The 72,089-nt window shown below is 40.6% G+C and overlaps 1 long non-coding RNA gene across 1 annotated transcript; it reads left to right on the top strand.

The window, feature by feature from the left end:
- Positions 1-18,944: 18,944 nt before the first annotated feature.
- On the top strand, positions 18,945-43,408 carry LOC129627229 (uncharacterized). Its single transcript, XR_008702493.1, has 3 exons — positions 18,945-19,017; positions 40,780-40,871; positions 43,015-43,408. It is a non-coding gene; the product is annotated as an uncharacterized LOC129627229 (long non-coding RNA).
- Positions 43,409-72,089: the final 28,681 nt, after the last annotated feature.

Below are 72,089 nucleotides of genomic sequence, written 5' to 3'. Positions count from 1 at the left end.
AGGAGAAACTATTTCTCTATGACAGCTGAAGTCCCTACTGAGAAAAAAACAAAAAACCCTGTGGGAAGAAAGTTTCATTCTTTAAAGCATTTGCTCCTACAGTTCTCATCTGCAGCAGCATTGAGCAGAAGCAAAGTACTAGCATTTTAAAAGTCCAGTTAAATACAGTAAAATTAAATACTAAATAATGAGAACTTTTTTCTTGGTATAATCTTAAAATCACTAAAAAATAAAATACACCTCTTCTCAACTTTTTTTCACATTTTTTTCAAAAATGCAATTTAAAAATTCATAAATCTATAAAATTAAATCCAACATTTTAAAAGAGTATTTTGGTTTATAAATATAATATTAATGCATTAGTCACTCAGTCATGTCTGACTCTTTGTGACCCCATGGACTGTAGCCTGCCAGGCTCCTCTGTCCTTGAAATTCTCCAGGCAAGAGTACTAGAGAGAACTGCCATTCCCTTCTCCAGGGTATCTTCCCAACCCAGGGATCGAACTCAGGTCTCCTGCATTGCAAGCAAACTCTTTACCATCTGAGCCACCAGGAAAGCCATAATATTAATGCATAATCCTTATAAATATAATCCTTTACATAAGTAGAAATAATTTTTCATTTTGTTCTTTTTCAAACTGAACCTGATAGAAAACTCAATAATAGCCCAAAAATATTAAAGGGGAGATATTTTCACTTATCAAAGGTAGTAGAAAGTATTTTCTGTGAATTGGTCATATTATGTATGGCCTTAAGCCAAAAGAGATCAGCCCTGGGTGTTCTTTGGAAGGAAGGATGCTAAAGCTGAAACTCCAGTACTTTGGCCACCTCATGCAAAGAGTTGACTCATTGGAAAAGACTCTGATGCTGGGAGGGATTGGGGGCAGGAGGAAAAGGGGACGACAGAGGATGAGATGGCTGGATGGCATCACTGACTCGATGGATGTGAGTCTGAGTGAACTCCGGGAGTTGGTGATGGACAGGGAGGCCTGGCGTGCTGCAATTCATGGGGTCGCAAAGAGTCAGACACGACTGAGCGACTGAAATGAACTGAACTGAACTGAAGCCAAAAGAGATGAAAGATCTAGCTAATTTCCAAACATTCCTTCCAGTGCCCTGGCTTTATGGTTCACAGCACTGAATTTGTTAACTACTAATTCTGTACAGACTAAGTGACCTATGATCTTGCTGGGGCTGTACAGCCGCTCACTCAAATTGTGGTTACACTATTCCCTTAGTTGAAAAGTCTATTGACTTCTTCAAACCCTGGTGTCCTCATCTATAAAATGGGGATGTTAAAAGCAGTGCCGACATTACAATCTGGTTGTAATGATGATGCAATGATGTAATAAAATCACATGCATGCTCTGGCAATAGAAAGTGCTCTGTAAATATTACCTACTAGTAAGTTATTCCCTTGTTGTTGTTCAGTCGCTCAGTTGTGTCCTACCGTTTGTGACCCCATGGACTGCAGCATGCCAGGCCACCCTCACTATGTTCTGGAGCTTGCTCAAACTCATGTCATTGAGTCAATGATACCTTCCAATCATCTCATCCTCTGTCACCCCCTTTTCCTTCTGTCTTCAATCTTACCTAGCATCAGGGTCTTTTCCAGTGAGTCGGCTCTTCCCATCAGGTGCCCAAAGTATTAGAGCTTCAGCTTCAGCATCAGTCCTTCCAATGAATATCAGAGGGTCTCCTAAGCCTGGAAATTTTCCCAGAGCCAAACTCCAAGATGATGCAGACAGGAAAATCTGATCCTGTATAATTTGCATACATTATATAATTATATATGTATATATAATTTTATAATTTATTTGCATAATTTATAATGATCTGTATGATTTTCAGGTAACTTGACACATTTTTGAGAGTAAAAGAGAGGATGCTATTAAATAGTTACTCCAAGAAAGGCGGTAAAAAAAAACACATTGGTCTAAATAGAAATTGTCATTTGTTTATGAGGATGAAGTTTTTATGCCTGAGCTACATTCTCAGTGCTGTCACAAGCTTTTCCTGCCTCCCAGCCTGGCTGTGCTCCTTTCAGGTAAGCACCTCCAGAGGCTGCTCTGAGAAGCCGACAGAAGCACCAGCTGCCACCAGGTATGGGACCAGAAGGGAATGATCTGTTTGGATCACTCTGTGAGAGCCTCGCTGGGGTAGGCTGGCTCCTTGATGCCCCCTTAGCTTATCTGCTAAGCCCTCCAAATAACACTCAGTAAAGCGCATTCATTAAAAACATTCGCAGATGCTCAGATAAAGACACTTTTCTGTCTAATCTTATGGCTAATCCAATGTATATAGCTCACTTGAAGATGGAAGTAAAATAGGGTTCATTTAATACTTTATATATCATAGTAATTGGTCACCTTCTATTAATATGAGTGGATTGGCTCTTTGGAACACGCTCGGGAGTAACCATGACCACTGGTCAGTAGATGAGACATCACTGGAACCCTCAAGGACACCACCCCATAGGCACATAAGGCCATCACAGGCTGCTGTGAGAAGCAGCTCTCTATAATAATGACAAGTTCAGTAACTTGGATGTTTTAAACCATATCTGAAAGGTTCTTATTAAAAGCTGATTTCCTGAATTTTATGTGAATTTATGGCATATTTTCTTACTTATTCTGTTTCAAAAACTGCCGTGAAGACTTCTGCAAAGCCCCTAGTTTTGCTGCTGAATTTTACTACTTTGTTTCCATGTCATCAAACATCTATTGAGTGTTGGTCCCATGAGGCAGTTTCAGGGGATAAAATGATGGGTTTCCCATGGTCCTTGTCATTGAGACATTCGCAGTTTACCAGGAAGGAATGTGAAAGTCGCTCAGTCATGTACGACTCTTTGCGACCCCATGGGCTGTAATCCACAGGCTCCTCTGTCCATGGAATGTTCCAGGCCAGAATACTGGAGTAGGTAGACATTCCCTTCTCCAAGGGATCTTCCCAACCCAGGAATTGAACCCAGGTCTTCCACATTGCAGGCGGAGTCTTTACCAACTAAGTCACCAGGGAAGCCCCAGTTTACTGGGAAGATGGTCATATCAATAAATGTGTCATGACATCACAAGTCATGTGACTTTGGACTGAATATTATTCAACCATATGCATGTACTTGGGCTTCCCAGGTGGCACAATAGTAAAGAATTCACCTGCAATGTAGGGGACACAGGAGTCTCAGATTCAACCCCTGGGTTGGGAAGATATTTTGGAGGAAGGCATGGAAACCCACTCAGTATTCTTGCCAGGAAATCCCCATGGACAGAGGAGGGCTACAGTTCATGGGGTCACAAAAAGTCGGACACGAATGAGTGACTGAGCACCAATGCAAGAGATGTAAGAGATACAGTTTTGATCGCTGGGTCGGGAAGATCCCCTGGAGAAGGAAATGGCAACCCACTCCAGTATTCTTGCCTGGAGAAATCCCATGGACAGAGACTTGCGGGCTACAGTCCAGGGGATTGCAAAGAGCCAAACACAACTTAGAGACTCAACAACAACAATCATGAAGTTAAACTCCTGGGGAGAAAGCCACGTGTATTTGAAACTCTATGGATGAAAGATGGAAAACTGCTGAGATACACATTTATCCCTAATGCCTGTAAGTAATACTTTTAAAATCAGAAATATATAAAAATGGCTATAATTTTTGCTTAGAGTTTTTAAACAAAATAGCTTTAAAAATCCCACTACATTTCTAAAACACAGATGTGACCATTTCTGCAAATGATTTAGTCTTTCATGACCCCTTAAAGTCATTGCACCTGGCTATTCACAGACCCAAAGGCCCGTAGCCCCTGTCAGTAAGGACAGAGAGAGAGTCCTCCCCAGGGTCGATTATGATGCCCAGCTGAACTGCTGTGAAAACAAATTGAATTATCAAGAATTTTTCTGCCAATTCTAAAAGGTTTGAGGGCAGAAAGAAAAAGAAATATATTGAAGAGTTGGCATTGAAGTTTTGACCAGTAAAATGCAATTATCTTTGAACATCTTCAAATCAGACATTATTGTCTTCAACTGTGGAGTCACTGAGGCTGCCCCAAGAGGTTGGTCTGAATGAAGAGTAAGTTTGTCCACTGACATTTAGAAAACTATGATCCATAGACTTTCAGTGATTTGTTCAAGGTCAAAAATTTAGTTAAATAACCAGACAACAGACTAGGAACTATCAGTCCTTCTATAATTAAGATCAGTTTTGCAAAACTATACAAAAGTCAGAGCTTACTTAAAATGTTTAAATAACCAGAATAAATGACTAATGGCCTTCCTTTTGCCTTGGTGAAATAGAAATGTTCATCCTGATGTGTTAATTTTTTTGGCATGGTGATCTCAAAATTGTGCATTTATTCTCATTGCCACAGATGATACTTAGACTCCAAAAGGGGTCTTCTTCAAAAAATAGTCATTTTCCTTAAAATATTCAAGTCTTAGTTAAGGTCACACAAACAGTCAGGCACATCCCAGTTATTGTATCTATTTATCCATTTAATAAACATTTACTTAAGATTTAAAAGTCAGACACTGTTCCTGGCTGAGGAACGGCAAAACCAAGTTAGTGATTTATCAGTTATGTGAAGATGGGAAGATAGAAAATCATGGCTAAGGGTATCATGAAATTAAACTTTGATCCTTGTCTTTAGGATGATAAAGATATTTGGCAGGGCACGAAATATGCCTTCCCTTTATTTTAGGCATCGTTTCTCTTATTCATTTAACACATATTTACTGAACATCTGAGCTGTGACATGTGTTGGCTAAATCAAGGGTATAGAAAAGTTGGAGAGCCGGAGAAATGGATGTGAGGTTTAGCACTTACACTTCGTTTAAAGGGCAAACCCTACTCTCTCTGCCTCATGGGTGTCTCATAAGTTAAGTGCAGAATTAACTTTAAGATTATCATTTGGGGGACTTTCCTGGTGGTCCAGTGGTTAAGAATCTGCCTTGCAATGCAGGGGACATGGGTTTGTTCCCTGGTCAGGGAACTAAGATCCCACATGCCATGGAACAGCTAAGCCCATGCACCACAGCTTCTGAGCCCACCCACCTGCTCCAGAGCCTGGGCGCCACAACTACTGAGCCCCAGCATCACAACTAGAGACTCTGTATGCCCCAGCAAAAGATCTTGCATGATGCAACTAAGACTGGACACAGCAAATAAATAAATAAAAATATTAAAAAAAAAAGATAACCATTTGGGGGTTGCCTTTCTAAGAAGAGAAAGCAACTTACTTGGGGGTGGAATAACAGTGTCAGTCACTGGGGTAAGATCAAGGAATACATTGTATGTGGATATTTCCATTGTTGTTTTGTTTTATGAAGGAAGTGTTGAGAACTATTTTGGAATCACCTATTAATCTTTCATCACAAGTGGTCACCATGGTAGAGATGTGAGAATAAACTCAGCAACGAATTACTGTTTATATCAAAGAGTCCTAGGTTTCATTCTGGGAATTCAAAAGCCTGAACAATGTGTTACCTCTACACTTGCAGGTTGAAACAAACATGATTACGAAAGGTCAGCTCTTTAATTTTTCAAGAAAAGTGGAAATAAATCACGTTTACTCAAGAGTTTAAAACAAAGGAAAATAAAGATTTCCCAAGCTGTTTATAGCTCTTCAAGTGTAAAGCGTTGTCGGTTACCTTCCTGTTTGACAGGTACTCCTCTCATTTCAGCTACATCTTCAGGTCTGTCTTGCCCATCACGATGGAAACACACAATGACAGCATAATCCTCTTTGCTGTATAGTTTCAGTGAATCTCCCCACTTTAGACTCACTCACGAAGCTGAGATACACCACCATTAAAAGTGCCAGTCTGTGTGCTTTGAGCAAGAGGGCTCATAAAAGTTGCTCTTGGAATCCTCCCTTAAGAGTTTAAACATCCTCTTGGCATCACAGTTTTGTACGTCTCTAGAGCCTCAAGGAGAAGGTGAACTGAGGAAATCCCCGATGAAACGTTTATATAAGCAGCAGGACTGGTTAAGAAAGCAAGCGCTCCAATCTGAACGACCACCCTGCCTGTGGAACTTTCTACACACAAGTTCCTCTTATGGGGCCAGCGCATAAAACCTGATCATAAAGTGCATAGCTAGCGAAAGAAATATGCCTTTTACTGGGCCCAGTAGACCCAGTAAACCATATGAGGACGGTTCATATTCTTCCACACCTGTTATGTCTCACCGCCATTTCCTCCCCAAAGCTCTCATCTCTGCAGGTCCCAGTTCTTCGAGACTAGGCTCAGATTCCACGAGGAAGAGTCAACCCCACCCCCTCCCCCCCCCCCACATTCCCCCTCCACACACACACACACACATCTCTCCCTTCACTGTGGGCTCCTGGAGGAATGTGTAGGTACCTGCCCTTTAGCACCATAGACTAATATTTTTATTGTGATCTTCTCACAAGATGAGCCTTCATGCTCCTTAAGAGTAGAAATTGTGGCCTAGAAAATTGTAAATTTTCCACAGAAAATCATAGCAGAGGTGGTTAAGCGGACTGAAAACAAATCATTTCTAAATGAGCAATCACAATAAAATCTCGTGCAGAGAACACATAATTTGAAAGGAGTCAATAGCAGTTCAAATCATTGGTCTGCCCTTTAGCCATGAGGTAGACTTAGATGAAAAGTCTCATTCTTCTAAGTCTCAATTTCTACATCTGCAAAATGGGAAGTCACAAGTCTACGTATACAGTGTTTCAGGTTTAAAAATAAAATTAAAAAAAAAAAAGAAATAATCAGGATAGTGTAGGGAAATGCCTTCATATCTGGCAGGCTTTCATTACAAGCCATTTTCCCCTTGGTTGGATTCCTTGTATATCACATTTTTTGCTGCAAAATGATCCATTAGGTTAGACATGCACCCAAATGAAATGATATTCTATGATATAATTATCTGAATAAGATGAATTGAATTCAATCCAAAACATATTTTATTTTACTCGGAGATTTCATATGAAAGCAACACACACATACATATCCCTGTATTAAGAAGCTGCCATAAATGAATACTGTTTGCCTAACAGCTTGAGGTAATGCAACCTGCTCTAAAGACAGCATCTCTTGTGCTGAAAGCAATGACATCTCGACAGGCAAGAAGAATTCCAAAGGGATGTGCTGGACCCTCAAGGTAGGTCTATGTGAGAGATGCCAGGCTACAGAATCCTCTTGTGTTTCATCCAATAAGGTGATACTTGCTTTCTTATTGTGATACTTGCTTTCTTATTGAGTATGATACTAAAAGCTCTTAGAATTGTTCCAGGAAATGAATTAAAGGGTATAAAGGACTTAAGTACCTTCTATTTTCTCAGTTAAGTTCAGTGTCAGTTACTCAGTCATGTGTAACTCTTTGCAGTCCCATGGACTGTATCCCACCAGGCTCCTCTGTCCATGGGATTCTCCAGGCAAGAATACTTGAGTGGGTTGCCATGCCCTCCTCCAGGAGATCTTCCTGACCCAGAGATTGAACCTGCATCTCTTGCGTCTCCTGCATTGGCAGGTGGGTTCTTTACTACTGAGCCACCTGGGAAGCTCATCTTCTCTTTTTTACTTAATTTCATATATTGTTGAGTTTATACCAATTTGAGTTATCTTAAGCACAGTTCTGAACAAATATTTAACAGGCTGAGGCTCTCACATGCCAAAAATGTTGGTACAAACTGCCCATTTTCCTAGGATTCTTGTCCTATTTTATGGATTTGTGTGTGAATAAATTCCTATGAATGTCCTCACTCAACGTGAACAAAGTAGTTCTTCCCTTGAAGTAAACGCCATTGATATAGTCAACGAGTTGAGTTTTAGCAAGAACATATTGTGTTGAAAATGACTAAAAGCAAGCTCTGAAAGAAGAGACCAACAATCAAGGCAACTATATCCTCCTAGTCTCTATCAGAGGTGAGAGGGGAGTTCCATGCTGAATTTCTTTATTTAAAAAAAAAAAAGTGTAAGTTCAAGGATACTTTATGTCTTGAGCAGAGTGACCTTTTAAAGAATCCAGTGCCAGCTCCAAGGTAAATAAGCATTTTATGACCCTTTTCCATTTTCCTTTCCAATCCTTCTGTCATTGTTAGAAGGAATACTCCACTGCTTCACTCAGTCTGGAGAAAATAGGAATTTTAATGTCATTTGTCAAAGATCTTTTAATTACAAGTGAAAAACACAACTCCTATTTTAATGCCTGTATCATTTGCTCCCATGTGACTTTGTGAACACAAACTGGCCTCGCAGGATACATCTGTAGCTGGTTTTCTTATTCAGTTTAATTTTAAAATTGTTCATCTGCTTTTAGACAAAGAAGTAGGGACACCTTCCATGTTGAGCTCTCCGGAGTCTGAGAGTTTGTCTTGAACTGAGCCGGTTGCCCTAATGCTCAGGCAGCTTAAGCCAAAGCTTACTGATGGGAACAGACACTGAACGGTTCAGTGCCCACCTGGAATTCATCCTTTATAAAGTAGCACTGACATAAATCATTCACTAACGGGGGAGTTACAGTCCTGCTCAGCCTCAAGTTCATACTCCCCGTGGCAAATTAGAGACCTCGAAGGGCACACTCTTTCCCCCGCCCCAAGTTTCTAACTTAATACTTTCCAAAACCTGCCACGTGCTGTAGTCCATGGGGTCACAAAGAGTCAGACACTACTTAGTGACTGGACGACAATAAAAAAGCAACCATCTACCACTCAGAGGAAACCTAGATCCTGTGAAATATTAACTCAAATACATTAGCAAAGAATTTTCTTCTAAATCTTCAGTAGAAATTTCTAAATACACATTGGTTAAAAAAAATAGGTGGTGGGAGCTTAGAGGACTTTTGCTGAATGTTATACATTTCCTCTAAAACCTGTGCCAGTCACAGTGGGTACCTAACCTGGGTACCCAAACATCAATTTGATTTACTATATCAGTGCTGCTCTGCCCCCCAGGGCTCAGGTCCAGACTGCAGAGTCTCTGAGTTACTCTTCCGCAGTTCAAAGAGAAAGTTGCTTAAAAGAACCATTTCTGATGTCTATAGAGACTTCACTGTAGGGCAACTGGGGAGATGGCAGACTGGAATTTTTCTTTGAAGAAAGTGAGTAAATGTAGTTTGGCAGGAAATGTCTGGAAAATGTGAGGCAGGGAAGGAGTGAGGAGGGGGCGTCAAAAGTTGTGTTTGTGAGAAGCAGAAAATGACGGCTTCACCAGGCTATTTCCAAACCAAATGGACCAAGAGCAGAGAGGTGGCTTTTGAAAGCTTTAAATAAATCTGCCAGTTTTCCTAACAACCGCCTCTTCCAAACCATGGACTATCTTTAGCTGTAGATCACCTGCAGTCTTATTTGCACATCTGCATTATAATTTAGGTTTATGGCTTCTATTCACAGATTTACTGCAACCTTCTATATTTGTTGCAAAAATGAACTGAACATAGGGGATGGAACTGTGAGCACAAAGATAACAATAAGGAGCATATGACAGTGTCTATATTTACAGCCAAACTTTATTTTGGATGGGACAGGAATGGGAGGGCAGGGCAATTCAGAAGTACCAATAAATCTCTTTGCTGGGATGACACTTTAAAATTGTACAAATCTATTCTTATGTGCTTCTGGAAATGTATTATATAATTTTAAGACTTTCATAGCATTTATGACCACAGAAAACCTTCCTATGGTCTGAAGTGTCAGAAAAGTAGAAACCACCCACCTCTCCAGGGTTGGTATTTTTTTTTCTTCCTTAATTTATTATTTATTTATTATTGAAATATATTTGATCTACAGTGTTGTGAGGGTTATTGCTGTACAGCAAAGTGATTCAGTTATACATCCATACACACTGTTTTTAAAATATGCTTTTCTATTATGGTTTCCATTATAGGATATTGACTATAGGTTCCTATGCTACATAGTAGGATCTTGTTGTTTATCCATTCTATATAAAAAAGCTTACCTCTGCTAACCCCAATCTCCCACCCAGTCCTTACCCCAACCCCCTTCCCCCTTGGCAACCCCCAAACTGTTCTCTAAGTCCCTTATTCCATTCTATTCTATTTCTGTTTCATAGTTAAGTTCATTTGTATCATATTTTAGATTCCACATATAAGGGAATGTATATATTCCCTTATATAGGTTCTATATTCTATATTTCTTATGGGTGGAATCCATATTCCACATATAAGGGAATACCATGTTCCACATATGGTATTTGTCTTTCTCTTTTTGACTTACTTTACTTAGTATGATAGTATCTAGTTGCATCCATGTTGCTGTAAATGACATTTTGTTCTTTTCTGTGGCTGAGTAATACTCCATTGTATATATACACACCACATCTTCTCCATCTATTCATCTGTCAATGGCCATTTAGGTTGTTTCCATATCTTGGCTATTGTAAACAGTGCTGCTATGAACATAGGGGTGCATGTGTTTTTTGAATTATAGTGTTGTCTGGATGTATGCCCAGGAGTGGGCTTGCTGGATCATATGGTAACTCTATTTTTAGTTTTCTGAGGACCCTCTGTACTGTTTTCCACACTGGCTGAACCAGATTACATTCTTCCAAATTCCCCTTGAGCTGCCTTTACCCTGAAAAATCCCAGTCTCCCTCCTGTCTACATAGCTGCATCTGGCAGCTCAGGGGACCACTCAGATCTTCATTAGCTCATCTTAGGCTCTAGGTCTCAGCCTCAAGGCTCTCTGCACACCTGTGTGATCCTGCAAACCTTCTCTTGGCTGAATGATCATGCTCCATGCACATACCACACCCCCATGATTATGCTGTTTTGTTTCCTTCCTCCAGCACCAGTTTTGGCAGCAGTCCCTTGAACTCCAGGTCCAGTTGGTCACCTTGGGTCACTTCCCACTCCTCCTGTACATCCGGTCCCCTCTCCTGCCCTGAGCCTGGGTTCAGATTTCTCCTGGGCTAAAACACCCATCTGCACACGCCCCTACTCTATGTCCCCTTGCCTCATCCCCAGCCCACATCACCACTGTTTGCTTCTTTGTTTAGGACTGTGGGTTCCTTTTCACTCTAAGACTTAGCACAGTATGTTGGTTTTTTTTTTTTTAAGATTTTTTTTGACGTGGATCATTTGTAAAATCTTTATTGAATGTTACACTGTTGCTTCTGATATATATATATATATATTTTTTTTTTTTTGGCCTCCAGGCATGTGAGATCTTAGCTCCCTGACCAGGATTGCACCCACACCCCCTCCATTGGAAGATGAAGTCTTAACCACTGGGCAGCTCAACCTTCTTTATGGTCCAACTCTCACATGTGTACATGACTACTGGAAACTACTCTTTACTTAGACTCATCTAGATGCCTGAGTGGACCAATACATGGTCATGGAAGGGAGAGTGGACAAAATTCATAATCATAAAGCACAATTTTTAAAGTTATATCTTCACCAAAACTTTAATTCTTATCTTCTAGCCAGATTGCTGCTGCTGCTGTGCTAAGTTGCTTCAGCCGTGTCTGACTCTGTGCGACCCCATAGATGGCAGTCCACCAGGCTCCCCTGTCCCTGGGATTCTGCAGGCGAGAACACTGGAGTGGGTTGCCATTTCCTTCTCCAATGCATGGAAGTGAAAAGTGAAAGTGAAGTCGCTCAGTTGTGTCCTACTCTTCGAGACCAGATTATAATCCCCTTATACAATGTGTAGCTTATTTCTAGTGGTTTGGAAAAGATCAAGTAAATGTACCCCTGATCTTAAGGCAACATAACTCAATTTCTCACAGTAGCCTTATAAGAAGGAGTTTCAAAACTATTTTATCTGGAGGTAGAACTAAATATTGAATGTGACATCTGTAAAATGCTTTATAGTTTTTTTCAGTGTTTCCCATATTTTTTCTCTTTTCCTTAGACAACCCTGTGAGACAGAGCCAGTTGAAATAATTAAGATTGTTTTACAGACAATTCAGTAAGTCTGTGAAGCTGAGTCACTAGTTCCAAGCCAGTGAGGAACGGTGTTGGGGAGGAACCCAGATGTTCTGTCTCTTAAGCCTTAAACTCTTGCCCCTGGCAGATACAATGTGAGCTACTTTATGTAATGAATCTCCAAGCATCCTAAGCCACTTGGCAGACTTTTAACTTTTCCACCTAAGGTTTTTTTTGAGTAACTTTACAAGGCAGAAAAAAACCTGTTTGCTTTACCCTAAATGGGCTCAGTGGCTGGGGCCTTAAATTGAATCAGCCAAAGACAGATTAGCAAGAGAAAAGGTTTATTTTGTATGCATATGGGGAGAGGAATGGGGCTCAGAGAATTGAAATGAAAACCCAAGAGGCAGTCAGACCTGAAGACATACATTTGAACAAAGAACAATAAATTTTTGGAAAAGTGACAATGTAAAGTGCATTAGTCACGCAGTCGTGTCTGACTTTTTGCAACCCCTTGGACTGACAATGCAAAGGAACAGGGTTTTGAGATTTGCTGCTGTTGAGTCACTAAATCGTGTCTGATTCTTTGTAACCCCATGTACTGTAGCTTGCGAAGCTCCTCTGTCCATGGGATTATCCCAGCAAAAATACTGGAATGGTTGCCATTTCCTTTTCCAGGGGATCTTCCCAACCCAGGGATCGAACTCACATCTCCTTCATTGGCAGGCAGGTTCTTCACCACTGAGCCATCTGGGAAGCCTGAGAGGCAGTAAAATGTGGGATGGTAGGTTATATATGAGAAAGCTAAAGGGAGATTTGGGGAAGGAAATGGCAACTCACTCCAGTGTTCTTGCCTGGGAAATCCCATGGACAGAGGAACCTGGCGGGTCACAGTCCATGGGGTTGCAGAGTTGGACACAACTAGTGATTAAACAACAAAGGGAGAATAGGGTGTTTTAGTAAAGTTTATGTGGATTCCGAACAGTGCCATTCTGGGCCCAGGAGTCTAGAATCATCTCTGGTGATTGAGTCATTCTGCAATTCCTGGTAAAAGGGGTTGGGTGGGGAGACATTCACAAAGGGGAAACATACTCACTGCTCTTAGGCAAATAGGGGAGCATAGGGAGGTCTTTATGCCAGAAGGGCATATCTGGGGTGGCACGTTCTGATCTCTTTCATGCCTAAGAGCCAGATGATATCACTTTCCAAAGCCAGGCATCTGAGGTCAGTTGTCCCCACCTGCTGTATTTAAAAGGGACTAGTAACCCTGGAAAGGAGGGTAAAGAGCAAACAAGTAAAGGATGAGGTAGAGGAAGAATAAAGGATCAGTTCCATCAGAGTTGGTGTTGCCAAAACTGACTGTAGTTCAACCACATCATCGTCATCCACCATCAGACTTCCAGGTGACCAAGTGACAAATATTTACAAGAATGCACAAATTGTGTCCAAACATGAACGTACTTCCCTGGTGGCTCAGACAGTAATGAATTTGCTTGCAATGTGGGAGACCCAGGTTCCATCCCTGAGTCAAGAAGATCCCCTGGAGAAGGGCATGGCAACCCACCCCAGTATTCTTGCCTGGGAAATCCCATGGACAGAGGAGTCTGGCAGGCTATAGTCCATAGGGTCCCAAAGAGTCAGATAAGACTGAGCGACTAACACACATTAATGGGGTGCAAACAATTGGTTTAATTTTCAAAGAGTGACAGAATGGACTGGAGACAATTCTGCCAGCATGACTACACCTATTGCCAACGGAAAGGTTATAAAAATTAACAAGAAATGACACACGTGTTTAGTACAATATAAACAAACTGAGTCAGAATCGAACCATTTATCTGGAGGGTTGAAATCAAGTCATCCACTCCCACTGCCCTCCCCCCAGTCAAGCAACTCCCACTATCACTCTCCCCTTCTCTCCACTCCCCCCACCACCAAACAAGAGCAATCAAATTACTTTTGACACAAAGATCTTGACATGTAAAGTGTAAGACACTTGAAAGTCTGAGTTATTTGGCAAATCTAACATTTAATCCTATACTTGGATTCTGCTAGTGTCTCTAATGTAAAAACATTGTGTAAAAAGCGAACCCAACCACTCCTGCAGCAGCAAAACTTCAGTGAATTTGTTTGCTTTTCTACCATATTGTTCTAACATGGCTGATCATGACTGTCGGCTCTTTTTGGTGCGTATTACTGATGAATATGCAAGGAAGAATGAAACGTTTACATATTTACCAGTTTATGGCTCCTATTACCATTCCTATGCTGCCAGTTAATGCCTGTGACACAGGAATAAAAGAACAGCCAGCTTTTTTACTGCCTCAGAATCCCACTTACCTTTGCAAGCTGCTGCTGTAACCCTTTCAAGTATTCTCTTCTTTCTGCAGACCTAGGCCAGGGGCTATTGCCAGCTCCTGGGGCTGGAACACAAGGGCAAGACCCACTTCAATGCTGAACTCCTGTTTGGCTCCCCACTTTCTTCACTGCATCAGAGAGTTTATCTGGATCCAGAGGCACTCAGTAGGTCCTTCCTCTCTCCATCCTCAGGCTTAATGACTCAGGGGTCATTTATTTACTCTGGGGCCAGGGCCAGGGGAGGGAAGTAGAACATCAAAAAGGTCCTGTGAATTTAACAATATTGTAGCTGGAGGCATTTTAGTAGCTACCCTTAGGCAATGGTAAGAAGGATGCTACTCAGCTGGTAGAACTTACTGAAAATCTAAAAAGATTGGAAATACACAGAACAGTTGTGCTATAAGCTAGCCCAATACTGGTGGTTTTCCAAAATCTATAATTAATATTCAATAAAGCAAAACTCAATAAAAGAGTCCCAATCATTCAAGTCCCAATCTGAGTTGCATGGTTTCACTAGCTCAGAAACAAAAGATCTGGCCATAGTTCTTTCTCAGTCCACTCAGAAAAGAGGGTGACCTTGTATAAGTCATCTCTCATCTTGAGCCTTGGCCTTGGCCTCCGTGAAATGGATTTTCTCCTTTCCACTCCCTAGATAATTCTGAAAGAGATGGGAATACCAGACCACCTGACCTGCTGATTGAGAAATCTGTATGCAGGTCAGGAAGCAACAGTTTGAACTGGACATGGAACAACAGACTGGTTCCAAATAGGAAAAGGAGTACGTCAAGGCTGTATATTGTCACCCTGCTTATTTAACTTCTATGCAGAGTAGATCATGAGAAACACTGGGCTGGATGAAGCACAAGCTAGAATCAAGATTGCTGGGAGAAATATAAATAACCTCAGATATGCAGATGACACCATCCTTATGGCAGAAAGTGAAGAAGAACTCAAGAACCTCTTGATGGAAGTGAAAAAGGAGAGTGAAAAAGTTGTCTTAAAATTCAACATTCAGAACACTAAGAGCATGGCATCTGGTCCCATCACTTCATGGCAAATAGATGGGGAAACAGTAGAGACAGTGGCAGACTTTATTTTTGGGGGCTCCAAAATCACTGCATATAGTGACTGCAGCCATGAAATTAAAAGACACTTACTCCTTGGAAGGAAAGTTATGACCAACCTAGACAGCATATTAAAAAGCAGAGACATTACTATGCCAACAAAGGTCCATCTAGTTAAGACTATGGTTTTTCCAGTAGTCATGTATGGATGTGAGAGTTGGACTATAAAGGAAGCTGGGTGCTGAAGAATTGATGCTTTTAAACTGTGGTGTTGGAGAAGACTCTTGAGTGTCCCTTGGACTGCAAGGAGATCCAACCAGTCCATCCTAAAGGAGATCAGTCCTGAGTGTTCATTGGAAGGACTGATGTTGAAGCTGAAACTCCAATACTCTGGCCACCTGGTGTGAAGAGCTGACTCTTGAAAAGACCCTGATGCTGGGAAAGATTGAAGGCAGGAGGAGAAGGGGATGACAGAGGATGAGATGGTTGGATGGCATCACCGACTCAATGGACATGAGTTTGAGTAAACTCCGGGAGTTGGTGATGGACAGGGAGGCCTGGCATACTGCGGTCCATAGGGTTGCAAAGAGTCAGACCTGACTGAGCTGCTGAACTGAACTGAAGAAAATAAATCATGCTAGATTAACTCTGTACCTTGCCAACCAAAACCAGTATAAACTGTTGTCTAAAAGAACATCCACTAGGGAATTCTCTGATGATCTAGTGGTTAAGACTCTGCCTTCCGATGCAGGGGACCTGGAGTTCAATTCCTAGTTAGGGAACTAAGATCCTATATACCACAGGCTAAAATAAAAAATTAAACTATGTCCACTATACTATCAATGGCACATGGCTTGCTGGTGCTTGCACAAACACACAGAGAATAATGTTCCCATTTTATTCATGAGACAGGGACAAGGGAAAGGAAAAGTTAAAGAATGTGGGGAGGGACCGTGGCTAAAGCCGAAAGTGTGTCCTGGCATCAGGCTGTCTGGGTTCCACCTCAGTAACTGTGTAGCTGGGTCATCTGTGTACTCAGGTGTGCTTCCGGTCCCTCACCTTTACAGCAGGGCTAATGATGGAAATGAAAAGAGCTTGAACAAGGCTTGAAGAAGAGGGTGCAAGGATGTTGTCCAGCATGTATTGTCATCACTGTGTTCAAACAGCTGAGCCACTGCAGAGAGGGCATCAGACCCCTGTTATGTGTTTCCTCAGATGCACCGCTGGTCGTAGGGTTGCTTGTCAACCAAGGAAAAGTCAAGGGGTTGCAAATAACTAGGGCATTTAGTCCCCGTACACCTGAGCACCCCAAGGCGGTTCTTTGTTTCCTCTGAATGATGGAACTGTGAGTGGAGAGAGGAAATGATCAGATTTCCATGGAAAGTTATAAGCACCCTGCTTGTCCCGGGTCTCTGTGTTTAATCCTCCTGGCAGCATCTCTGTCCTACCTACATGCTTGATGCTGGGTCAGATCTCCTGACCCAAAGCTGCCTTCAAAAGACACCACAGTGCCCTCGAAATTCCATCACAATAATGCATCCCTTTTAGATTTTCATGTTTTTAAAGTTTTTTTGAGCACCCCCTCCTTTCCCAAGGTAAATATGCTTTTGAATAGTTATAACAAGACTTTTTCATGAGCAGCTCAAAGGTCAATGTCATATTGCATGATTTTGATATGGGCAAATTCTACTTAATAATTTATTATCACACGTATTGTAGCTTATTTTTTCCCTTAGAGTTTACCATGTACAAATTTCTGGTTCAGTGTTGGAACGTGCAGGGTTCATGTTCTCCTGAATCGAGACTCACTCTGAAGCTCACTTCATTCACAAAAAATTGATCTCTAATTGATTCTGTCTCAAAGATACTTTCTCTGCCCCTGAATTCTTGTGTGCTTGAAATATCCAATATTAATGATATTGTTTTATTTAAAATGTGCAGGTTGTCTGTGTGTGTGTATTATCAATCTTCTTAGCTAGACCATTTATTTCTCAAGGACAGAAACAATTGCTTTTTAGTTCCATGCCTGCTATGCTATTCATGGTATAAAGCCTGAATAAATATTGTGTATGAGTGACAGTACACACTCAGCAGTGAAATGAATATATTCTTTTAATAATTGCCCTTTTTAAAAATAGTATACTATGCAGACAGACTACAAAAAAGGGTAAAGAGTTTCAAGCATTGTAGATCACACAAATACACATTTGAGTAGTTTCAGTGCTTAGATTAAATCAAGGTTATTTATTAAAAAAAAGTCTTCTCTGACTCTTGAAAAATGTTTTTGGAAAAAATGTCCTTGTCAATTAGAGATCAGTCTGAGGTTTTGTAAGTGAAATGTCCAGGATTTACTTTAATATATACAAGCAACTGAAGAAGTCTTCAGTTCAACTAAAAATGGGGGAGTTCAGAACTCAGGTAACCCAACCCTCAAAGGGTAGGAGAGGCTAAAACTACCTCTTGAAAGCAGGTAGTTTCCCTTAAAACTTGAAAATAGATCTACCATATGCTCTTCCAGTCCTACTTCTGTGTATTGTATCTAGAGGGAAATAAAATCAGTATCTAAGAGATAACTGAAGTCATTATATTATTATATTCATTGCAGATTTATTCATAGTAGCCAATATATAACAGCCAACACATCTATCAGGGCTTCCCTGGTGACTCAGACAATAAAGAATCTGCTTGCAATTCAGGAGACCTGGGTTCAATCCCTGGGTCAGGAAGATCCCTGGGAGGAAGGCATAGTAACCCACTTCAGTATTCTTGCCTGGAGAATCCCATGGACAGGGGAGCCTGGCAGGTTTATGATCTGTGGGGTCACGCAGAGTTGGACATGACTGAAGTGACTTAGCATGCATGCAGTCTATTTTTAGATATGTTTGAAAGTGTCCAAAATGAAAAAAAAAAAAAAAGAAAGAAAATCTGAGACAATAGTGAAGCACAATTGTTAACCCCTTAGAACCCAAACAGTGGAGGGAAGGGGAGAAACAGATGTTTATTAGCATTTTCAGAACAAGAGTCCTAGTAGACTGGCTCAGCAACACAACTGCAAAGCTAGCTTAGGAGCCACATCAAGGGTGTTTAGCTATTTTTGTGGATTCTTTGAAGAACTGCTTTATCACCAATGGTTCTGAGGGCCCAGAAAATGATATATAAGAAAACAGTCATCAGTGACTTTTGAAGTGAAAGTCAGAAGAGTCAGACTCTGAATGGGAAAAAGCTATGTATTTTTGATAATATTTTTATTTTCATTTATGTAGAAGAGTAATACATATTTTTAAAAAGACTGTCATTAATCTCTTTCCGTAAGCAGACAGCACAAATTACAAGTGATTAAAAATAACAATGATAATAAAATGCTGATGATGCAAAAACTGGTCAAGAGCAATTGTGTGCCTATTAATTTAGGAGCTGGGGACAAACGAAGTAAAGTGTCCATCCTCAGAGACCCTATGTTCCAATGAGTTACAGAGATATTTCAAAAAGCGATTATATGGCATACATGAAGAGTGTTAGGTTTATGATGATGAATAATGCAGATAAGAGGAATTAGGAACACAAGAAGCCAGAGCAACGGCCTTCCTTTTTACAAGGGCGGTCAGAGCAAAGGCTTATGGGAAATGGGGGCTGGGCCAGGACATCCGGGTGCTAGCAGCTCAGGAGAGAACCAGGTGCACTCCTGGCGAGAGGCTGCAAGCGGCCTTGAGGGTAGCACCTGTGATGTTTGGGGGACAGGTAAGTGGATGCAGCTAGAACTGAGGGAGTATGGAAGACCCCATGGGAGGGAATAGTTCTCTTTACATTGTTGGATAAGCAGAACCTTAAAGTAACCAAAAATATATATTTTAAGAATATATTTATAATTAATTATAGCAAGTGTAGAATGCCCAACATAAGGATGTTTCAACACTGAAAAAGCGTTAACTTTAAAACTATATGTTATAGTCTTATCTAGCTAATGTTCAATCAATTTATCTATGTATATATAGTTCATAGCAAAAAAATTTTAGGATTTTGGTAGTGATAAAAAATTTAATTAAATAAGATTTTAAAGAACTTATTTTTATGAAAATACTACTTATGTAAATATTTTTAATTAACTGTACTGAATTTTTTAAGTGCTAGCTTTCCATTTTTATTTTTAAGCTTATTTTGAAGCACTATTTTTATTTTCCATTATTTCAACACTTTGCATGTATTTTGTATATAACATACATACATAATTCAAAATCATTCTTGTCTCATCCTTAGTATTACATGCTTGAATTTCTTGCTCTTATAAAAGTCAAATACTTAGACACATTTAAGATACACTTTTTGAATTTATTTTAGGAAACTATCATTTCAGCCTCTTATAGATATGAATACTATATACTTTTTTTGAGGTAATGTTTTGGATCCTGGTTTAATTAAGTTCATAGTGATTTAATTATTGTAGTAGATAATTGCATGGATGAAAAGGGGAAGTTTCTTTAATTTTTGTTTTCTTTTTGAAGCCTCTTTTTCTTCATCTGCTGATTAGGATAACAATACCTGTCTGACAAGTTTCATGGAATATGGTGAGACCTATTATACATATACTGTGCATTTGAGAATTCTTTGATGGCTCTAGAACCCAAGACAAATGTTGGATACCATTAGCAATAGTTACATAATTTATTTGGTACCATCTTTGAATGTTATTTAAAATTTCCCATAATCTCCTCCAAATTACTGGCATGTTTTTGCTCCTATATTTGTCTTCTCTGAATCTTCCCTTAAAGACTGAGGGTGTCCTCAGATGCTCCCTGTCCCCTAACGTGAGCTCTCACCTGGGGTAGAGGTTCAGAACAATGGTTTAATTGTCTTTCACTTCTTCACACATACATAGAAAGCTACAAGCTTTGCAATGTCATCTCTGGACCTTTGACAAGCTGTCCCTGTGAGGTCTGTGCAGGGAGGCCATATTCTGTGATGGCTGATGCCTCTGAGGTTCGCGCCAAATTTGTACAGTCTGTCCATAAAACACAGATGGGATACTTAGCAATTATTGGTTAGGTCCCTGAATTCTAGGTGCTTCAGCAGAGATGAATTAACTAAGATGAAGTGATGCATATATATGAAAGAAGAAAACATCACTTAAGACCTGCACAGGTGATCAACTTCACAAGATCAGGAAAACTCATCACTTTGAAAAAAATCAAAGTGATGTTGATCTTGTTCATCTTTCATTTAATGTGCTCGTTCAGTTTCTTTTAATTTTATTGTTTCTTTTCACTCCTTGCAAATAAAAGCCGACAGATGTGTAAACTAGAAGAGATGACTCAGTGGTGTTGCCTGCAGCCATACAGTGGGGTGGGCTGAGATGGGTGAAGAACACAGCATCTGCAGGGTCAAGTTCCCTCTTTTCAGAAATTTATCAAAGCTAAATGCTCCTCAGACTCTGGGGATGCACTAATTCCCTAATCAAGGTCATTTGGTGTGAGGAACATCCAAGGTAGAGCTGGACATGTGCTCCCAGACCTTCAAAGGCCAAGGAGGATGGATACTCACCATACTTTTCTCCAGACACAAAATTAAACTGATTTCACATGTGAATGAATAAAAAGATGGATGACTATATGCATTTTTCAGTTCTGTTCAGTTTATCATAAGTGACATGTCAGGTAGTTTATGAATGATGACCATCAGGCTTTGAGGATGTAATTATGCCCTGGAATTATGCATAAGTAGCAAAGGGTGATGTTTAGATGATATTTATATCTAAGTGGCTTGCATTAAAACCCTACCAAGGCCATATCATAAACATAAATTATAGGGGAGATTGCCTATTTGTGGAAATGAACTGTAGGCAGCTTATTAATTTTTCTGACATTATTCAGCATCCCATTACTTGTACAGTTATGATTATAATAATTATGTAAGCAACACTGATGCTAAATCCTGTAATATTTCAGCTAAATTTCACGAACTAGTCAACTCTCCTGGGAATTTTGTTGTTGCTGTTCAGTCACTAAGTTGTGTCTGACTCTTTGCAACCCCATGGTCTGTAGCACACCAGCCTTCCCTGTCTCTCACTATCTCCCAGAGTTTGCTCAAACTCATGTCCGTTGAGTCAGTGATGTCATCCAAACATCTTATCCTCTGTTAATCCCCTCTCCTCCTGCCTTCAATCTCTTGAAGTGAAGGGTGAAAGTGAAAGTCGCTCAGTCATGTCTGACTCTTTGTAACCCCATGGACATCCATGGAATTCTCTAGACCAGAATACAGGAGTGGGTAGCCTTTCCCTTCTCCAGGGGATCTTCCCAACCCAGGAATCAAACCCAGGTCTCCTGCATTGCAGGTGGATTCTTTACCAGCTGAGCTACAAAGGAAGCCCAAGAAAACTGGAGTGAATAGCCTATCCCTTTTCCAGGGGATCTTCCCGACCCGGGAATTGAACTCAGGTCTCCTACATTGCAGGCAGATTTTTTACCATCTGAGCTGTCAGGGAAGCCTCAATCTCGTGGGAATAGTCAATGTTATAGAAATCATAGTGGTAGAAAATGCCAGGGGCAGGATATACATTTAAGGGAAGTTTATAGGGTAAAGGAGAACATAACTCAGGATTATAGACAAGTGCATAAATATAAAACAAACAGAAATATTGAAATCAATCAACAAAGACATTTATTTACAGTATGTACTCAAAGTTCTACCCTTTCACTGCAAAGGACACACTTTTCTAATAGGGATGGAGGTCAGAGGACAGGACAGAAGGTACACTAAAAAATATCCCAGACTCTCCTCTCTCTTTCCCAACTGCCCTTCCATGTCTTCTCCATTTCTCTTAAAATTAGAAGACCTAATTTTAAGGATCTCACAAAGCTTCATGCTCCTCTGAATGGCTGGCTGTGATTCTTTGGGGAAAGTCGCTTGGGTTTAGAAACACTCTTAGTCTTTGCAGAGAAGCCATTCATGGCTTCAGCCTCAGCCTTTGTGGGAAGCATCCTGCTATAGGCTTTGGGTCCTAAGTTTGAGGAAACTTTGGGTTGACCCTTTAAGATTCTTTGCGTTTCCCAGAGAAATCCATTTGGTCCTCACCTGATGCCCTCTGGCTACCCAGTTTCAGCCAATCACTAGCCTCCCTGCAAATGTCCAGTTGGCTGCAGCCTGGAGCCGCCAGGTTGACTCCTGCTCTGTCCCTGACCACCTCCCGTACTCAGCTTCCAGGTCTAACCCCCAGCTGATTCGCTTAGCTGCTCACCTGTGTGGCTTCAGGCCAGGTGTTCCATGCCAGGACCAGTTTGATGTACACCTGCTGCTAGACCCAGCTTGGCTAACTCAGACACTCCCTCACTACCTGGGCCCTTTCCTGAGAACGGGTTTATTCCAGATGGGGAGACCGGAATTGAAGTATATACACTATTGATACTATGTATGAAGTAGAAAACCCATGAGAACCTAGTGTATAGCACAGGGAACACTGTTCAGTGCTCTGTGGTGACCCAAATGGGAAGGAAATCCAAGGGAGAGAGGTTGTGTATACGTGTGCCTGAGTCACTTTGCCATACAGTGGAAGCTAACAACATTGTAAAACAACTATACTCCAACAAAAAATCCATCTGCTTCTCATCCTAGTAGGCAACTGAGGAATTCTTTCTAACAAAAATAGAAAATGAAAATCATGTAGAATAATTATACACAGCAGTGAAAAATGACTGTAACTTCAAGTCCCTTCTATTTCCATATATGGAACAAACTGTATTACAAATAATTACCTAGAAATATATCCCTTACTCTTGGGATTGAAAACTATTAGGCAAACATCTATGTATGATCTATGTTCTGTGAGGAAAAGAAAAAAAGAAAAACAGAGAAAGCCATGCTTCATTTTTTCAGGTGCTGGGACTTGCTGTAAGTATTCAGTTTTTAGCATGAACACACATTATTACATACAGGCCAAGTTTATTTTCACAATTTTTTCCTTTAGAAAGAGGGGAAAGAAAGGAGAAACAAAGCACTCAAAATGTTCATTCAGTGACCAACTATAATAATACCTTCACATGTTTGAATCAATACATTTGTTCAGTTTAGCAAGTTCAGATATTTCCAAAGAAGAGAATGAAGCAAGGATGCCATTTTAATGATCTAACATAAAAACACAGAACAGTCTTTGTTTTTTCCTTAAAAAAATTATATGATACTAGAAATAAGTAAACTACAGTTATTCTAGCCATTCTACAAAACACTATGAAAGAGACTCAGAATGGGTGGTTATGAACATAAGGTGCTTCTTGTTTGAAACAGAAACCAAGCTGTAATTTCAAACACATGTGTGAACACGTATTTCATATACATATCACACATGTACTTATGTTCACACATACGTGTTAACTGTCCTAATCTGCTTAGTTTTAAACGTGCTTAGCAATCTAACCCCAGGATCCTCCCAGGACCACATGCTTGTGTCACAAGCTTGGGGATATCATAACCGGCAGATACAGTGACAAGGAGGAGCCAACAGCAGGTGACATAACTCTCCAGTGAATGCTCTCCTCTTACAGGCCTGAATCTTACTGCAGGTCCCATGTCCAGTAGCTGTCTCTCCATAGTCATGTGAACATAAAAAGGTAATAAAACTGTTTTAAAACCACACAGGATTACCTCTCATCTCTATCATGGATCTCAAACCTGGTTGCCCTTTTGAATCGAGTAGGGAGCTTCTGGGCTTCCCAGGTGGTACTAGTGGTAAAGAATCTGCCTGCCAATGCAGAAGACCAAGAGTTCCAGGTTCAATCTCTGGGTCAGGAAGATCCCCTGGAGGAAGGCACGGCAACCCACTCCAATATTCTTGCCTGGAGAATCCTGTGAACAGAGGAGCCAGGTGGGCTACAGTCCATGGGGATGCAAAGAGTCAGACATGACTAAAGCAATTTGGCATGCACGCAGGGAGGTTCTAAAAAAAATTAAATACCCATCCAGGGATCTATTTTTTTTTTGTCTTTTTTCCTAACAAAACATAAATCATAATTTCTTTAACATCAGCCTGGGCATCAATATTCTAAGGTTCCAGGTGATCCTGTTACACATGATTGAAAGCTACTCTACATGGTCAAGTGCATTAGGTTTGCAGAACAATCACCAAACTGTGCCTTTCTCATCTCCTTCTATTCAGTTAAAAATATCAGTTAATTTTATAAGCAATAGCAAAACAAATAAGCCAACAGCCTACCCAGCCAACCTCAGCTATACATACATGTGTAATGTGCTCAGTCACTCAGTTGTGTCAGACTCTTTGCAACGTCAGGAACTGTAGCCCTCCAGGCTCCTCTGTCTGTGGATTTCCCAGACAAGAATACTGGAGTGGAGTTAGGAAATAGAACTACCATACGACCCAGCAATTCCACTGCTGGGCATACACACCAAGGAAACCAGAATTGAATGAGACACGTGTACCCCAATGTTCATTGCAGCACTGTTTATAATAGCCAGGACATGGAAGCAACCCAGATGTCCATCAGCAGATGAATGGATAAGAAACCTGTGGCACATATACACAATGGAGTATTACTCAGCCATTAAAAAGAATACATTTGAATCAGTTCTATTGAGGTGGATGAAACTGGAGCCTATTACACAGAGTGAAGTAAGCCAGAAAGAAAAACACCAGTACAGTATACTAATGCATATATATGGAAATTAGAAAGATGGTAACGATAACCCTGTATGCAAGACAGTAAAAGAGACACAGATGTCTAGAACAGTCTTTTGGACTCTCTGGGAGAGGGAGGGAGGTATGATTTGGGAGAATGGCATTGAAACATGTATAATATCATATAAGAAATGAATCACCAGTCCAGGTTCAATGCAGGATACAGGAATCTTGGGGCTGGTGCACTGGGATGACCCAGAGGGATGGTATGGGGAGGGAGGTGGGAGGGGGATTCAGGATTGGGAACATGTGTACACCCGTGGCGGATTCATGTTGATGTATGGCAAAACCAATACAATATTGTAAAATAATTAGCCTCTAATTAAAATAAATAAATTTAAATTAAAAAAAAAAGAATACTGGAGTGGGGTGTCAATTCCTTCTCCAGGGGATCTTCCCAACCCAAGAACAGAACCCATATCTCTTGTATCAGCAGGAAGAATCTTTGACAACTCACTAATGTGCTCTTTTTAAATTCTGCAGTACTAGAGCATCAGGTTTTTAATCAGAAGATAATTCTATGATGATATGCAGTATCATCATTTTGGACTCTGGTTAGTTTATTGTATTTTTATGTTTGGGTGACACACCTAGTCAGGATTCTAACATGATTAGTTACAACAATTCACCATCTCCCTAACTCTGAACAAAGAAAGAAATGATCCCATCAAAGGCATGTGGGCTTTTCTCCCCCTCTGTGTAACATGAGGGAGGGAGACCCAAGGGTGGCAGCGGTTTAGAGAAGAAAGGATGAGTTCCAGGAAACTTTTTGGGGTTTTTTAGCCATATTCTCTCTTGTCTTAATTATTTTTACAGGAATCTGCAGACTATTTTACTGGCTAATGGCACTAAATTTTTTTTTCTTGTAAATCTACTGATTTATTGGCAAATCCTAGAAGATAACCACTGAAGATAAGCTGATCCAACTGTGTAAAGCCCTTGTACCCAGCATGGGAGAATTTCCACCATTGTCACCTTAAAGCATTTCTATTTCAGCACCACAAAGAAACAGATGCTAAACAACATGTTTTTTTGTTTGTTTTGTTTTTCTAAGTCCCTTAAGAAAATCTGTGTGGCTTATATTAGCCCATTTTCATCTCATGATGTGTGCTCAAAGAGACAAATTTCTCACAGAAGCACAAAGAAATCTCTTCCAGATAAAATTTGATGTCACTTGAGACTTTCTAAATATGAAAACCTAAACATGTTGTTGTTTAGTTGCTAAGTCATGTCCGACTCTTTGTGACCCATGGACTGCAGCATGCCAGGCTTTGTTGTCCTTCACTATCTCCTGGAGTTTGTCCACTGAGTTGGTGATGCCATCCAAGCATCTCAGCCTCTGTCACCCCTTTCTCCTCCTGCCCTCAATCTTTCCCAGCATGGACGGTTTTAATTTCAAAATGAGATACCTCACTCACAAAGCAAAAAGAAAATAATTCTCAGAATAAGAAAAAATAATAAATTTTCTTCCAATAAATAAATAAATTTTCTTCCAAAGATTCTTTTTTTGTTAGCTCCAGGGGCTCATCGACCGGCCTCTTATGTTGACACAATGAAACTTCATGTGTGCTGCCCAGTTAGTGCTCTTTGAGATCTGATTTGTGTGAAATTCTAAAGCAGTTAGGGGGCTTCCCAGGTGGCTCAGTGATAAAAAAAAAAGTCCTGCCAATGCAGGAGATGTAGGCCATGCAGGTTCAATCCTTGGGTTAGGAAGATCCCCTGGAAAAGGAAATGGCAGCTCACAACCACCTTATAAGGTAGGCACTGCTTTTAACATCCCCAATTTATAGATGAGGACACCAGGGTTTGAAGAAGTCAATAGACTTTTCAACTAAGGGAATAGCGTAACCACAATTTGTGTGAGCAGTCGTACAGCCCCCAGCAAGATCATAGGTCTCTTAGTCTGTACACAATTAGTAGTTAACAAATTCAGTGCCATGAACCATAAAGCCAGGGCACTGGGAGGAATGTTTGGAAATTAGCTAGACCTTTCGCCTCTCTTGGAGACCACACATAACATGTCCAATTCACAGAAAATACTTTCTACTACCTTTGATAAGTGAAAATATCTTCCCTTTAATATTTTTGGGCTATTATTGAGTTTTCTATCATGTTCAGTTTGAAAAAGAACAAAATGAAAAATTATGTCTACTTATGTAAAGAATTATATTTATAAGGATTATGCATTAATATTATGGCTTTCCTGGTGGCTCAGATGGTAAAGAGCTTGCTTGCAATGCAGGAGACCTGAGTTCAATCCCTGGGTCGAGAAGATCCCCTGGAGAAGGGAATGGCAACCTACTCCAATATTCTTGCCTGGGAAATCCTATGGACAGAGGAGCCTGGTGGGCTGCAGTCTGTAAGGCTGTAAAGAGTCATACACAGCTGAGTACACATGCACACTAAAGCAGCTAAAATTTCAAGCTGGTACAGAGAGAAGCTCTTCTAGAACCTAGAATGCATCCCCCTTAACGTAGCTCTGCGGTTATGCACTGAATGATGACATCCTGTTTCAGATGCCAAGATAACATTTTGAACTTTAAAAAGTACATCTATATCTATATCTATGCTTTAAGGCAGCTGGGGTGGAAGGTCTCTAAGGCTGGGCACAGCAGCTTTATACAGTTGAGTCAACTTATTTATCTTTAGTGGTTGTCTTCTATGATTTGTCTATAAATCTATATACTTTAAAACAAAACTTTAAAATGTAAATATATATACATATATAAATATATATCAGAGAAGGCAATGGCACCCCACTCTTGTCTGGAAAATCCCATGGACAGAGGAGCCTGGTAGGCTGCAGTCCATGGGGTTGCTGAGGGTCGGACATGACTGAGTGACTTCACTTTCACTTTTCACTTTCATGCATTGGAGAAGGAAATGGCAACCCATTCCAGTGTTCTTGCCTGGAGAATCCCAGGGACAGCGGACCCTGGTGGGCTGCCGTCTATGGGGTTGCACAGAGTCGGACATGACTGAAGTGACTTAGCAGCATAAATACATCTATTTACTGGCTTTCATTTAGGCAGGCATGGGTGGTCCAAAAATATTATCTTTACAGAAATGCAATCTTCTATCTTCCCCTTTGATTATTCCCTCTTGATTATTATTGTTAGAGAATGATGGGATAAAGAAAATAGTAAGTCCTATTTGCAACTTGACTATTGTCTTCTTGCTAATTCTATCTTCTAAGAGTTAAAATAAACTAAATTGAAGGAAACATTGAGAAAAGAATTGCAGACAATTCTTTCTTTCAACAACAGCAACCACCACTATGGAGCTAATAACCAAATAAAATTGCTTTGTGATGTCAGCAAGTAAACCAATGAGAGGAGAAATTAAGACACACTCCAAAAAGATATCCACACCTGCTGGGAAGTTTTCTGTATCTATAATCATGTTCCTACAACTTAACAGATGATTACATGTTTTGACCTTTCAAAGATGATAGAAACTTCCTGTGTTGACCCGGATAGAGTAACCCCATTGCTCCAAGCTGCTCCCTTACACAATTAAAAAGCCCTGGTCATAATGCAACAAGCATAGGATGTTTCTGAAAGGTAGAAAGACAAAAGTGGGACTGCCTAGGGACACTTGGACTTGAGGAACAACAAAAAGATGCTCCTGGTTTCCTTACTGCTCCCCATACACCCTTCCAGGTCAGCCATAACTTGTACCTTCACCATTCATCCTTCACCCTTTACCCAAATGATCCCCACAAACCTATTCTACAAGTCTCTTAAACAAAAGTTTCTTCTTTATAGCACCTAACTGTGCTGACGCAGTAAAACATTTCTTCTACTCTTGGTATTTCATCTTTAGTTCTGACTTCCTTTTGGAAACTTAAGCACTATGGCTGGAGAAAGTGGTTAGGATTTGGCATGTAGGAGTGGAAATCAACTTGTGTGTGCTTTCATTGTTAGAGGAGCTCTCTGTTGCCTTGGAAACCACAGTCTAAGTGGAAGGAGCAGTATATGCTGTGGGTGAATGATAGAGCAGTCAGGTATGCTCTGTGTAAACATCATGCATCTGTGTGAAGAAACGTTGGCCAAGCTTTGCTGGCAGTAGGACCAGAACTGGGTTTTGGAATGTCACATGTCTGTTAAAGGATATTTGTAAAATGTTTCTTGGGCAGAGAAAATATTACAAGAAATGTAATTCTGTGAGTTTTCCTTCGACTCCATGCCTCCATGCCTCACAGAAAGTAGAGCCAAAAGAAGTAAAGTGGCCCAAAACCTAAGCCACATACAAGCATACCTCAGAGACATTGTGGATTAGGTTCCAGACCACCTTAATAAAGAGAATATTGCTATAAAGGAAGTCGCATAAAATATTTGGCTTCCCAGTGCACATAAAAGTTGTGTTTATACCATACTGTAGTCTACTGAGTGTGCAATAGCATTATTTCTCAAAAAAACAAGGCATATCTTAATGAAAAAAAAAAAAAAAACTTTCTTACTAGAAAAAAAGCATAGGGATGGAAAAGAGGAAGAAGCTAAAGAGGACTGTGATTTCAGGTAAACGCCCAGACTCAGCTTGATCCTACAGAGGAACTCTGGGTGTAAAGGATGCTACAGAGTCTGTACTGACTGAGGCAAAGGCTTCTGTATTCTGGTACCAGATGGATGTTAGCTAAGGCTGCCCAAAGTGTGTAAACTTTCAGGCACTTCCCTGCCTCCCGTGTCCTGAAAAGAGCTATGGATGCTGTGTTAGCAGAAAAAGTACACAGACATGAAGAGTAGGCAGGAAGGGCAAAGAGGCCCCAGGAATCTAGGCAAAGCACTGACAGAGTCTCCTCCACAACTGAAATCCCCAGATACTCCTGTTTGCTTAAAACTCCATGCTGCTGCTCCACTAAAATACCTTGTCCTGTTATCTACCCCCTGTTGTCCACTCGATCAGCCCCTGACCACGTCCCAAGATGCTTTTTGATTCTCCTTTTGATTTCTTCTTTGGTCCGTTGGCTATTCAGTAGTATGTGGTTAGTTTTCACATATTTGTGAATTTTTCAGTTTTCATTCTGCTTTTGATTTCTAGTTTCATTCCACTGTTGCTAGAAAAGATAATTGGTATGATTTCAGTCTAATTTGTTAAGACTTGTTTTGTGACCTAACATGTCCTAGAGAATATTCAGCATAAACTTGAAAAAAAATGCATAATCTGCTGCTGTCGAATGGAAGTTTCTATCTGTTCAGTCCATTGGTCTTTAATGGTGTTCCAGTCTGCTGTTCCTGTATTGATTTCTGTCTGAAAGTTCTATCCATTGTGGATAGTGGGGTATTGAGTCTACTATCACTGTATTGCTGTCTATTTCCCCCTTCAGTTCTATCAATGTTTGCTTTATATATTGGGGTGTTTTGATATTAGATACATGTATATTTATAATTGTTATATTTTCCTGATTAATATTTTAACCATAATATACTATTCTTTCTTGTCTCTTGTGTCAGCTTTAGACTTAAAGTACTCCCCTCTCTAGGGAGAAGCTGGGAGCTTGTTTTTTTTCTTACCTACTTGCTTTGCACTGAGCTGTTACCCCGTTTCGATTCCTTGGTCAGAAAGACAAGCTGGAGAAGGGATAGACTAGCCACTCCAGTATTCTTGGTCTTCTCTTGTGGCTCAGCTGGTAAAGAATCTGCCTGCAATACGGGGGACCTGGGTTCGATCCCTGGGTTGGGAAGATCCCCTGGAGAAGGGAAAGGCTACCCACTCCAGCATTCTGGCCTGGAGAATATATAGTCCATGGGGTTGCAAAGAGTTGGACATGACTGAGAGACTTTCACTTTTCACTTGTAGGGGCAGGCCGCTTCCCATATGTGATTTAATTAAGAACTTCCAAATAGTCATGTTTGGCTACCTAAAAATATTCTTTAAAAATTCAATACAGTATGATAATATTTTCACCTCTTCAACTGAAAATAGGATATTTTCTAGTCTGTAGAAACCCTTGACAAAATGCAATTAATGCTTGATTTCTTTTCAAATGTGTTGTTCTATGCAGGTTGACACTATCTGTACATGCTCCAAAGTTAAAAATTCACTTTCGTGCAGTTAAGTGTTAGGCTAATGTCTTTCAATGGCTCTAAATGAGGGCAGGTAAAAATATGCATGTGTGTGTTTGTGTGGAGTGTGTATGCGGAATTTCTCTGTTGTCCTGATCGCAAGGGAATTTTATTGGCATTTAGTGAGTAAGATTCATATATGGAAAATTGTAAAAAGTTTTTCCAAATGCTGCCAGCCTACCGCTTGATAACTACATGCCAAGCATGTGAATGCTAAGTTGCTTCAGTCTTGTTCAACTCTTTGTGACCTTTGGACTGTAGCCCATCCAGCTTCTCTGGCCATGGGATTCTCCAGGCAAAAGTACTGGAGTGGGTTGCCATGCCCTCCTCAAGGGGATCTTCCCAACTCAGGGGATGAATTTATGTTTCTTATGTCTCCTGAGTTGGCAGGTGGGTTCCTTACTGCTAGTGTCACCTGGAAAGCCCCATCTTGTGCCATAATCCCTTATAAACAGAGCTCTTCGAAGTGGCAGACCAGCCAGCCTGTGATGATAGCAGAGTAGAGACCAAATGCAAATAAGGAGCACAGGTATTGAACTCAAGGATTTAAAGAGAAGCCCATTTTGTCACTAACTGTGATGTGTTACTTGGACCAAGTCTCTCATCTTCCCTAAATCTCTGTTCCATTAACTATAATGGGGTCATTAATACAAAGTTAAGAGAATCAGGCTGAAAAGTAAATGACATTGTATGTAAGAAATGTACAATGTCTTGGTAGGCATTTGAAAAGGTACATGCTTCTTTCCCCCTTTTTTTTCTGGGAGAATCAGCCTTGAATCATTTTTTCATCAGCTTCTGATCTTGCCCACTTGTCTAAGAATAGGAGAATGGCCCCATTGTTCTCAAAGTACTTCAAGTACTTAGAAGCTTGAATACAAAGTGTGTTTAATCTACTTGTCTCTGTCCTTTATGCTGGAAAGCTAATAGTCATTTACTATTGAGAAAAGTAGAAAGCTTTTAGTTCAGATGCACAGATGGTATAGCAAACAGGGAAATCATAGCTATGATGTGGGTAGAATAAAAAAGAGCCTTAAATCAGGACAAAGGCTACACACTGAAATGCCTAGAGTAGAGCACTTTCTCAAAATGAAGCTCATGATGATGTTTCCTGAGTGATCAAGTAAGGAAAAATATTGGATGACAGCCCTTATTCGCAGAATTTAGAAAGAAATGATAAAATGAACTTATTTACAAGACAGAAACAGACTCACGGACTTAAAGAATGAATTTATGGTTGCCGGGAGGGAAGGATGAGGGGAAGGGATATTTAGGGAGTTTGAGATGGTCATGTACACACTACTGTACTTAAAATAGATAACCAACAAGGACCTACTGCATAGCACAGGGAACTCTGCTCCATGTTATATGGCAACCTGAATAGGTTGGCAGAGAATGGATACATGTATTTGTATGGCTGAGTTCCTTTTCTGTTCACCTGAAACTGTTACAATGTTGTTAATCGGCTATACCCCAATTAAAAAAAAAAAGTTTAAAAAAAGAAGAAGAACTTCAAACTATAATCTTTACAGTATATCTAACAGTGTAGGAGAAAATGGCAACCCTCTCCAGCATTCTTGCCTGGAGTATCCCACAGACAGAGGAGCCTGGCAGGCTACAGCCCACGGGGTCGCAGAGTCAGACATGACAGAGAGACGTCTAGTACACAGAAAGAGATGTCTAACAAAGGCAAAGAAACTGTGTGGAAATTCTTTTTTAATGAATCTCTTGTTTTTTAATGAATTCTTATTATTTGAAGTGCGAAGCATTCTCCGGGAGTTGGTGATGGACAGGGAGGCCTGGCGTGCTGCGATTCATGGGGTCGCAAAGAGTCGGACACGACTGAGCAACTGAACTGAACTGAAGCATCCATTAATCTGGAGAGTCACCTGTGTAAATGAACAATCTCTCAATAGGAACAGATCAAATCAGCATTTTATTTATTATCTGGCAAAAGCAAAAAAAAAAAAAAAGGCAGCAATATCAGGGAACTTGTGCATCGCTCCTGTAGTCAATGATTCTATATGATGCATTTACATAGTGAAATACAGCATTGAATGACAAAGTCTAAAATATTGCAGTTAAATCCAATAAATCCAATGAAACCAAATACAAAGAAAAATAAAGATGACTGCTAATCCTAAAGATAAGGAAATTACAAATGTGAATAAAAGAATCTGAACCATGACCTCCTCTCTTTCAGAAAAGCAAAGATGAAATGAAAAACACCCCACAAGATTTGAGTTGGTAGTTCAAAAGAACTGGCTGACCATCAAAGTTTAAGCTAGAAAATGAGAAAGGACTATTTTCCCCAGATATCGAGAATACTTGAGGAATATTTCCAAACAATTTTCCAGGATAAAAGGAAGAAATTATCCCAACAAACTAAAATCCAGGCCACATGGCCTCACTGCTAAATTCCAACAAATGTTTAAAGAAGAATTAATGCCAAACCTTCTCAACCAATTCCAAAAAGAGGGGATGCATCCTAACTCATCCTGTGAAGTCAATGACCCTGACGCTAAAGCCAGAGGAAGACACCACAAAAATATGACACTATGGATTGATTTTCCTTACAGATATTGATGTGAAAGTCCTCAACAAATTACTGGCAAACTAAATCCAACAGCATATCAAAAAGATTATATGCCATGACCTACGGGGTTGATCCCAGGAATACAAAAATAAGAATATCAATCTATGTAATATTAATACAACACATTAATAGAATAAAGAAGCAGACCACACGATCATATCAACTGACACAGAAAAAGCATTTGACAATATCTAAGACCCTTTCACAATACAAACCCCCAGAAAACTGGAAATAGAGGAAACTTTTCAACATGATAAAAAGCATTAATTAAACACCCACAGCTAACATCGTACTCAGTGGTGTAAGTATAAAAACATTTCCTCCAAGATCGAGAACAAGACAAAGATCCCCAATTTCACCACTGCTATTCAAAATTCTGCTGAAAGCTCTATCCAGACCAATTAGGAAAGAAATATCGATAAAAGGCATCATAATTGGAAAGGAAGAAGTACAGCTATCTCTACTCACAGAAGACATAATCCTATACAAGCCAATAAATTCAGCAAAATTGCACACTATAAGATCAATTATGTTTCTGTACACCAACAGTGGGCAATCTGAAAAGTATATTGAGAAAACATTTCAATTTACAATAGCATCCAAAAGAATAAAGTACCTAGAATGAATTTAACCAAGAAACTTAAAGACTGATACACAGAAAACTGCAAAGCATTATACAGAAAAAGTAGACTTAAATATGATGGAAAGACAGCCTGTGTTCATGGACCAGAAAATTTAATATTAAGAGAGCAGTAATACCCAAAGTAATTTAAAGATTCATTGCATTTCTTATCAAAATTCTAATGACCTTTTTTACAGATATGGAAAATCTGATCTTCAGATTCATAGGGAATTGCAAGGGGCTTCTCTGGTAGCTCAGATGGTAAAGAATGCAGGCTACTTGGGGTTTTATCACTAGGTCGGGAAGATCCCCTGGAAGAGGGCATGACAATCCATTCCAAAATTCTTGCTAGGAGAATCCCACAGACAGAGGGGCCTGGTGGGCTACAATCCATGGAATTGTAAAGAGTAGGACATAACTGAAGTGACTGATCATGCATGCACTGAATAGGCAAAATAATATTGAAAAAGAACAACAAATTTGAAGGACTCAAACTTCACAGTTTCAAACTTACTACAAAGTACAATCATTGAGGAAGTAGTAAAAGATATATATAGGTCAGTGGAATGGAATTTTGAGTCCAGAAATAAATCCACACCTCTATATTCAATTGATTTTTTATAAGAGTACCAAGACTACTCTATGGGGAAAGAACAGACTTTTCAACGAATGGTGTTAAGACAACTATATATTCACATGCAAAAGACTGAACACCTACCGTGCACTGCATATAAAGCTTAACTGCAAATGACTCGATGACTTAAATATAAAGGCTAAGATCATACATGGTGCAGTGGTAAAGAATCTGCCTGCCAATGCAGGAGATGCAAGAGATGCAAGTTCAATCTCTCAGTCAGGAAAATCCCCTGGAGTAGGAAATGGCAACCTACTCAGGTATTCTTGCCTAGGAAATCCTGTGGACAGAGGAGCCTGGCAGGCTACAATCCATGGAGTCACAAAGATTTGAACATGACTGAGCTATACTTGCCTGGAAAATCCCACAGACAGAGGAGCCTGGTAGGCTGCAGTCCATGAGGTCGCTAAGAGTCGGACATGACTGAGCAACTTCACTTTCACTTTTCACTTTCATGCATTAGAGAAGGAAATGGCAACCCACTCCAGTGTTCTTGCCTGGAGAATCCCAGGGATAGGGGAGCCTGGTGGGCTGCCTTCCATGGGGTTGCACAGAGTCAGACACGACTGAGGCGACTTAGCAGCGGCAGCAGAGCATGCAGCACACAAGGCCATAAAACATTGAAGAAAACATAGAAATCAATCATTATGAACATAGCTTTGGCAAGGGTTTCTTGGACATGCTACCAAAAACACAAACAAGAAAAGAATAATCACATAAACTGGACTTCATCAAATTTTGGTACATCAAAAAATATAATCAAGAAAATGAAAAGCTAGCCTATAGAATGGGGGGAAATTATGTATCTAAAAAGCCTAATACCCAGAATATAAAAGGAACTCTTACAACTCAAGAACAAAAGACCAAACTCAATTTAAAAATGAGCAAAGAATTTGGATAGGCATTTCTCCAGGGAAGACATATAAATGAACCACAGGCACATGAAAAGATATTCAATATCATTAGTCATTAGTCAGTTAGTTAGTTCAGTCGCTCAGTCGTGTCCGACTCTTTGCGACTCATTAGGGAAATGCAAATCAAAACCACAATGAGATACCACCTCCTATCCACTAACATGGCTAATGTCTTAATCAGAAAATATAAGAGTAGCGAAGATGTGAAGAACTTGAAATTCTTGTACTTCAATGGTGGAAATATAAACTGGTTCAGCTGCTGTGGAAAATAATTTGGCATTTTCTCGAATGATTAAACATAGAATTACCATATGACACAGTTATTCTACTCTTAAGTATATATCAACAAGAAATGAAAACAAGGACTCAAAAAAATACATATACGTGCATGTTCATAGAGGCACTATTGCCATAGCCAAATGCCCATCAATGGATGAGCAAATAAACTGTATTATATACAGATGGTGGAATATTACTCAGCCATCTTTGCATGAAATGTTCCCTTGGTATCTCTAATTTTCTTGAAGGGACCTCTAGTCTTTCCCATTCTGTCCTTTTCCTCTGGGTTTTTTTTTTTTTTTTTTTTTTTTTTTTGATCACTGAGGAGGGCTTTCTTATCTCTCCTTGCTATTCTTTGGAACTCTGATTCCAATGGATATATCTTTCCTTTTCTCCTTTGCCTTTCACTTCTTTTCTCAGCTTTTGTAAGGCCTCTTCGACAACCATTTTGCCTTTTTGCACTCCTTTTTCCTGGGGATGGTCTTGATCCCTGCCTCCCGTACAATGTCATGAACCTCCGTCATAGTTCTTCAGGCACTCTATTGAATCTAATCTCTTGAATCTGTTTGTCAGTTCCACTGTATAATCATAAGGGATTTGATTTAGGTCATACCTGAATGGTCTAGTGGTTTTCCCTACTTTCTTCAATTTAAGTCTGAATTTTGCAATAAAGATTTCATGATCAGAGCCACAGTTAGCTCCTGGTCTTGTTTCTGCTGACTCTGTGGAGCTTCTCCATCTTTGGCTGCAAAGAATATAATCAATCTGATTTTGGTTTTGACCATCTGGTGATGTCCATGTGTAGTCGTCTCTTGTGTTGTTGGAAGAGGGTGTTTGTTATGACCAGTGCATATTCTCGGCAAAATTCTGTTAGCCTGTGCCTTGCTTCATTTTGAACTCAAGGCAAAACTTGTCTGTTATTCCAGGTGTCTCTTGACTTCTTATTTTTGCTTTCCCGTCCTCTATGATGAAAAGGACATCTTTGTATGGTGTTAGTTCTAGAAGGTTTTGTAGTTCATCATAGAACCAATCAACTTCAGCTTCTTAGGCATTAATGATTGGGGAATAGACTTGGACTACTGTGATGTTGAATAGTCTGTTTTGGAAATGAGCAGAGATCATTCTGTCATTTTTGAGATTGCACCCAAGCACAGCATTTCAGACTCTTAACTGCATTGCAGTAAAGTTAACTGCATTGCAGTTAGTTCTGCACCAAAATGGTGTGGAACGAACAGAAGCAAAAGATGTGAAGAAGAGATGGCAACAACACACAGAACTATACAAAAAAGATCTTAATGACCCAGACAACCATTATGGTGTGATAACTCACCTAGAGCCAGACATCCTGGAATGCAAAGTCAAGTGGGCCTTAGGAAGCATCACTATGAACAAAGTTAGTGGAGGTGATGGAATTCTAGTTGAGCTATTTCAAATCCTAAAAGATGATGCCGTGAAAGTGCTGCCCTCAATATGCCAACAAATTTTGAAAACTCAGCAGTGGCCATAGGACTGGAAAAGGTCAGTTTTCATTCCAATCCCAAAGAAAGGCAATGCCAAAGAATGTTCAAACTCCTGCAAAATTGCACTCAGTCTCACACACTAGCAAAGTAATGCTTATAATTCTCCAAGCTAGGCTTCAACAGTACGTGAACTGTGAACTTCCAGATGTTCAAGCTGGATTTAGAAAACGCAGAGGAACCAGAGATCAAATTGCCAACATCCGTTGGATCATAGAAAAAGCAAGAGAATCCCAGAAAAACATCTACTTCTGCTTCTGCTTGACTATACTAAAGCCTTTGACTGTGTGGATCACAACAAACTGTGGAAAATTCTTCAAGAGATGGGAATATCAGACCACCTTACCTGCCTCCTGAGAAATCTGTGTGCAGGTCAAGAAGCAACAGTTAGAACCCAACATAGAGCAACGGACTGGTTCCAAATTGGGAAAGGAGTACGTCAAGGCTGTATATTGTCTCCCTGCTTATTTAACTTATATGCAGAATATATCATGAAAACATCAGGCTGAATGAAGCACAAGCTGGAATCAAGATTTCCAGGAGAAATATCAATAACCTCAGATACTCAGATAACACCACCCTTATGGCAGAAAGCGAAGAAGAACTAAAGAGCCTCTTGATGAAAGTGAAAGAGGACAGTGAGAAAGTTGGCTTAAAACTCAACATTGAGAAAATGAAGATCATGGCATCTGGTCCCATCACTTCATGGCAAATAGATGGGGAAACAATGGAAACTGTGAGAGACTTTTGGGGACTCCAAAATCACTGCAGATGGTGACTGCAGCCATGGAATTAAAAGATGCTTGCTCCTTGGAAGAAAAGTTATGACCAACCTAGACAGCATTAAAAAGCAGAGACATTACTTTGTCAACATAGGTCCATCTAGTCAAAGCTATGGTTTTTCCAGTAGTCATGTATGGATATGAGAGTTGGACTATAAAGAAAGCTGAGTGCCAAAGAATTGATGCTTTTGAACTGTGGTGTTGGAGAAAATTCTTGAGAGTCCCTCAAACTGCAAGGATATCCAACCAGTCCGTCCTAAAAGAAATCAGTCCTAAATATATATTGGAAGGACTGATGCTGAAGCTGAAGCCCCCATACTTTGGCCACCTGATGCAAAGAACTGACTCACTGGAAAAGACCTTGATTCTGGGAAAGATTGAAGACAGGAGGAGAAGGGGACAACAGGGGATGAGATGACTGGATGGCATCACTGACTCGATGGGCATGAGTTTAAGCAAGGTCCAGGAATTGGTGATGGACAAGGAAGCCTGGCATGCTGCAGTCCATGGGGGTCACAAAGCAACAGACACGACTGAGCAACTGAATGGAACTCTTCAGCCATAAAAAGGAGTTTATTACCAATACATACTATAACATGAATGAATCTCAAAAACATTATGCTTGGTAAAAGAAGCCAATCACAAAAGCTCACAAATGGCAAGACTCAGCTTATATTAAACACCCCAAATCAGCAAATTCATTGAGACAGAAAGCACATCAGTGATTTTGAAGTGCTGGGGATACAGGTATTGGGGAGTGACTGTTTAATGGATATGGATTTTCCTTTTGGGGCAATTAAAATATTTTGGATCTAGATAGACATGCTGGTTGCACAACACTGTGCAAATACTAAATACCAGTGAATTGCTCACTTTAAAAGTGGCTAGTTGGGACTTCCCTGGTGGTCCAATGGTTAAGACTCCAGGCTTCCAATGGACAGGGTGTGGGTTCAATCCCTGGTCAGGAAACTTAAGATTTCACCTGCTGTGCCCTGTGGCCAAAAATGTTTCATGTGAATTTCACCTTATTAAAAAAGTATGCTTGTGTTTAATTATTGTAACAAAGTACCATAACCCCATGAGGGTTAAGGAAATGCAAAAGGAAAGATTCCCTACCTTTAGTCGTTTTAATTCAATAATTCCAGACTGAAAAATCTCAGCTCTGGAATGAATTTCAGCATCTGTTTACCAGCCCACCCACCCAACGCTCCAATGCCCGCTGCCAAATCTTCTACGTGGCTCACTCAGCCCCCTGCTTTGACTCGGGCAGAGGATCACTCCCCTGAGGGAGACTGTTTCTTTTCCTGAATAGTTCTATTGGAAAGTTCCCCCATGTAATCAGCTGAAATAGGCCTCCTCGTGTGACAAATAGAAGAAATAATGAACTTCATCTCAAGATAGAAGGAGGGTCAGCCTTGCAACCTCCTGGGATGGCTCTCATGACACATTTTACAAGAAGTCTAACTGTGTCTGTTATTCAAAAGCAAGTTCACATTCAAATAAAATCATTCTGATTTCCCTTTTTTGTCAGAGTTCAAACAGACTGCAGACATTCAGATCAACCCACCCAGGGATGCCATACATGATAATTAATATCTTTTTAAGCTTACATTCTCAACAATTGCTCTGAGATTTCTGTCTTGGAAACCCACTTAGAGGCATCACCTTGGATCAAAGATGAGACAAGGAAAATAGAGGCTTGAGCCTTGAGTACAACATTGTGATGTGAGCTATAAAGTTAAAAGAGCCAGCATTCCAGATAAAACAGTAGTGATGAAATTAACCATAAGACCTATGCTAACACAGATCTTTGCACTCATGCAAATGCACAAGCATGCTCTCTGTTAAATGCTGTTCACGTGCTATTAGTATTTCACTTAATCCTCTCAACAATCTCATGACATAGGTACAATAGTGATCCCATTAGACAGAGGGGGAAATTGAGGTAGAGTTAGATTAGAATATATGAGTAAATAGTGAATATAGTGAATAAATAGTGACTAGAGAATAGCGTAAATAGGGAATGGTATGTGACGTATGCTTACAAGTGAAGACTTCACCACTGTGATGCTCTGCCTGGTGATTGAAAAAGCCTAGTCTAGGTGTTGCCATGGCTGTTTGCTTTCAGTAAAGCCATTCAATTTGTCTCTTTGCACCTTTCTTCCCCTTCTTCCTTCTCCACCCTCCCCTCTCTTCTCTTCTTCATTCCATACTCTCCTTCCTCCCCTTCTCCTACTTTTTCTCTAAAATAATAGAATTGCACTAAATTATAGGTTTGGTCCAACTTTCCTTGTATGTTCTGTGAATCTACACTTGGTACAAGTAATAGGTATTACCTGAAATTATTCTTGGAGATTTTCTTTCACAGAGTGAAAATCATTTATTTAAACTGAACTCAAAATGGTTTGCTGGTTTCAGGGGAAGAGAAATGTAAAACTTCAGGAACTTGAACCATACTGGACTTTTGCTGATAAGTGATTCGGTTACTTTCCTATGTGAGGACAAAACAAGTGAGTAAATTGCCGGGAAACAATATGCTCTTGTTATTTTGGAAGGTTCATGTTTAATTTAATCTTAAATAAGTTCTGTGATTGACATTGTCAGTTTTCAGTTCCGTTGCTTAGTCCCTTCTCAGTGGCTGTTACTGAATATTTTTGCCTTTTTGGCACAATTGTCCATCAAACAAAATAAGCACCACCTGATCAGAGCTCCTAGGGAGGGGTTGAGTCTTCCATTTCTCTTTCACATCTAATAGCCACCATTCTCCTTGAATACCTATAGAGATGAGCCTTAAAATAAACATTATTCCAGTTTTCTCCATGAACTATAATTACATTTCAAAATGAAAAATCACATTTTCCACTTGGAAATTATAATTGCCTTTGCTAAGATGTGAATAAATGATCAAAATACAGCTGTTTCTAAAAGCTTGTAAATGTCTTTTCATGCATTTCTGTAGCTGCACTTTTCCCCCACGTAACACAATTTTCAGGCACTTATCTTCAGGGTCCACAATCACCTTACATTGACGCAGACATAAATTCATCTGATTTATTTGCAAGTAGAAAACACACATGCCTTTCATAAAGTTCATCTGCAATAATGTGGCGAGTAGTGGTGCATCAAAAAATCTGCATGCATAGTTAAAACTATAAAAAATAAAACCCTGGTGATATTCTAAAGCAAAAGCATGAAATGAATTGTCTGGAACTGCGAATGAAGTTGAACACTGGAAGAAAAATTGTGTGTATCTAGCAAATGCAGAGGACTAAAGGAGAGAATTCCAGACTTTTAAAACATCACCTTCAAATTGTCATTGGAGCATTTCCCAATGCTTAATTATGTACAGTGTTGTGCAAAGAATCAAACCAGAAATTACATACAGCTGCTAGAACACGATAGATGTGAATAGCGGGGTAAAGGTTTAATCACAGAGGCACTTGGAAGACATTTCCGTCTCTTCAAAATAGTACTCTTAGAAAACACTGGAGCAGCTATTGCTTATGCAATGTAGTAAAAAGTTATTTCAGTGTTTATTAAATGAATGAGACGAAAATATAAAAAACTCAATTTCTTCATTCTCAAATGTAATAAAAATCCTTTTAGGCTGGTTTGAAATTCAAATTAGACATAGTTGCTTTTCAGACATTTTGTAAATTATAACACATCACGATAAATGTAGGAATTCCTAAGATACTGGATTACACACAATTTTATAATTCATGTCATATTAGGCATGAAGCAATTGATCAAACCTTCAAGGCACTATTATTAGTAATTTCACTCAAAGTCAAGCTGGTGTAACACACAGAAGATCCATTTACAGCCCGCACCCCAAGCATTCTTGGTAAATGGACTTTGAGGGGACTTCCCTTCCTGCCACCCCGTTTAGTCATGATGCTGATTCTGAGTTGGCAAAGACAGCTGTGTTACTCCTCTTAGAAAATTCTAAGGTTCTACTTCTTACGTTTGCTCTTATATCAACCTGTGAGAGATAGGATGTACATTGCTACCTGTAACACATACAAGTAAGCCGAAGCTAAGGACAGCTGGGAAGCATGCCCAAAACACATCACTTGTCAGTATGAAGTGGGAAGAATCTGAGATTCCCTGTGAATCCTTGCACTCACTTGGACAACCTACAGTCCTCCTGGTTCTCTAACATCTGCAAGTCCTGCTTTGGAACTTCATTCCTTTAATGTAAAACTTTGGCTCCATACAATCATATTGGACAGGATATTATTATCACCTTCATCTAGGTAAATTTCAGTTATTTTCTAGTGATCATTTTTTAAAGAAAAGAAAAAGAAGGGACAAGAGTCATGAGAATGGTCTGGAGGAGACTCTTGAGACTCTCCCAGGTTCAGCTGGTCTATTCTTGAAGTGAAATATTGCAGACACTGCCAATCCTGGAGCCGTAGACAGCTGTGTCTAAATAGAGACACAGTTATGTGGATGCACATATTCAGGACCCACAAATGGGAAACAAATTGAAACCATGATACAAGAAGCAGTATGAACTGTATGTAAGATATGTGTTGATATAAATGGAGCAGAGAATCCTCTGTTTTAAAACATCAAGGTTATCTATTGTTCTTTGAAAGGTAAAGAAATTACAATGATCAAAGTGTTTACATGTATTTTTTTAAAAAGCAAAAACATTGTCAATTCTAAAGGAAATCAGTCCTGAGTATTCATTGGAAAGACTGATGCTGAAGCTGAAGCTCCAGTACTTTGGACCCCTGATGAGAAGAACTGACTCACTGGCAAAGACCCTGACGCTAGGAAAGATTGAAGGCGGGAGGAAAGGGGGACAATAGAGGATGAGATGGTTGGATGGCATCACCAACTCAATGGACATGACTTTGAGCAAGCTTTGTGAGTTGGTGATGGACAGGGAAGCCTGGCATGCTGCAGTCCATGAGGTCTCAGAGTCGGACACGAATGAGTGACTTAAATGAATTGAATTGAAAAAAACACTGAAGGAGGTAAATTGAAACTGAGAGTCATAGATTCCAACTGTATAGTAGATAAATCTAAGCCTCTACAAAGAAGCCCATGAAGAACTAGGACTTTCAGGGACATACACCAAGTAATGGCCTTGGCAATTCATTCAAAAATTATAAGTAAATGTCCTTTCTCTGCATAAAATCAAAATAAAGTATGTAAGATATATGTGTGGGGATGTTTAATTCTCTACCTCGGCCTGCTTTTCTATGTGTCCTTTCTACTGGGAAAGGAGAAAAGAGAACCATGCTTTTCTTTTGTAGAAGGCTTACAGAAAAAAAAAAAATTATCAGAAAAGAGCTGATTTGCAGGCAAAACGTTTATAGGAAGGTTTTTAGAAGATGAATATGTTGAGACTGTTGAAGATGTACTAGTATTTACTGATCCAAGAATAAGAGCTACTTGTTCAGAGCATGTGTGCTAGGTAGCTTCAGTTATCTCCCACTCTTTGCGACCTTATGGACCTCTCCTCTGTCCATGGGACTCTCCAGGCAGGAATACTGGAGTGAGTTGCCATTTCCTCCTCCAGGGGATCTTCTCGACCCAGGGATCAAACCGGCATTTCTCATGTCTTCTGCATTGGCAGGTGGGTTCAGAACCAGGGAACTAATCAGAATCCAGACCCAAGTGTATTTGACTCCTACCTAAGCTGAGTCATGCTGCTTATTGGGAAAGAGAAAGTTTACCCAAATTAATGAATTGGTTGCTCAATGTGGGGAAACACATTTTCAAAATTCTTTCATTCTTCCCTTTTATCTTGACAATTTTAAGGACATTAGGGTTGTTACAGTGGCATTCTATCTGAAAATGGGACAGAGAGAAGAGTATAGTTATATAGTCCTGGAAAATACAGAAAATGCAGCTGCTGCACTTAGCCTCAGCAACTACTGTGTGAACATAACGATTCAGGTGAGTCTTTTGGAACTGGCAGAGATATCACGTTAATTGAGACAGCGATTCTATTTTAGAGCTTATGAAGCACTTTTTATAAACTGTTGTTGCACTGGAATGCTTCCCATAAGAAACTATTCAGAATGAAAATGACAACAGGAAGAGCCAGTTCTCATCAGAGTTGATTATTCTGGCAGAAAGAGTATGCAAAATATCTTGGAGGGATGTGCACCATGCTTAATGTGTATCATTTAGTATTCATTTTCTTAAAAATCGCATATAATTGATGAAGCATTTTCTGCATTGGAACACTTTGTTCCTAAACTCTTCTAAACAAAAAGATGCCATTCAGGGTCTAATATTCTTATAAATTCCTATCTCTTCACTGTGAAGAATGAGTGAGTACAAGGTCAAGGGGATTAGGAGCAGGATGTTGGATATATTTTTTTAACCCTCTAACATTTGGACCATAAAAGCAACATAAAACATGAGGAAATCCCTGTCAATTTCTGCCTGGAAAATTCCTGTAATATGAAATGATTAGAGTTTCCCAGAGCAATGGGTCCCTGGTGCTCTTCTTTTGCCCCTCATCTAGTTAGGAAAAAAGGTAGTGATACTTCTCTCTGCCAGCAGATAAAAATCCCCATTACCCTCTGATCTGTGTTTCCCCACAGATCCACATTGTCTTTACTCCCCTAAGTTAATATCCAAGAAAGAGCAGTACTCCCCAGCTTTCTAGGTTCAATTGCCACAACTATTTTATCTCCTGGGACCTGCATGCCAGGACTGATGCTGAAGCTGAAGCTGTAGCTGTAATATTTTGGCCAGCTGATGTGAAGAGCCGATTCATTGGAAAAGACTCTGATGCTGAGAAACACTGAAGGCAACAGGAGAAGGGGGCAGCAGAGGATAAGGTGGTTAGATAGCACCACTGACTCAATGGACATGAATCTGAGCAAACTCCAGGAGACACTGGAAGACAGAGGAGCCTGGTGTGCTGCAGTCCATGGGGTCACAAAGAGTTAGACACGACTTAGCAACTTGAACAAAAAACCTTCATGGCTTTTTCTTGACATTCCCTTATTACCTTGCATATAACCATGCAATGTGTGGAGCAAAACATGCCACATGGCAGTGTGACCCCATCCACTGTCAATGGGTTCAGAGATGGACACCTGACTGGAGCTAGACCACTCAGACAAGCTCCAATGCTGTCAGTTCCTTGCTTACCTCCTTGGAAGATCAAAGAAAGGAAGGGAGGTAATCTGCAGCACGAAAGAGGAGAATGAAGCACCATCTGTTTGTTTTCAGGGACGCTGCTGCTCCCTGGATAGCAGAAATGAAGATGCAGAGGAAGCCCTCATGTCTTCCTGTCCAGTCACTCCTCATACCCACCCAAATTCCTGTCCAAAGAGTCCATGAGACTCTCCCGTATCTTTGTGTCTTTGTATGACACTGCCTTCCTGATTTTGCTGAAGCTACTATATCTTGGAATGCTTCCCTCCCAGCAAAAAAAATACCAGTTATTCAAGAAGTTATTGCATCTGTAACTTCTCTAAGATATGCCAGGAACACACACTCTTTGAAGTAGAAGCATTAAAAGAAGGCTTTCCTTTCTGTACCAATAAGCACTTTCAAAGTATCTGTCTCAACTGCAACTCTATGAGGAATAATAATAATGAGAGTCAGTGTTCCCTATGAGGTAAGAAGTTCTAAGTCACGTAGATCGCAGTCATCACCACATTTAGTCTTCACATGGTGCTGAGATGCTTACAGGAAATCAGCGCTCAGAGCAGTCGAGTGAGATGCACAGAGATGCGTCACCCAGATCGTCGTGTGAGAACTTGTCCCAGTTGTTGGAAATGCTGTTGGCAGGCTGTCTTCAATTATCTGGTATATCTCAATGTTCGATTCCTCTGCTGCCCATTTCTGCTTCCTCTCTTACACCGCTGTTCATCTCAGAGTTCCCCACAATAAGCACCTGAAGGCTAATATTTGTCTCAGAGACTGCATCCTGAGAAATCCAACCTCCAGTGATTGTATAGTTCAAGTTTGTCCAGCATACAAGGGTGGAGCTGGGATTTATACTAATCTTTCTGACCTCAAGCACACATTTCTCCTCTGTAGTAACCCCAATGTAAATAATGCATGAGAGCAAAAAATTGTTGTAACACCACTGAATCATACTATTTAGCTCACAATGCTTGCTTTGTCAACAGAAACACAGTATTCTCCCCAATTACCCCAGAGAGAAAACTCTGAAATTAAAAACAAAACAGTTCTTTAGTTAATAGAAATACCTCTAAGTGTATAAAATTTAAAAGCAAAATCTGATTCAGAAATAATTCCCATTGACTGCAAAGGAAATAATTTGTGAAAAGAAATTATGTTCATTTTTGCTGCAAAATATGCTTATGTGTGATATACTTTTCAGTCTCAGTTTCAAGTAAAATGTATACCAGTAGTTTCTCATAAACTATTATCTTATTAATGCTGAAAAATCCAGACCTGAAAACTGGTGAGGAAAAAAAAGCAGGAAAGCAGATGAAAATGTCAGAATTTCCCACTCATAATCTTGGCTCTTTTGGAGACTTGGAGACTTCCTACTCAGCTTTTTAGAGTAACTCAGCCCAGAAACCACCCACCACCCTATCTTCAACCCTGGGGGTTACTTAGAAATGGCCTTTCTCTATGTACAAAGATAACAGGAAGCCCTTCTCAAAAATTTGACCCAGTTGGGCAAGAAAATAAAATAATTTCAAAGGCTTTTCTGGGTTTTTACCCAACAAAGCAATGGGCATTAAGAAGTTAATGGGTAGGCGGCCTCTAATGAATCCCATTCTTTATCCCCCAGTAGACGTGGAAGGAGCAGATCTGGCAGAAGAACAAAGGTGACACAGCACAGCTCTGAGCGTGGGAGCCCTCCCTCCCCTTGCGGAGCCAGCTGGACAGATTTACCCCAATGAGGAAAATGTTTTTCTTCCTTAACACGGATTAGACCACATCGCCCCTAAGAACTACTTGTCCCTCCTGTGTGTATGTGCATGTGTGTGTGCTGTTTGCTTTGATACTTACCTTATGAATGACCCTGCAGGATGAAAACACATTTTCCTCCAAGGAGCCTGAATTACACACAAAGCCTCATTGCAGCTTTGTGCTGACTCAGAAGCCTGTTGGAGAAGCCCAGAGTCAGAAGCAGCTGGATGAATGAGCACCAACCCACCTCTACCTAGACCCACACTGACCCCCAGATGGTACCTGTCAGCACCATCCAGACTTCAGGAAATGTGCACTTGGGTCATGACATACCTCTGCTGGCAGGCTGGTGGGAGGAGAAATGGGGATGGAACCTATGGAAGGAGGGATGGGTTTCCCTGAATGGGAGGCCCTGATAACTTGGATTTCCTGAGAACAGAACAGAAGGGACAGCAAGGCCATTCCACAGAGTGTTTAACTTTCTCATTGTGATTACTTTTTGAACTATAGGGACACTCATGTAAGTAGCTTATAAAGAGGACAAATATTCATAAATCTCTTTAGTTTGTTCCCCTCCTCCAGGACAACTGGGTGACGGTAGCCTTGGGTGGCAACTGTGTGGAGGAGACAGGCAGTGAGAACAAAGTGTGGGCGGGTCAAGTTCATCCCTGGGCGCTGCCCCTCCCCCACCCTGGATGCAGTGGGACCCTCTTAAGGCCGCTGATGACCAAGACCCCTGGGTTGGGGGGGAAGTTTCTGGTGGACAGATGAGGAGGGGGTGAGAGAGAAGTAGCCAGGAAATATCTTGAAAGCAGGTATGGTATAATCTTTTGTTCCAGAATATAGTGGATGCAGGTGACTCTCCGCGAGTGAGACCACCTGCTGCTTGTCAGGGTCCTTCGCGGGAGGCACTGATGGTCCAGCATGGAGCCCGCGTAACAAACATTGAACACCCACCCAATCTTATATAGTGACTGGGCCCTGTGTTTTGTGGCCTGTTTATGTGTCTACAAGTTGTAATTAGATGCTTATATTTGAAAATAGTGCGGTTACAATGAAAATTCAGAGTTTTAGCTTGTTAGTCTGGCAACACGAGGCCCCCATCCTAGAATGACCACATCCAGCCAGCAGCGAGTAGCCGGGGCGGCCTTTATGGGTGGATCACAGCTCTGCAGCCCCACCAGGCAGCTCCTGTCACATTCCAAGTGAGCCTCGCCCCTCCCATGTGTGGCCCCCAAGTCCAGGGGCAGTGGGGAAGGGTCACATTGTACCTGTCACCTAGAGAAGTGAGTGAACTATGCCAACCATCTTATTTTTACATTTTCCTTATTTGCTTCTGTGATTTAAAGGAAGGAACTTTGCAAAATAACTAAAGGAAAATGACAAGTGGCTTGCAGCTAAGACCATAGACTTAAAATACTCTTTAAAAAGCCTCATATATTTCATAATATACGCAAAGGCAACTTTGAGTTGCAGAATTGGCAAAAGCAGTGAGACGATGTATAGTATGTAAAATAGAGAACTATTGGGAAGCTGCTGTATAGCACAGGCAGCTCAGCTCGGTGCTCTGTGATGACCTAGAGGGGAAAGATGAGGGAGGCTCAAGAGGGAGGGGATATACGTATATATATTGCTAATTTAGACTTAAACTGAAGAAAGTACGGAAAACCACTAGACCATTCAAGTATGACTTAAATCAAATCCCTTACGATTATACAGTGGAAGTGACAAATGGATTCAAGGGATTAGATCTGATAGATGAGTGCCTGAAGAACTATTGTCAGAGGCTCATGACATTGTAGAGGAGGCAGGGATCAAGACCATCCCCAAGAAAAAGAAATGCAAAAAGGCAAAATGGTTGTCTGAGGAGGCCTTACAAATAGCTGTGAAAAGAAGAGAAGTGAAAAGCAATGGAGAAAAGGAAAGACATACCCATCTGAATGCAGAGTTCCAAAGAATAGTAAGGAGGGATAAGAAAGACTTCCTCAGAGATCAATGCAAAGAAATAGAGGAAAACAATAGAATGGGAAAAACTAGAGATCTCTTCAAGAAAATTAGAGATCCCAGGGGAAATTTTCATGCAAAGATGGGCTCAATAAAGGACAGAAATGGTATGGACCTAACAGAAGCAGAAGATATTAAGAAGAGGTGGCAAGAATATACAGAAGAACTATACAAAAAAAGATCTTCACAACCCAGATAATCACAATGGTATGATCACTCACCTAGAGCCAGACATCCTGGAAAGCAAGGTCAAGTGGGCCTTAGGAAGCATCACTATGAGCAAAGCTAGTGGAGGTGATGGAATTCCAGTTGAGCTATTTCAAATCCTAAAAGATGATTCTGTGAAAATGCTGCACTCAACATGCCAGCAAATTTGGAAAACTCAGCAGTGGCCAGAGGACTAGAAAAGGTCAATTTTCATTCCAATCCCTAAGAAAGGCAATGTCAAAGAATGTTCAAACTACCACACAATTGCACTCATCTCACATGCTAGTAAAGTAATGCTCAAAATTCTCCAAGCCAGGCTTCAGCAATATGTGAACCATGAACTTCCAGATGTTCAAGCTGGTTTTACAAAAGGCAGATGAACCAGAGATCAAATTGCCAACCTCCACTGGATCACTGAAAGCAAAAGAGTTCCAGAAAAACATTTACTTCTGCTTTATTGACTATGCCAAAGCCTTTGACTGTGTGGATCACAATAAACTGTGGAAAATTCTGAAAGAGAGGGAAATACCAGACCACCTGATCTGCTTTTTGAGAAACCTGTATGCAGATCAGGAACAACAGATGGAACTGGACATGGAACAACAGACTGGTTCCAAATAGGAAAAGGAGTATGTCAAGGCTGTATATTGTCACCCTGCTTATTTAACTTCTATGCAGAGTAGATCATGAAAAATGCTGGGCTGACGAAGCACAAGCTGGAATCAAGATTGGCAGGAGAAATATCAATAACCTCAGGTATACAGATGACACCACCCTTATAGCAGAAAGTGAAGAAAAACTAAAGAGCCTCTTGATGAAAGTGAAAGAGGAGAGTGAAAAAGTTGGCTTAAAAGTCATCATTCAGAAAACTAAGATCATGGCATCTGGTTCCATCACTTCATGGCAAATAGATGGGGAAACAGTGGAAATAGTGATAGACTTCTTGGGGCTCCAAAATCAGTGCAAATGTGACTGCAGGCATGAAATTAAAAAGATGCTTACTCCTTGGCAGGAAAGTTGTGACCAGCCCAGATAGCATATTAAAAAGCAGAGACATTACTTTGCCAACAAAGGTCCATCTAGTCAAAGCTATGGTTTTTCCAATAGTCATGTATGGATGTGAGAGTTGGACTCTACAGAAAGTTGAGCACCAAAGAATTGATGCTTTTGAAGTGTGGTGTTGAAGAAGATTCTTGAGAGTCCCTTGGACTGCAAGGAGATCCAACGAGTCCATCCTACAGGAAATCAGTCCTGAATACTCATTGGAAGGACTGATGCTGAAGCTGAAACTCTAATACTTTGGCCACCTGATGTGAAGAACTGACTCATTTGAAAAGACCCTGATGCTTGGAAAGATTGAGGGCAGGCAGAGAAGGGGACGGCAGAGGATGAGATGGTTGGATGGCATCATCGACTCAATGGACATGAGTTTGAGTAAACTCCAGGAGTTGGTAATGGACAGGGAGGCCTGGCATGCTGCAGTCCATGGGGTTGCAAAGAGTTGGACACGACTGAGCGACTGAACTGAATGCTGATTCACATTGTTGTATGGTAGAAAGTAACACAACAGTGTAGAGCAATTAGACTCCAACAGAAAATCAATAGAAATTAAAGAAAAGTAAAGTGGGGACTTCCCTGGTGGTCCAGTGGATAAGAATCCTTCTGCCTATGCAGAATCTCTGGTCTGGGAAACTAGAGACCGTGCTTCACAATAAGAGAAGCCACTGCAGTGAGAAGCCTGAGCACAGCAACTAGAGAAAAGCCCGCATGCAACAAGGAAGATCCAGTCCAGCCATAAATAAATAAATAATTTTTAAAATAAAAGTGATTAACAACACAAAAAATTAAAACCCAATAAAATGCCCAAATCTAAAGCTAATATAAAATTTTGGTGATACGTCCATAAACAGATTTTAGAAAAGTATCTTTGTAGAGTATTTTCCTGAGCAATTGCTTCAAATGCCCTCAGAAGGGAATCTCTACTGTTCCCAGTTTACTTGGTTAGTATATGAAACTCCTTGCATTTATTTCTGTTGGTTTTTCCAATGAGATTATTTAAAACTATTTCTCAGATGTCTCCCCAGCTTGGGGCCTCCAGCAGTCAGTAACAGAGAAAGTAGGTACTTATAGACTTGCCTGCCCTAGATGAGTCATTCTTATTTGTGAAATTCTGTACAGTAAAAATGAGTACAGATAGGCTGATGTCATTTTGTTTCTAGCCTTGTAGGCACTTTCCTTAACTATTTCACTCTCAGAATCTAGAAGATCAGCCAAAAAATTGAAAGGGGAGCTGGTGGATGAGATGACTCCTAACAAGTCATTTAACCTAGCTCCATTTCCCAATATGGGCTCCCTTATAGACACTGCTAGCCAGAGAGAGAACCAGCAGCAAAGAGCCAGGCTGACCCCAAAGAGAGGTGACTCAGTGCAGGAAGAGGAGGCGCTGGCCACAGCTGCGCACTGTAACTTGCACAGTGGATGTCAATTACATCTCATAAAACCAGAAGAAAAAACATTTATATTGGGGACTGAAAAAGTACTCAATAAGCTGATATTCAACTGAAGCCAAATTGGTCTTGGAGAAGCAGCTGAAAGTAAGAGTCAAGAATCTGAGACTGAAAGAAAAGTACCATTAAGAAGGTAGGAAGGCCAAAGAAAACCTTAAGGCTATCTTGCATTTTGCCCTGGGAAGGCGATGGGGATTGTAAAAGAATTTTAAGATTTCCTCACACACCAATAATCATTCTATTTTGTAGTATTTTAAAATGTAAAATTATTTAAGCATTAAAAAGTGATTACATGCTTGTGTCTTGGTATTGACAGAATAGCTTCTATCAAATGATGTCTCCTTTCAAATGTAAACCCTGGAGAAAATATACAATAGCCACAGTTTTAAGACATTGAAAGTGAAAGTGTTAGTCACTCAGTCCTCTCCGACTCTTTGCAATCCCATAGATTGTAGCCCGCCAGGCTTCTCTGTCTATGGGATTTCCCAGGCAAGAATACTGGAGTGGGTTGCCATTCCTTTCTGCACGGGATCTTCCTGACCCAAGGATTGAACCTGGGTCTCTTCTGCATTGCAGGTAGATTCTTTACTGTCTGAGCCATCAGGGAAGCCCCATGCAGGAGATCCCTGGGTAGAGAAGATCCCCTGGAGAAGGGAATGGTAACCCACTCCAGTATCCTTGCCTGGGAAATCCCATAGACAGAGGAGCCTGGCGGGGTCCATGGGGTTGCAAAGAGTTGGACAGGACTGAGCGACTATCACTTTCACTTGAAGACGTGAGGGTAACCAAACCTCAGCAGAGACTAGGGCAGATGCATCCCAGTTAGCCAGTTCATGTGGCACACAGGAAAAAACTCGAGAAGAAAGAAGACTTCAAACAGATCATAGAAAATAGGGTGAGAAGTGAAGATTGTCAGAACAGAGAGAAATTGAAGCAGGAAATCCCAGAAAAAAGGAAGCCATGGAGGGGAGAGCCCAGTGTCTGCAACACGAACTCCTCTCAAATTCTTTGTATCTTAAAATTGGACCTATGAGGAAGGGAGGGAGCCCAGCTCAGAAGAGCAGCTGCCTAGATGCTGCAGAGATGAGTTGGGAGTTGAAACCTCACAAGTTAGAAGGACTTGAAAGCACTATATCTGCATTGAAACCCCAAAAGGGCCAGGAGCAAAGACAAGTTCACCATTTCCCATATATAGCACATATGAAGGCATATTCTGCAAATGCATATATCTAAACCCATTCTGTAGTATTTTTACATTTTTTTGAGAAATGTGTTCTAAAATTTGATTTTTTTACTCAATGTCATGTCTTTTAGATTTACCCACGTTCATGTTTATAATTCATTCACTCTGATAGAGTATTTCATTTCTTGAATGTATCACAATTAAATCCCTTAGACTTCTTTTGTGTGTGCTCAGTCCACGAAGTCGTGTCTGACTCTGCAACTCCATGGACTGTAGCCCACCAGGACTCTCTGTCCATGAGGATTCTCCAGGCAAGAATACGGGAGTGAGTTGCCATTTCCTTCTCCAGGGGATCTTCCCGACCCAGGGATCAAATCTGCATCTCCTGCATTGGCAGGCAGATGCTTTACCATTGATATAGAAACCCTCTTTTCATATAGACAGATTGTTTCCAGTTGCTCAGTATTAAAAACGTGAATATGTTTGTGTATATCTCCTTGCGCACATAGAAGAGATTTTCCCTAACTATATATGTCTATGAGCAGAATTTCTGGTTTTACGATTTAGGCATTTTAACCAACTTTATATCATCAAATTTTGCTTCCATTGTGGTTGCACTTGTTTACATTGCCAAAAGCAGCACGTGGCATGTCTTCATTTTTCTGCATATTTGCTAAAAGTTGGCATTATTTGACTTTTAAATTGTTGTCTCTCTAGTGGGTGTCTAATTGCACCTGATTAATTTGCACTTACTTGGTAGGTGGTGAGACTGTCACATATTTACAATATATTCAGGTTTCCCTTTTGTAAATTACCGATTCATCTCCTTTGTCCATTTTCTATTGGATGATTTGTCAGTGCCCAATTGCCACAAATTATAAACTGTGAGAATTTATAAATAAATTTATAAATAAATAAAGTGTGAGAATTCACCTCTGCCAGTTACATGATTTACTGAATCTTATTGCTGTATTCAACTGAATATGCTGAATACAACATATTCTCCCAGTCTGTAGTTTGGTTTAACCTGGTTTAGAGGGAGAGGGTGGGAAGATTTGGGAGAATGGCATTGAAACATGTAAAGTATCATGTATGAAACGAGTTGCCAGTCTAGGTTCGATGCACGATACTGGATGCTTAGGGCTGGTGCACTGGGACGACCCAGAGGGATGGTATGGGGAGGGAGGAGGGAGGAGGGTTCAGGATGGGGAACACATGTATACCTGTGGTGGATTCATTTTGATATTTGGCAAAACTAATACAATTATATAAAATTTAAAAATAAAATAAAATTAAAAAAAAAGAAATTTAAAATTCTAATAGTTTTTAAAATACATGTCATTTAAGAAATTCTTCCCTTCTATGACATATTTTCTTTAACATTTTCTTCTAGAATATTTAGGTCTTTAAAACATCTTTTAAATTTATTTGAGTGTTTGGAATCTTAAAGGAATTTTTTCTGTATGGATAAGCAGTGATTCCAGAAACATTTATCAAATGTTCCTTCATTTCCTTACTGATTCATAATTCCACCTGTTTTCATATGTGCATGAGTCTGAATTCTCACTGTTCTGCTTGTCTATCACACACCATTCTGTCCTGATTACTGTAGTCTTAACTTTTGGTTTCTCTGGTATGAAAATCTATCTTTTCTTTTTCTTAAAAATATTCTAACTACTCTTGGCTCTTTCCTTTTAGGATTTTAGGATCAACTTGTCAATTTCCACAAAATTTCCATTGGCACATTTAAAATGGATTTGTGTGAAATTTACAATTAATTTGGAGGAGATTGACATCTTTGTGATACAATCTTTTTAACCATGAACACATTCTATTTTACCATTTATTCAGATCTTCTTTTATATCTTTCAATATTGCTTTAAAGTTTTCTCCATATAGTTCTTACAATCCTTTTATTGGATTTATTCTTAGATACCATATGTTTTTGTTGCTAGGGAATGTGATCATTTATTTTTATTATACCTTCTAATTAGTTATTGCTGGCATAATGCTATTACTTTTTATGTGCAGTTGTGGAAATCTCTTAGTTCTCAGAGTTTGTTTTGACAGTAATTTAAAATATGATAAATATGTGGGTGGTTAAGCATGACCTCATGATGTTCAGTGGCAACAAGAAATAGACCCAAGCACTCCAACTCCAGGAATACATTGCTTATAGCCTGGAGATCTCTGGTTCACATGCTACCAATTTAGAGAGACCTAAAAGCAAGAAATATTTGAACCATACACTGAATCATAAACTGAGCTCTATCACAGTGATCAGTTTGATTGCCAAACCCTTTTTCCTTGTGCCTGTGCTTACTTTAGTATCATTTGTCCTTTGTTATAGGTCACTCCTTGGTCTTTGAATCATGCTGAATGCAATTCAGCTCTGATGCTGTTGAAGGTAGAGCTCAGACTCAATCTAGGGTCAACTGATCGCAGGATGGTTCCTATGAAGGGATCTCTTGGGGACAGTGGAACCAGTTAGCATGGTAATAACCACACTTTAAAAAAAATTTCCTTTGAATTTTTATTTTAATGTGAAGGGAACTAAGAGGCACTTTACATACTTTGAGTCACTTAATTTTCAAAATGTTTCAGTGGAGTATCATTGCCCTATTTTATAGATAAGAAAGCAAGATTTGGAAATCAAATAACCTGCAAAGAAATCATGATATGAATTTTGTTGTACTTAATTCTTATATCTGTGCTTTTCTCATGATCTCATTCATCCACATTCATTGTTGTCTGTGTTTTATTTTCATTGTAAATTACAACTGTTGTATACTGAAAATCAATTTTTGTAACAAAAATCAACTTTTTGATTTTTGTTAGGAAGAGACAGATGCAGCTAATCAGTTATTCAACTGGTCAGTGACAAAGACTGGCCCTTACAGAGAGGCGTGGGTGATGACAGTCCCTGGGATAACGTGTCGAGGGTAGATCCCAACACTGAGCACAGCCTTGGCTGCACAGCTCCTTACATGCTATTGTTGCTGCTGTTGTTGTTCAGTAGCTCAGTCACGTCCAACTCTTTGCGACCCCATGGATTGCAGCACACGAGGCTTCCCTGTCCTTCCCCATCTCCTGGAGTTTGCTCAATCTCATGTCCATTGAGTTGGTGATGTCTAAAGGCAATGCCAAAGAATGCTCAAACTACCACACAATTACACTCATCTCACACGCTAGTAAAGTAATGCTCAAAATCCTCTAACCCAGGCTTCAGCAATACGTGAACTGTGAACTTCCAGATGTTTAAGCTGGTTTTAGAAAAGGCAGAGGAACCAGAGATCAAATTGCCAACACCCACTGGATCATGGAAATATCAAGAGAGTTCCAGAAAAACATCTATTTCTGCTTTATTGACTATGTCAAAGCCTTTGACTGTGTGGATCACAATAAACTGTGGAAAATTCTGAAAGAGATGGGAATACCAGACCACCTGACCTGCCTCTTGAGAAACCTATATGCAGGTCAGGAAGCAACAGTTAGAACTGGACATGGAACAACAGACTGGCTCCAAATAGGAAAAGGAGTACGTCAAGGCTGTATATTGTCACCCTGCTTATTTAACTTCTATGCAGAGTACATCATGAGAAACGCTGGGCTGGAAGAAGCACAAACTGGAATCAAGATTGCCGGGAGAAATATCAATAACCTCAGATATGCAGATGACACCACCCTTATGGCAGAAATTGAAGAGGAACTAAAAAGCCTCTTGATGAAAGTGAAAGAGGAGAGTGAAAAAGTTGGCTTAAAGCTCAACATTCAGAAAACGAAGATCATGGCATCCGGTCCCATCACTTCATGGCAAATAGATGGGGAAACACTGGAAACAGTGTCAGACTTTATTTTGGGGGGATCCAAAATCACACTGCAGATGGTGACTGCAGCCATGAAATTAAAAGATGCTTACTCCTTGGAAGGAAAGTTATGACCAACCTAGATAGCATATTCAAAAGCAGAGACATTACTTTGCCAACAAAGGTCCGTCTAGTCAAGGCTATGGTTTTTCCTGTGGTCATGTATGGATGTGAGAGTTGGACTGTGAAGAAAGCTGAGCACCAAAGAATTGATGCTTTTGAACTGTGGTGTTGGAGAAGACTCTTGAGAGTCCCTTGGACTACAAGGCAATCCAATCAGTCCATTCTAAAGGGGATCAGCCCTGGGATTTCTTTGGAAGGAATGATGCTAAAGCTGAAACTCCAGTACTTCGGCCACCTCATGTGAAGAGCTGACTCATTGGAAAAGACTCTGATGCTGGGAGGGATTGGGGACAGGAGGAAAAAGGGATGACAGAGGATGAGATGGCTGGATGGCATCACCGACTCAATGGACATGAGTTTGAGTGAACTCCGGGAGTTGGTGATGGACGGGAGGCCTGGTGTGCTGCAATTCATGGGGTCGCAAAGAGTCAGACACGACTGAGGTACTGAACTGAACTGAATTTAAAGGCTAATTCCCTCGTAGCTCAGTCGGTAAAGAGTCTGCCTGCATTGCAGGAGACCCGGGTTCGATCCCTGGGTCAGGAAGATCCCCTGGAGAAGGGAATGGCAACTCACTCCAGTATTCTTGCCTGGAAAATCCCATGGACAGAAGAGCCTGGTGGGCTATAGTCCATGGGGTCGCAAGAGTCAGACATGACTTAGTGACAAAACCAAACCAAAGGCTAATTCAGGGAATGAAATGGAGAGACTCTTGACTCTCGGAAACTATCTCTTGTTAAGTAAAGGATCTGGAAGAAAAACAACCATAGCAAATGACTGATATCAGAAAAATCAATGACTATTATGCAGAAAATACTGACAATTTGCTAGGAAATTTTTTCTGAGAGCAGAACAAAAGGAAATAGAATTTATTCTTCTGCATTCAAAGATATCATACGTAAGGAAGATATAAGCAAATTATATTTAAGGATAATATTCTTGAAGTTATTGTAGCAACGTAACAACAATTTTTGCCCCTTGGAGAACCCTTCTTTCCCATCCAAAATCCGTTTTCACCTCCCTTATCTGTAAAATATAGAGGACAAGAAAGAATATGCTGCCCAATAAATTTGGGAAAATTTTCTTTGTTAGCCTGGACAAAATATGTCTTACTAAACTTGGAGACATATTATGTAGTAACAAGGTAGAATTCCATGTTGGGTTATTGAATATCTCTAGTGTAAGTCTTCTATAGTAACAAAGGGAATAAACTAGAAACTTCCTCCTGGATATCCCATTAGACTTGTAATATGGTATATCTTTAAAAATAAGAAAATCATATAAGAGAATCCTATACATTTTCTTTCTCTCCAAATTTTCTTCTTTTTATAGAAAAAGAGCACACTGCTTTCCTTGGCCCTATATAGGAAACTTTCAGAGGGCTGTATAAATAACCAAAGTCCTTATTTGGTAAACATTTACATTTCCTCTCCAATCTGAGCAAAAAGTTCAGATGCCAGTGTATCTATCGTAATTTGTTAACACAAAACAAACAAAAACACACAGCACATTAACAGTTAACTTCGTCCTTCCACCCAAGAAGAGCTGACTGTGTCTCACAGGCGCTCTGCTGCCCTGACTGTGCATCTTATGCTCCCAAAGGCCTTGAGTCACATGTAGGAGTCACAGAAACATTTAGGAATGTTATTGCTGGCTGTGTTAAAATATGGACGAATGAAAAGGGAAAAAAACAAAAAAACCCAATGTTGAACACTTGTGCTTGGCTTAAATGATTGTTCATAGTCACCTTCGAGATTATGATTGGTATACAACTATACATTTACCCAATCATCAGGAAACATCACTTTGCCAACAAAGGTCCGTATAGTCAAAGCTATGGTTTTTCCAGTAGTCATATACAGATGTGAGAGTTGGACCTTAAAGAAGGCTGAATGCTGAAGGATTGATGCTTATGAATTATGGTCCTGGAGAAGACTCTTGAGAGTCCCTTGGACTGCAAAGAGATCAAACCAATCAATCCTATAGGAAATCAACCCTGAAGACTTATTGGAAGGACTGATGTTGAACCTGAAGCTCTAATACTTTGGCTACCTGATGCGAAGAGCAGATTCATTGGAAAAGACCTGATTCTGGCAAAGATTGAAGGCAAAAGGAGAAGAGGGTGGCAGAGGATGAGATGGTTATATATCACCAACTCAATGACATGAATCTAAGCAAGGTCCAGGAGATGGGGAAGGACAGGGAAGCCTGGAGTGCTGCAGTTCAGGGGGTCGCAGGGAGTCTAATACAACTTAGCAACTGAACAACAACAGGGGACAGGAAGTCTCTGCCAGGTCAAAATAAAATAGTTCACGTTCTTCTTGTTGTTCAGTTGCCAAGTCGTGTCCCAGGTAAAGCATCATTTAAAAGTACCACAAGAAAATAATTGCCACCATCTTTAAGTGCGTTCTGTGCGAGAGTGCTTAGTCACTCAGTTGTGTCCAACTGTTTTCGACCCCACGGACTGTAGCCCACCAGGTTCCTCTGTCCATGGGGATTCTCCAGGCAGGAATACTGGAGTGGTTTGTCATGCCCTCCTGCAAGGGATCTTCCCAAACCAGGGATTGAACCCAGATCTCCTGCATTGCGCTGGTGGACACTGCACTAATTTTTAAAATTAATCCATCTCAATCTTTACAGAAAAGAGTTACAGTGAAAGTTCTTTACTAACCCATTTTATTGCCACAAGAACTTTCAGTGGAGGCAGTATGAGTATATTCATTTTAAGGATGAAGGACATGGGCAGAGAGAGTAATTGCCTGTGGTCCTAGGGTCAGGAAACAGAGGGGCAGGCTTTGATCGCAGACTGATACAGAGCCTACACCCTCCTGCATGACGCTGACTGTCTGTGTAGTTACCTCCAGCTCACAGAGGAGAGAACCACAGCCCAGAGGGGTCACCTGGTCAAGACCTCACCCTGGAGGCACTGCATCTGAGCCTAGTGTTGACAGAGCCAAAGTCTACACTCTTCATCAGTGTTGGGGAAACACACTGTGGACGCTCAGTGCTCTGTCTGGATGTGGCCCTGGAGGGCTGCCCAGAATCCACAGCTTGTCGGGCAAATGGAAAGAACTGTCTTCTAATTACATGTGACATATGGGTAAAGACCATGGCAACCTGGCAGGATTAGAAGCCTGGGGCGGAATACGTGATGGTCCTCTCTTCCCTCTGTTCCGAGCAGATGAATCTGTGAGGGTGCTGGTCCTTCTCACGGAAGGTCAGCATCTCCGTGATGGGAAGCGGGCACTCACAGGTTCTAAAGGGAGGGCTGCTGGCTTTTCTGTTTCCTCTACTTTAGCTCAATGTGTGCAAATGTGAGAGACGGATTGATTGATTGAAGAATAATTCAGCTGCCATAGAAAAATGGAGGAAAATATCATGGTGAGTATTTACAAGTTGCACTCATTATGCCAGGTTTCTGAAGCCAAAATCCAGGCTGTCCTGAATTTACTGCTTTATTACAGTCCAAATACTATAATTAAAAGCTATGACTGGCACACAGTGACGAATGTTACGGAAACTGCTATGCTTCTTCCGGGCTTTAATATTTATTCACAATTTCTCTCACCAAATCAAATTAACCATCTTGGATAGCCATAGGCTGATCTCGTTGCTGTTGTTTTTGTGCTATAAGGAGACCTATTACATTCCAGCTAGCCGGCAGATCTTTGAAGAAAAAACTGACTCAGTCATGCTCATTTTACACTTAATTAAAAATGAGACATTCTGCTTTGGGGTAAATTCTGAGTAGTTAGACATATCAAGGTTTTAAAAAGCAGCCCAGCATTCTACATTTAATAAAAAAAAAAAATAGATGGATTGATGAAGACTGCTATATCTTCATGGGGTCTAAACTAGTGAATGATTTCGGTGAAATTTTTCTAGAATCAGTTGGATAAGAAAGGAAAGACTGCTCAGAGACCTGTTTATTTCAATGTCATTTTTCCTACACAAGATATTGAATTTCTTAAAAGCAAGGTTCTGCTTTACTTAGCAATTGCCATTTGGCAAGCACGGTACGTGGGGCATGGTGTGCTCAGTCACTCAGTCATGTTTGACTGTTCGAGGCCCACAGACTGTAGCCCTCCAGGCTTCTGTGTCCATGGAGTTCACCAGGCAAGAATACTGGAGTGGGTTGTCACTTCCTACTCCAGGAGATCTTCCAGACCCAGGGATCGAACCCACGTCTCTTGGTCTCTTGCATCTCCTGCATTGGCAGGCAGATTCTTTACAACTTGTGCCACCTGGGAAGCCCCCAGGGTATAGTGAGTGCTTCATAAATGTTTATTGAATGAATGAATGAGTGAAAGAGATGGACTTGAGACATGAATGTGACATATGTCACTAATTAGCCTGAAGGGTATGTATCACAGGTGACACACTCTGACAACAAACAGTCTTTCTGAGGTATGTTCTGAAAAGCACAGAACTTACATTAACTTTATAAAAAAAAGTTATATATATATTTCGCATGTACATTTGTATGTAATAATATAACAAGTCACAAATAGTATTCAGTGAGGTTTCAGTGTTAAGTTACAATGTGTCTATACACACTACTATGTGTAAAGTAATCAACAAGGACCTATTGTATGGCACAGGGAACTCTACTCAAAACTCTGTAATAAGTTACATTCTTTTCCCATAGGAAAAAGAATCTGAAAAAGAATGGATATATGTATAAATGAATCACTTGGCTGTACACCAGAAACTAAAGCAACACTGTAAATCAACTATACGTACGGACATACGGATGTGAGCGCTCAGTCGTGTCCAACTCTTTGCAGCCCCATGGACTGTAGCCCGCCTGGCTGCTCTGTCCATGGAATTTTCTAGGTAAGAATACTAGAATCCTACTCCAGGGGGATCTTCCTGACTCAGGGATTGAACTCTTGTCTCTTGCATCTCCTGCAATGAATAAACTACACTCCAATATAAAAGACAAATTAAATTAAAAAAATAAAGAATAAAGGGTCAACGCATCTTAAAAGAACTCCTTCTGCAAGTGAGTCATCAGCACAGTGTCACACAATTTCAAAAAGGTTCTGAAGACAGACAGTTTATTTGCAAATACAGAGTTATTATTTACCCTTTTCCATTTCACCCCAGACAGCTCTCTCTTAACCCCAGGCTGCTCTCCGGGCTTGTGGATTATTTGGGTCATCTGCGCTGTCTCTTTTCTTTTCTGTTGGAAACATCTTGCCGTTTCAGTGGCTGGGGCTTTATTTGCCAATGTGCCAGAGCAGAGAGAAAAGGAGAAAAGAAAAATGTGCTTAGGGAATTCCCTGGTGGTCCAGTGGTTAGGACTCTGCACCTTCACTGCTGAGGGTCTGTGTTTGGTCCCTGGTGGAGGAACTAAGATCCCACAAGCCATGTGGTGAGACCAAAACTAAATATATAAAATGAGCTTAGCTTGCCATTTGTTTACAATCTTAGTGAATATTTTCTTTGTTTTATTCCTTGTTCGTTTTCTGCTGGTGGTGGTCATGTTGAACAGGGTGAAGAAGATGGAGCCTAGAAGTCTGGATATGGAGGATTTGAAAATATTGATTAAAATTGCTTTGTTATTTTCTGGTATTTTAAATTACGCACGTTCATTGTAATTAGATTCAAAGAACGCCTAGTCTCTTTTAGGATAATTATCTCAGGTTTTTCTTCTTTTAAAGTAAATTAGAATCATTGATATTATTAACCAGCTGAAAATGATATAATTTTCTATATTAAATTCCATTAGTTACTACTTGCTGAGAAAGAATATCCAGTGAACTGGATTGACTGCCCCTTCACTTGCACTTTTCACTTTCATGCATTGGAGAAGGAAATGGCAACCCACTCCAGTGTTCTTGCCTGGAGAATCCCAGGGATGGGGGAGCCTGGTGGGCTGTCGTCTATGGCGTGGCACAAAGTCGGACACGACTGAAGTGACGTAGCAGCAGCAGCAGCAGCAACACTTTAGTATTTTATTATGAAGTTATTATGAAGCTGAGGAGAACAAAACTCTAAGACTTCCTGGGCAAAGCACATAGCTCCATCATAAATCTGGGCTTGTGTGCTGGGTTTCGCCCTTATTTCTAGTGTGGAATGGAGTTTGGTGGAGAGCAGTCTCTTCCCGGTAAGGCTTAGAGCCTATGAGGAAGAGCAATATTGACCTTTGTCTCTGGCGTTCTGGTAAACCGCTGGTGCGCCCTCTGCTGTTTTCCCTGCAGACCTGCCCACTTTAAACAATATCCTGAAGATGTTGTTTTGAACGGAACAAATCAGAAGAAAAAGATATATCTTTTGGTTATAGTATTCCAATGGTTTCGCATACTGGATGTACAGATAAGAATTTTTACAAACTTGAAAAAAAGCATGTTCCCCACTGTCCAAACATCTGCAAACATTCTTTTCTATGGATTTTTTAGACCTTTTAGAAGTTAGGTTTGGGATATGAGGTGGAGTGGTGTACCTGGAAGGGGTTGTTGGATGCTTTTAATGCAGAAATAATGTACATCAGAAGTTTGACATAAGTAGAAAACCATCAGAAACCATTATAACCATCAGAAACACTTCATTTCAACTTGATGAGTTAGCTTAATCAAGTAAACAACAGAAGTATATTTTTAAGTATCAAACTTTCAGTGATGAGATCCTACTGCCTAGCACAGGGAACTAGATTCAATATCTTCTTAATAACCTATAAGGGAAAAGAATCTGAAAAAGAATATATATATATAGCTGAATCACTTTGTCACATACCTGAATCAACCATCAGTTCAGTTCAGTCGCTCAGTCGTGTCTGACTCTTTGCGACCTCATGGACTGCAGTGCGCCAGCCTTCCATGTCCATCACCAGCTCTCAGAGCTTGCTCAAATTCATGTCCATTGAATCAGTGGACCATCCAACCATCTCATCCTGTGTCATCCCCTTCTCCTGCCTTCAGTCTTTCCCAGAATCAGGGTCTTTTCCAGTGAGTCAGTTCCTTGCATCAGGTAGCCAAAGTATTGGAGTTTCAGCTTCAGCATCAGTCCTTCCAATGAATATTCAGGACTGATTTCCTTTAGGATGGACTCGTTGGATCTCCTTGCAGTCCAAGGGACTCTGAAGAGCCTTCTCCAATACCACAATTCAAAAGTATCAATTCTTTGGTGCTCAGCTTTCTTTCTAGTCCAACTCTCACATCCATACATGACTACTAGAAAAACCATAGCTGTGACTAGATGGACCTTTGTCGGCAATGTCTCCGAGTCTTAATACGCTGTCTAGGTTGGTAATAGCTTTTCTTTCAAGGAGTAAGCATCTTTTAATTTCATGGCTGCAGTCACCATCTGCAGTGATTTTGGAGCCCCCCCCCAGAAATAAAGTTTCCATTGTTTCTCCATCTATTTGCCATGAAGTGATGGGACTGTATGCCATGATCTTAGTTTTCTGAATGTTGAGTTTTAAGCCAACTTTTTGAACCTCCTCTTTCATCTTCATCAAGAGGCTCTTTTGTTCTTCACTTTCTGCTATAAGGGTTGTGTCACCTGCGTATCTGAGGTTATTGATATTTCTCCTTGCAGTCTTGATTCCAGCTTGTGCTTCATCCAGCCTGACATTTCAAATGATGTACTCTGAATATAAGCTAAATAAGCAGGGTGACTTTATACAACCTTGGCATACTCCTTTCCGACAACTATACTCCAATAAAAATGCTTTTCAGTGACTTTAGCATTGTACTTCATAAACATGTGTCATTTTATAGAAATTACCATTGCAACTCAGTGATACACTAGGCAAAATTTATCTAAGCAAAGTCAAGTTTTTTTAAAAAAACATAACAAATACATTGACTTCAATATGAAACATCTCTTTTGGTGTCAGTAATCCATGTTATTTCTTATTAAAAAGCAAAGATGTACAAGCATTGTTTTCTCTTGGGTACTTCAGATTCAGAGTGCTAGAAAACAGGGAGTTTTATACTTTCTCTAAACCAGTGTTAGGCAAGATCCTACCTAATATAATTGTTCCCAGTTGGAGGACAAAAGAGAAAATATTTTTAAAACAAAAATAGCATTAGTAGTGATGTAAACAAAAACTCATTTAATACAAGTAGAAATTGGTAAGCCTTCTGGCTTATCAAGCAGGTGAAGAATCTTAAAATGATTCTAGCCTCTGATTCAGTATTCCATTTCCAGAAAAACACTAGGAAATAAGAGATGTAGCAAAGGCCAAGAGGACTCAGAGAGCATTTCTTATAATGGAAAAAAAAAATTAAAATAATCTAAATGTTAAATAGTAAAAAGGAAAAATCAGTTGTGATTAAACAATTCACAGTGGAATATTAGGCAATAACATTAATGTATTTTTGAAGAATGGCTAGTAATACAGCCTCTCACTCACAAGACAGAATTCCAAGAATAGAGAAGGCAGAATTGGGTGAAATGTATGATTATAATCACTTCAAATATATGTTGAATAGATAGATAATAGAACAGGTACTGAAAGAAAACACACCAACATACTGAAATGTGGTTGTGTGGGTGCTAAGTTGCTTCAGTCGTGTCTAACTCTTTGTGACCCCATGGACCACAGCCCATTAGGTTCCTCTGTCCATGGGATTCTCCAGGCAAGAATACTGGAGTGAGTTGTCATTTCCTTCTCCAGGGGATCTTCCCAGCCCAGGGATAGAACCCGTGTCTCCTGCATTGGCAGGTGGATTCTTTACCACTGAGCCATCAGGGAAGCATGACTTTGTCATGAGATAAAATTAAAAAAAAAAAAAGATTAAATTATTAGGCGAACATACTGCTCTTTCACATGGATATTTTAACTAGAAAAATAAGGCATGAAAGTTTATCTATCAAACCATCTTCCTTTAAGCCTCAGAAAGAGAAGGTTGGAGAGAGCTTACTTTGATTGAAAGCTCACCGTGTACCATCGGTGTTCTTACATTATTCATACACCACTTTTAAAATACAGTTGGGATGAAACTTCCCCGACTGAGAAACATCAGCGACTCCCTGGGATCAGACGTTCTAATGCATCAACATGCTGAAATGTATCCTCCGCACACCTTCCAGCACCCGCCCTTGGAGGCAGGAAGTCGGCTTAGCTGCAAACGTTTAAGGCCTAGGAATGGGTTACAGTCTGTAGTCCTCACTCTTTGCCACAAGGGGGCAGCCTCTGCATCCACTGTAATAAAGCAAAAGCTCCCAAGAAAAAACCCCAACAGTCTATTTCATGTCTAACATATGAGTTTTACGGCAATATATTTCTCAAATAAAACCCCATGAAACCGCAATATAAAATACTAGTTCCTACATCTCCTACAAATTGTTTTACACTTAGTGAAATCGAATCATGAGTTCTGAGAACGTTAGAACTGCAAGGGACCCTAGAAACACGGAAAGCACAGCTGTTTCTGACTGTCTGCTTCCTCCGAGCTGAGCAGGAGGCTAAGGAGGTACCTCGAGCCTCAAGGATCCTCCCCACGACCATCTGAGCCGGGTGCACCACCCGAATTTCAGACCAGGAAACCGAGAGGAAGCAACGCTCTCAACAAATATTTATTGAGCACAGGAGACCCAGGAGCAAGTCAATGGGTGAACCAGGCTTTCTACTTAGGTCTGTCTGATGCCGGAACTTGCTATTGCCTTCTAGAAAACTCTCAATTCCCATCCAAGATGCTAAATAAACCATCCAAAGGAGCAGAACTCCTTGGTTTAAGCACTTGTTTCTCTACCACATTGCCACGCCTATCCCGACGTGACCATTGTCCTTAGTGATAGACATAGTTGCCTAGAGCCGATTGCAAAGCCTTCTTTTTTTTATTGAAAAGAAGAGGCTTCCTTGATGGTCCAGTGGTTAAGAATCCACCTTGCAACGCAGAGGACATAGTTCAATTACTGGGGTCAGGAAAGATCCCACATGCTGTGGGGAGACTAAGCCCATACACCACGATTAGAAGCCACCACAATGAGAAGCCGCTGGAGCATTGCAACCAGAGTGGCCCCCACTCGCTCCAACTAGAGAAAATCCACTTGCAGCAACAAACACCCAGCACAGCCAAAAGTAAGTAAATAAATAAATAAAATTTTAAAGAAAAGAAAAAATAGATACGTGTGTCATGGAATATCTAATTTTATGAAGCCAATAAGAAAGCCCCAAATTCCTAAATAAATTCTGTTGTTTTAATCCAGTGAAAATTGCTGTTGAACTGCATTTTTCCCACCGAAATGTCGTAGTATTAGTCCATCACCTTCTGACCTGTATTACTCCTCCTTCATCTTATTTTTTCTTTCTTAACACGTATGTTCTGATGTATGGTTTCCTCATTCTATCTTCTATGTCTCTCAACATTTTATAATTTTCATTTATTATCCCTTTTTACTGAATGCTGTGTGGTTTCCTCATATTTATCTTTAAGGTTAACTTTTTTGCCTGTCTCTAAATTGTTATTTGGGGCTTCCCTGGTGGCTCAGTAGTAAAGAATCCTCCTACATATACAGGAGATGCAGCTTCGAACCAATCTCTGGGTCAGGAAATCCCCTGGAGAAGGAAATGGCAAACCACTGCAGTATTCTTGCCTGGAGAATCCCATGGACAGAGGAGCCTGGTGGGCTACAGGCCAGGGCATCACAAAGAGTCAGACATGACCAAGCGACTGAACACACACTCACATACTCTGTGTTGTATCTGCCTTTTATGGCCCCCTCCCCTTGAGTGTCGGCAGAGCCTGTGCGTGTCATGAAGTATCAGCATCATGATTTAGTTATTTATGAGCTGACTGAGTTCTCAAAAGTGGTATCGTCCTAGGTGGACCTAACAGGGTGGGAGGAGCCTTTAGAAGGTGAGCTGTCAGAGCCATGCTCTCCTGCTGGCTTCAGGGAAGAAAGCAATGGCCTTGCTGTGAACTGCTCCGGAGAGGCGCTGCCTCTGGGCTGCCAGCCTCAGGGATACAGCCACAAGAGACTGAATTCTGCCAGCACCTGAATGATCCTGGAAGAGCCCCTGAGCTCCTGTAAGAACAGCAGTGTGGCCAACCCCTCAACTGCAGGTTTGGACCCAGTCAAGTGGTGCCTGGACTCCTGACCCAGAGAAACTGGGAGATAAGAGATGGGTGTTTCAAGATGCTAAACATGTGGCAAGTTGTTATTCACAATAGAGGGCTACTACGGTGCCTTATCTGGAGGGTCAGTGATAACAAAGGCTCACCACATCTTTGTATATTAATTCTACACCACAGAACCACCAGGCCATCCAGGAATGAGGGCACTATATGCCCTTTTTTCCAATAGTCATGTATGGATATGAGAGTTGGACCATAAAGAAGGCTGAGTGCTGAAGAATTGATGCTTTTCAATTGTGGTGTTGGAGAAGACTCTTGAGAGACTCTTGGACTGCAAGATCAAACCAGTTAATCCTAAAAGTAATCAGTCCTGGGTATTCATTGGAAGGACTGATGCTGAAGCTGAAACTAAAATACTTTGGTCACCTGATGTGAAGAGCCCCTAATGCTGGGAAAGATTGAGGGCAGGAGGAGAAGGGGGCAACAGAGGATGAGATGGTTGGATGGCATCACTGACTCAATGGACATGAGTTTGAGCAACCCTGGGGAGATAGTGAAGGACAGGGAAGGCTGGCGTGCTGCAGTCCATGGGGTTGCAAAGAGTCGGACATGACTTGATGACTGAACAACAACAACTGGTGATCAGTGGTTAGAACTTGCCACTTCCACTGCTGAAGACACAGGTTTGATCCCTGGCCAGGGAACTAAGATTTCACAATCTGAATGGCTGCCCTCCCCCCATAAAAATAAACCCCAAAAAATTAAAGTCAGAGTTATTTTTAACTTTTTTGCCTTGTGGTTTCTTTTTCTCGTCTTATGCTTATTCCTATGTATATTTGCCTGAAGTAAAATTTATTTGAAATATTTGATCATTTCAGTTGTATCCTTTTGTTCCTTTCATTCTAGAAATAACACTGAATCATCCAGAGGTTTTCTACCATCTTGCTTCACCTCCTCATCCAGATCTGCAGAGTCCAGAATAGACCTTGACTCGCCGATGGAATTAAATAGTGTGTGGAAATGCCTCAGCACAGTGCCTGCCATAATCATCTTTGGCTCTTATTTCTTTGATGATGTTCATTTTTACTGACATGTTGCATTCTAAACTACTGATATGTATTTCTAATTAATTCTTGACAAGATTTTTAAGCTCAAAAGTTTCTTCAACCATTCTTTAAAAAAAAAAAAACCTTTTATTTTATGTTGGAGTATAGCTGATTAACAAGCTCGTGATGGTCTCAGGTGAACAGCAAAGGGACTCAGTCATACATATATTATACATGTATCCAACCTCCCCCAAACTTCCCTCCCCTCTAGGCTGCCACACAACACTGAGCAGAGTTCCCTGTGCTATACAGTAGGTCGTTGTTGGTTATCCATTTTAGACACAGCAGTGTATACACGTCGATCCCAAACTCCCTAACTATCCCTTCCCCCCATCCTTCCATCCTGGCAACCACAAATTCCTTCTGGAAGTCTGTGAGTCTGTTTCTGTTCTGTCAATAAGTTCATTTGTATCATTTCTTTTTAGAGTCCACATATAAGGGATGTCGTAGGCTATTTTTCTTTCTCTGACTTACTTCACTCAGTATGACACTCTCTAGGTCCGTTCATGTTGCCGCAAATGTCAGCCATTCTTTTTGGATGTTTGACTATGTTCTGCATTTTATTTCTGGTTAGTATATAAATAGTACGCTACATGGCATTCACTTTTTACATGATATCGGCACAGACTACATTATTTATTGAAAATAAGGATTCTGATTTCTCGTAACTAAGCCACCAGTGCTTAGTGAAATTTCCAACACAGAGTAAATCTCAATAAACGCTTGTGGAACACAGTTTATAGCCCACTTCCCCAACTGCACCCTATTGGGCTGTATACAATCCTCAACTGAAGGGACCCAAAATAGGCATGCATGATCTAACTGTAACCTGGCGTTGGGTTTGCTGTTATGTTCCTACAACGTGTCAGTATTATTTAAACTGTGGCATTAAAAAGCAGTCATTTAGAATGTGAGTCATCCACGAAAAGTGCCTGCAGTATACTGTATTCTAGTTCCCTTGGTTCCCAACTAAATAGCAGAGAACATTAACCACCTACACACAACACTCCCACCACAGTAATGAGGCATGTCACAGCCTCCACAGAACTCCCGAAGAATCCCACAGACCACAGCAAAGCCACACCAGCGAGCAGCACTGTGGGGTTGGAAAGTCTCCAACTCAGGGAGCCTGAAGCAAAGACTGAACTCTGCAAAAAGGGGGGGAAAACAAAGCACAAGCAGAAAAGCCCCCAAAACTACACTAAAACAAAGACCTCTTTTAATTTCATTTGTCCCCACTCACATTCTAACCTTGTGCCTTACCCCCCAAGATAATAATAAAATGTAACTAAAATATTCACAGACCCTGGAATTCTGTTTCAGGGAGTATAGGTGATGCACATATGGAATATAGACAGTGTATAAAATATAAAATGAATGATTCATGAAATTGATTAGGCAAATTAAGTTAATTAAAACCTACATTCACTGTCTTTAAGTCAAAAAAATTCTTCCTTTAATTCTTTGGCAAAGTGAAACACTTAGGAATCAGAGACAGAGCAAATTTCCTCTCTGACGTTAATAAAGTGTGGAAGTGAAAGTGTTAGCCGCTCAGCCGTGTCCGACTCTTTGCAGTCCCCTAGACTGTAGCCCACCAGGCTCCTCTGTCCATGGAATTCTCCAGGCAAGAATACCGGAGTGGGTTGCCATTTCCTCCTCCAGGCAATGTTTCTCACCCAGGGATCAAACCTGTATCTCCTGCATTGCAGGCAGGTTCTTTATAAAGATAGTTCAGTTCAGTTCAGTCGCTCAGTCGTGTCCAACTCTTTGCGACCCCACGAATAGCAGCACGCCAGGCCTCCCTGTCCATCACCAACTCCCGGAGTTCACTCAGACTCACGTCCATTGAGTCAGTGATGACATCCAGCCATCTCATCCTCTGTCATCCCCTTCTCCTTCTGCCCCCAATCCCTTCCAGCATCAGAGAGTCTTTTCCAATGAGTCAACTCTTCGCATGAGGTGGCCACAGTACTGGAGTTTCAGCTTTAGCATCATTCCTTCCAAAGAAATCCCAGGACTGATCTCCTTCAGAATGGACTGGTTGGATCTCCTTGCAGTCCAAGGGACTCTCAAGAGTCTTCTCCAACACCACACTTCAAAAGCATCAATTCTTTGGCTCTCAGCCTTCTTCACAGTCCAACTCTCACACACGACCACAGGAAAAACCATAGCCTTGACTAGACAGATCTTTGTTGGCAAAGTAATGTCTCTGCTTTTGAATATGCTATCTAGGTTGGTCATAACTTTCCCTCCAAGGAGTAAGCGTCTTTTAATTTCATGGCTGCAGTCACCATCTGCAGTGATTTTGGAGCCCAAATAAATAAAGTTTGACACTGTTTCCACTGTTTCCCCATCTATTTGCCATGAAGTGATGGGACCGGATGCCATGATCTTAGTTTTCTGAATGTTGAGTTTTAAGCCAACTTTTTCACTCTCCACTTTCACTTTCATCAAGAGGCTTTTGAGTTCCTCTTCACTTTCTGCCATAAGGGTGGTGTCATCTGCATATCTGAGGTTATTGATATTTATAAAGACGTGTGGCTTAAACATAAATGGAAAATTAATTGAATGAGTTTCTAATAGCATCTTCATTAAGGTGAGGCTGTAAAAGGCAAGTTTGAGCCTGAAATGGTTGTTTCCAGACCCTGAGAGAGTAGAAACATCTTGGTTTGGGGTTTAGACAGGCCATACAAACAGGACCCAGCAGGTTGGTGCGACAAAGGCGGTGAGCAGGTTCTGCCTGAAGTATGAACAGAGCTTATAAACAGCGCCCCCTACTGGTGGACTTCTCAGTCCCTCAGGCTGACACATGTACACACACGTGAGTG

The sequence above is a fragment of the Bubalus kerabau genome, chromosome 14 (assembly GCF_029407905.1).
Source record: "Bubalus kerabau isolate K-KA32 ecotype Philippines breed swamp buffalo chromosome 14, PCC_UOA_SB_1v2, whole genome shotgun sequence".
Lineage (NCBI taxonomy): Eukaryota > Metazoa > Chordata > Mammalia > Artiodactyla > Bovidae > Bubalus > Bubalus kerabau.
The sequence above is the reverse complement of the archived record's forward strand: the minus strand, read 5'-3'. Positions and strand labels throughout refer to the sequence as shown.